Source organism: Camellia sinensis, chromosome 10 (genome assembly GCF_055761805.1).
Source record: "Camellia sinensis isolate YWXY chromosome 10, ASM5576180v1, whole genome shotgun sequence".
NCBI lineage: Eukaryota > Viridiplantae > Streptophyta > Magnoliopsida > Ericales > Theaceae > Camellia > Camellia sinensis.
The window spans coordinates 154001189-154073277 of record NC_138970.1 but is presented as its reverse complement, the minus strand read 5'-3'; the positions used below and the strand labels follow the sequence as shown (position 1 = coordinate 154073277).

The following is a 72089-nucleotide window of genomic DNA, read 5'->3' as shown; positions in this document are numbered from 1 at the left end:
ACAGACTTAATTTTACAATTAGTCCAAAACTATAAGAGGGTCTTCTACTTATATTTTAATTATAAGGAGTAAAGTGTTCCAAAATGAACCACAAATGGGTGAATCGAATTTTTTCCTTGAAGGTATTTGTAAAAAATATTAGTATTATTTTGATCAATAATTCAAAACAAGTTTTGAGTAAAAAATGGAATTTATGTTGAAAAGCTTAACAAATATGAGTCCTCATTCTCTAATTGACATGAATAATTCATGAAATTTAGGAAAATATTAGAATATTTTAGTGATAGTTATGTGTATATTATCAAATGCACTCAATAGGCAATTCACTTAATATATGTGGACTTATTCATGAAATGGAACTCATTAAACCAATATAACATTTAGTATGACTAATAAAAAATCATAATTTTGAAATAACGATGGTAAAATTTTAATATTAATTGAAATTTAAGGCTTTCTATTTTTTTTTCTTTCTTTTTTGAGCCTTTCCTTTAACAATCACTTTTTGCCTCTGTTTGGCAAGATGGTTTTCAGGTTTTTTTGGCTATTTTAGCCACAAAAAACAAAATAGGCTATTTTAGCCATAACAAACAAAACATCACATCCAACCTATAATCATTACATTCTTCTCTCACAAAAAAAGTCAAAAAAGTCAAAAAGCCAAAAAGCCCTTCCCAAACCAAGCTTTTTAACCCAGGCTAAAATAGCCAAAAAAGTCAAAAAGCAACCTACTTCCCAAACCAAGCCTTTGTAGTTCGTTCAAAATCAATGTGTAATTTTTGTTTTATAAAAATATCTACATACAGTTTAAAATAGTAAAAAGAATTAATTTTATTTTATAAAAGTGTCTGTATTTAAAACTAAAAAAATGCCGTCCGTGCATTGCATGGGTTGATTACTAGTTTGTATTATTAAGGTGGTTGGGAAAAAATTTCAGAATTATTTAGATATACAGGATAGAAAATTTTATTACTATGCCTTGAACTGATTACTTTTACCAATTTTTTCCTTGAATGAAATTTAGAGCTTATTTTATGGGTTTGCTAAAATATTTTCACTTCTTTGCAAATCCTTCTTTGTATGTCTCATCTTTAACCTAACCTCATTTTTAATCTATTTATTTACTTATTTTGTCAATTGGAGATAAATTCACTAAATTAAATTGAACATTAATTTTCCATGTTTTTATACTTGTATATAATATATACTTGAACTGACAATGAGATTGTGAATCTTTATTTCACAACAGTCCATCTTCCCCTCATTCTTATCCCTCTCAAGTTCAAATTTGTTAAATGAAACATTAACCACTCAACTTGATTTTGAGATTTTAAAAATAATTTTTTAAGATCATATTTGTTTGGACAGATTGGATAAGAGAGGATTGTAATCTATTTGATTATTAATCCTGGGATATATAGTTTTTGATATCTAGAAACATGTTTTTTGATGGTTTGGAATGTATAGATAGTTTTTGGATGTTCAAAATTTATGGATAGTTTTTTTTTTTTTTTGGGGGGGGGGGATGTTTGGAACAATGTTTTGGTGATTGATTAATATATATATATATATATATATATATTTGTGAAGTTTGTTTGTAATGTTTTCTTAGATTGTACAGAACAAGTAAAATAAAACTTGCTGATTTTTTTTTTTTTAAAATATACATATTCTACAACATACAAAAAATGTTGTGAAACTTGGGCTATCTACAACAGGCAAAATAAGCCATTGTATTAAATATTCAATAACTAGCAATGAACGCCGTGGTTCGTTTCTTGAATTAACAGTGTGCAAAAGTAGTTGTAGAAAATTCAAATATGACGCACGTGATCCGCTATTAAAGGATTTTTAACGGCGTACTGCAACATGCTATTGAAATGAATAACTTTTCATGACTGGTTATTATACAACTTTATATTGCACATCGTAGAATTCTCACCACGGCGTGCATTTCATGTCGTTAAAAGTGAGTTTTATTGTAGTGTCCCTCGACTATTTGGTCAGAAATGATGTTGTTAGTAATGGGCGCCCATGTGGCATGACCATTAAATTTGATTTTGAATCCTTATCCAAATAGGTTTTGATTTTGAAATCAAACCTATTTAGGATAACCACTCTTGAAACAGACGTTATCAGTTTGAACTGATATAGATAGATATAATATATATTAGATATTATCTGTATCTTAACTGATATGGATAGATATTATAATATATTAAATATTTGTTATATGGTTATGGGTAATCTAAGAGAAACAACGTTGAGTCTGTTTTCTACCCATATACTGACTCTCTCCCAAGAAACAACGATCAAGTCAGTTGCACTGTGGTTTGTGTGGGTGATATTCACCATTGTAATATCACCCCACTGCTGGGATTGATTGATCTGATTCTGGAAGCACGTGATTTATCCACGAGGTTCTATCATCAAAAGGTATGATCTGATGATTTTATTCCGCTGCATGTTTTGTGTTTTAATTTACAGATGTGTATCACATGTTTATTTTCTTATGAGATTAGATGTCTGAAAATGACTATGTTGTTGAATCCAATATTTGATTGGAATATTATGAAGAAGGATAAATGTTCAATATACTATTTTACCTTTTCCAATTGTTTACTAGCAATAATAAATTTGTCTATAACATTTTAATTTTTTAACTAGATTAAATAAAAATTTATTTTATTTTATTTTTTAAAATTAAATAAATAAAAAATCAATAAAAATTTATGTTCTTTTTAAAAGAAAATTTTAAAATACAGCATCTATAAAAATTTATTTAAAAATTAAATAAATAAACATCAACAAAAATTAAATAAATTTATTTTATTTTATTTTATTTTTTAATTGAGATTTTTATATTTTATTTTATTTTATTAAATACAATACATAATGAAATCAAATATTTGAAGGGCAAACGTGTCATTTCATGACTTAATCCCATGAGATTCTAATCCCACCATTTCTAGCCCACATCCCTTTAGGACACAATAGTCCAACAACTCCTAATTCGACCTACAAATTATCAACCAAATAATGGACTCCATGGTGAATTGGACATGAAGTCTAATTCTCCTCTCTAATCCTTCCAAACAAACATCCTGTAACTTCTCAATTTGAGTTTTCAAAAACAATTTTTTAACTGCTGAATTCATATTTTTGTATTTTTAATGATTTTTAAAAATATTTTAATCATTTTTTAAATTTTTTTTAGATCCACTTAGGCATGGTTTGGAAAGAAAAAAGCCAGGTTTTTTTTGGCTAAAATAACCACAAAAAATAAAATAGGCTTTTTGGCTAAATAAGACAACATCATATCCAACTCACAATCATTACATTTTTTCTCTAAAAAAAAAGTCAATAATCATTTCCAAACCATGCTTTTTAGCCCTAGGCTAAAATAACCAAAAAAGTCAAAAAGCCAATCCGCTTCCTACCTTAATCAATTTGAATCGTATTGGGCTTATTTCTAACTTGTTTTGCTTAGGTTGCCATTTGAATGGATTCAGTCATGTTGACCGTTACTACAACAAATTAAGGTTTTAAAAATAAAAATTCATACATAAAATCACTTTTTAAGAATGAAATATTTTAATTGTCAAAAATGTCGTTGTATTTTTAGCGACAAAACTGAATATTTATTAGTGATGAATTACTACCCTTTTGAGACCAAAATTTGTCTCAAAATATAAATCTTTTTGGCACCAAATGATTTTGTTCGTAAAAGTATATTTGTAGCAACATTTTCAAAATTTTGTCACTAAAAATTCTTTTTTGACTCTTTGGAATGACCTTTAGCGACGATATGAATTGGTCCCCAATTGTTTTTGTGACAAAATTTTCACTTTCAGATAAAAAAAAAGAAGTGATTCTTGTATGTTGTAGTTTTGTATAGAATCTTAACGTGGTCAAATTTTATTTTATTTTTTTCAATTGGATTTGGTGACTTTAAGCATCTCCAACCTATATGTCAAATTTTGGTATGTCAAATAAAATTGAAGGCTTGGGTGACAAATTGGCATATGCCAATTTGACATATCTGGAGAATGTCAAATTTTATTATTAAAAGATGAATTAAAATATTGTTTTATTTTTAAAAAAGTGCTATAATTATTTTTATAGCTCTCCACACTAATTAAAATGAATTTCTTTTTGAAAGATGTTTAATCCCATTTAAATATTATTTATTTTTTAAAAATGCTATAATTATAAAGTATTTTTTTAAACATAATTCAAAATTAATAATTTTTTTTATTACTGTTGCGTAATTTTTGGTTACTATTTTTGTTTTTGCCAAATTTTTGTTAGGTGTTATGTGAAGTATTGCTCATCATCAATTTTTTTGAAATTATGTTATCGTTATTGTTTTATTAAGAAGAAGAAGAAGAAGAAAATGCGTGACTTCTCAGCATGTCAAATTTGACATGCTGAGACGCTTTGCCAAATCCATGTCATGTTTTGACATATAGGGTGGAGCAAAAATTTAGAGTCAAATTTGATTGTTGGTATGTCATGTAGGAATTGGCACACCAGTTAGAGATGCTAAATGGTTCAAAGGAGCAAAATATATAGATTTGATATCAACATGTTGTTGGGGATCGGGAATTTCGCCTAAAACTTTCTAGAAATCATTCTAATTTGAAAAACATTCACACACTCAAAGAGACACCATATTTAACGTGATTCGGCCTTAATGCCTACGTCTACGGGAAAGTAACCGGTTATCACCATAACAATGGAGAGATTACAGAAAGATTACAATAGAGGAGGAGTTCACACTATCCTCACTCACCTACTCACCCGTCTCCCTCTCTCACACCTAGAGAGACAGTCTCTCTGCCTCACATCTCTCACTCTCTTGGTTTGCTCTCTCTCTCACAAATTCTCCCCTCAACCTTTCCATTTATACACTGAAGAGAAGGTGAAGAGGTTGGTTGGCACAACACATGGCCAGCTCCTTCTCCACATGGCCAACACATGAGAAATGATCACCCACATGGGGGTGATATCCAACACATGTAGCTTTCTCGGTTAAGCATGAGATGATATGTTTTTAATTTCTTATTTATTATTACGGTGGTGCTACATGCACTAATTAGTGTTATGATATTATTATTAACCTCACATATTATATAAATTATAAATACCCAAAATATCTAAAATTATATCACATTATCTGTTAGTAAACTAGTTAGTACACTAATTAGTGCATATAAAATTATTCTTATTATATAATGTCACTCATCAATGAATAGTTTGAAATGAGTAAAGTAGCAAGCACTAGGACCTGCCACGTGTAAGAGAATGTTGGTCTCATGCAATTCATTTTGATTAGTCATATTAGTTGATATCACTATGTAATTTAGTAGCATTATTTACTTATTTACTTGGTAAAACTTTAACAAGGCATTACATTTATTGATATAGTTTTTTAAAATTGTCACACAACAAAATAGGGATGAGAAAGTAAATGAACAGACAAATACATAGAGAAATTTGGAGGAGGGAGAAGAGGCAAGGCCTAACGAGCCATCCCTGGTTCTACCACTGGTGGTGCAGTAATTCCTTCTTGATTCCACTTCTCTACATTGGCTTCCCAACCTTGCACACATTCCATGATCAATCAACCACAATATTTAGTTTCATGAATTACTCCATATGACTTCTCAATATTGTCATATTGTTTATTACTATGCTTTTAAAATATACATAGGTGATGAGATTTATTAAATAAATATAGCGGTGATAATTCAAATGATATATCAAATGTGCTATAAAAATATGATCAGTGTAATAAAATCATGGGAAATTACCAATCAGAGATAAATTGAAAAAATTATTACGTATATATAGAAAAGTTTATAATTTTAATTATTTATATTGATAAAATTTATTACTATTTTATAATTATTATTCTAGCTTTGAACTGATCTAAAATTTTGCCTAAAATTATTTTATACATATAAGGCTATATATATATATATATGTATAATATAATGTATATAAATTTGTAGCAACTCTGATTAGTTAAAAAAAGTGGCACTTGTTCCTAATAAAATAAATTTGTTCCTAATCCGACATGCTACAAATTTATATACATTATACATACATATAGCCTCATACATACAAAATAATTTTAGTAAATAAAAAAGTGATGCATACATATAGCCTTATACCTGTAAAATAATTTTTTATGTATAAGGCTATACTATATGTGTTTTGTTTTGTATTCGGATTAGTAAAAAAATGTGACACTTGTTCCTAAATTTTATTTTTTATTTTTTATCTTGACTGATTTTTATTTTTATTTTTTAAATTTGTGTCAAAATTATTTTAATTTTCGCTTCTTTCTAGTGTAAAGGATTTAAAAAGTAAAAATAATTTTAAAAAATACATATAAAGAAAGAATTTATTTGTTTTGTGTTTTGTTTTGTATTTAATGGATTTTTTTTCATACCATCTGCATTAGTTTCGGTCCATATTTGCCATAATAAAAGGGAAATCAATGTAATTGTGCTAAAATTGTGAGACTTATTGTAATTTCTCCAACCTTTAGAGGAGGTTAGTGTAATTTACTCAATTTTTAATTTTTGTTTAATTCACTAAAAATGAAAAAAGAAAAAAGAAAAATTAGGGAAGTTATCTCAAACACAAAGTGGGGTTAGAAGTGGTCTCACTCACCAAGGGAGGGATCAGCGCCACGGTTCTTGAGTTCCCTGTAGTCTTGACAAAGTGCACAAAAACAGCAAAGACAGTGAACCAATCCATCCGGAATTGAACCTTCTGGCAATCCAAACAGACCCCTCAATTTGGTCCTATATGTGCATCCATACATCGAGGCACACCCAGCATATCCCAGCGCTATGTATATCATGCTCGCCGCAAAACAAGCTTCATAGTCCATATACATGAACACATGCAACCAAAAAAACAAGACAACCAACACCCAAACTTATTTTATTAGTACCCGTAAGGCTATGTTGTTTGGATCGCAAATTTGTGAGGGCACTTGATAAAAATCTATTTTGGCTCATGTGGTGGCAATGGTGGGCAGCAATAGTGGTAGTGGAGGTAGTAACAGTTGTGATGGTAATGGTGGTGGTGTGCTGGTGGAGGTGACTGTGACAGTAACAATGTTGTGACATTGGTAAGATTTTAATTTGAAAAACGTTTCACTTTTTAAAAGATAAAATATTTTTCATTTAAATAGATTTATTTTTTTATTAACCATGAAAAATATATTTATATACTTTTGTTTTCTGTTAAACCAAATATTAAAAATCTTTTTTAAAAAATATATCATTCTAAACATGAGATCCTTCCTTTATATAATAATAATAATAATAATAATAATAATAATTTTATTTTCATATATCTAAATTTACTTGGAGAGAGCCTGATGTCAAAAAAAAGAATTTTGGTACTAGATTTATGTTTTAAAGGGCAATACCAGTAGTGGACGTCGTAAGATGAGATGGTAAGACCTAAAAGGGGATAAACTAGAAATATTTAAGAATAGAATGGATAAATAAAGTATTTGGGATTTGGAAGATGGTGCTAACACTATGTGGAACTCGATGGTCAATTGTATAAAGATAATCTCAAGGGAAGTTCTTAGAGAGTCAAAAGGAAAGGGACTTAACTCTAGAAAAACTTGGCGGTGCAGAGAGGAGGTTTGACGGTAGTAAAAATGAAAAAAGAGTGCTTTAAAAGTGGCAAAATGATAAAATTGATGAAAACCTTAAGATCTACAGATTGGCTAATAAGGAGATCAAAAAAGTTGTGAGGGAGACTAAGTTGAAAGCCTATTAATACCTATACACTAGACTAGATAATAAGGAAGGAGAGAAGAGGATATACAAACTTACTAAGATAAGAGAGAAGAGAACAAGAGATTTTAATCAGGTTAAGTATATTAAGAGTGAGGATTTTAAAGTGTTGGCAAAGGATGAAAAGATTGAGCAGAGGTGAAAGAACTATTTTGAGAAGTTGTTAAATAAAGAATATGGAGATAGGTCAAAAAAGAAAGAAGTAGGCAGTAATAAGAAAAACCAGGACTACAGGTGCTATCATAGGATTAGGAATTTTGAAGTGAAGATTGCACTTAAAAAGATGAAATCGAATAAGCTTTAGGATTAGATGATATCCCTATTGAAGCTGAGAAATGTTTGGATAAGAAGGGGATTGCTTGATTGACTAGGTTATTTGGCAAGATTTTGTTGACTAGAAAAATACTAGAGAAGTGGAAGAAGAGTATTTTAATGCTAATCTATAAGAATAAAAGAGATGCCCAGAACTACAACAACCATAGAGGAATTAAGCTATTGTGTCATTTAATGAAAGTGCGTGAGAGAGTGACGGAACGTCGATTGCGAGATATAACAGAGACGTCAGAGAATCAAATTGGGTTTCTGCTTGATAGGTCAATAATGGAAGCAATCTATCTTTTGAGGAGAGTAATAGAAAAGTATAGAGAAAATAAAAGAGATATTTATATGGTTTTTACCAATCTTTAGAAAACATATAATAGAGTGTCTTAGGATATAATTTGGTGGGTGTTAGAAAAGAAAGGGGTGACAAAAGATTACATTGTTATAATTAGGGATGTGTATGAAAGTGTGGTGACCACTATTAAATCGCCTGCTGGAGAGACAAGTGAATTTCCAATTGTTGTAGGGTTACACTAAGGATTAACCTTAACTCCTTATCTTTTTGCTTTAGTAATGGATGAATTGACGATAAATATTCAAGATGATGTGCCATGGTGTATGCTTTTTGCAGATGATATCGTGTTAGTGGATGAGACTAGAGAATGAGTTAACATTGAGTTGGAGACTTGGAGAGAAACACTTGAATCTAAAGGATTTATGATAAATAGAACTAAGACAGAGTACATGGAGTGTAATTTTTGTAACAGTAAAAATGGAAGCAGAGAAAAAGTGAAAATTGAGAATCAAGAACTACCTAAGAGTGAACATTTTCGCTATTTATGATCAATTATCACAATAGCGGGGGAGATTGGTGCTAAAGTGGTCCATAAAATTAAGGCGGGGTGACTTAAATGAAATGCGTTTGGTGTACTGTGCGATAAACGAGTACCCACTAGACTAAACAGGAAGTTCTATGAAACATCTATTAGACTAGCGATGTTATATGGGTGGAATGTTGGGCAACTAAGAAATAACATGTAGATAAGACGAGTGTTACTGAGATGAGTACGCTAAGGTGGATACGTGGTAAGAGTAGAAAAGATAGATTTAGGAATAAGTATATTCGAGAATAGGTAGGAGTAGTACTGATAGAAGATAAATTGAGAGAGAATAGATTGAAATGGTTTGATTATATACAATGGAAACCAATAGAGGTAGGTAGTGTAGAAATGCGATATAGTGACGGTAAATGAAAGTATTAGGAGAAGGGGTAGACTTAAATTGACGTGAGTTAGTATAGTAAATAGAGATATGAACCTCCTTAATTTGACAAACGAAATGACCTTAAATAGAGTCGAGTGGTGAAGAAAGATTCATGTAGCGGATCTCATTTGATGAGACTTAAGGTTTGGTTTGGTTTGGTTTGGTTATATCTAAATTTACCTATTAAAATTTAGTTGCATGGATACAAAAATGCAGGTTACAACAATAAAAAAAAAAAAAAACACAAACAATTCAAAACTATATACCAAATAAATCATAATAAAATATCAAGTAAACATTATTTTATTTACATTTTTAGCTACAAAACTATTAATTATGCTTTTATAATCTAGACTTGAGCCATTTTTAATAGGTTAAAAAAAAAATTGGACCAACTATAAGCGCTAGATTTTTTAGGGCCCGAGGAGGCCGTCTTGCTCGGTTCTGCACAAGGCCGACTCTGGTAATTAGAACAAGTAATGCCACACATAGAGATAAAAAAAATCTCTCTAGTGATCCATCCAAAATAAATGCAGTATTGAAAATAATGAAGAATGAAAAAACAAAGAAGAATTGAGGAGGCTTACATATAGTCCCTCTGTCAACCATATGGGCAATCTTCCCCATGGTGACGCATGGAAGGAAAGCAGTGGCAACACCTTCAAACACATCAAAGCTTAACTCATTTGCCATTAAATATTACAGAATTTAGATGCTAATTGAAAGGATGAGAAAGAAAAGAAAAAAAGAAAATAATGAGAGGGGGTAAATTAAGTTACAAATAGAGGGATCATCGAGACAATCGCAGAGGCCGGAGGACCACTCGCCTTGAGGAAGATGGTTTGGAAATGGAGGGAATGAATATGAAGCTGGTCCTGGGGGTGTTGGCACCACCGGCACTGGTGGTTCAGCGGCCACCGCCCCTAGGGGCACTGTTGGGCTTATTGGAGGTTTGTTTTGGCACATTTTTGGGAGAAAAAGGGAAGAAAGTGTGTGGAATATTGTAGGATGAAGACTAGTTTAATTATATATATATATAGAAGGCAAGTGATGATGAATGGGTTGTTCCAAGCTTTGGCATATTGATTTGATGATTATAGTGTATTTGCATACAAAGATCCTGTTTTTTGATCCAATGATAATTTGGATAGAAACACAAACAAAAAACAGAATCTGGTTTGCCTCAAGAGTGACATGCAAACAAACATGTCCCTCAAAATTAACAAAACAAAACAAAATATAAATCCCATAATTTTTTTTTTTTTTTTATAAATAGACTAATGAGATTTATTTAAAATATAAATTATTTCATGTGATTATGAAAATTATAAATACTCTATTGTCAGAATTTGTCATTTAATAGAGTTAATAGAAAAATGAAATTCATTAACTTCTCTCTTATAGAAGTATGAAATTATCATAACTATTAATTGAAACATATTGTTGATATTATTAAAATTATTAATTGAATTAATGGTCAATCAATGAAAGAGATTGTTTGTTATGTGATTAGTTTGACTCTTGTAATAAAATAAATTTTGAATATTATATTTAGTCAATTTAAACACTAAACTTTTAATTTAGTTTTTCAATATAAATCATTTGCCTATTATTATTAAGTAAAATTAATGGAAAAAAAATGATATTTTAGTTATTAAACTCAAAGAAAAAAATATTTTAAACATTTTATATACACTTATATTGAGTTTTTGATCAGACACCTATATTGAGTATATTGACTAAAATAGCCTCTTTTTTTTTCAATGTTACTTAGCGGATGTAGTCTGATAGTTTAGATTAAAAATAAATTAAAATATTACGATTTAAATTGATAAAATTAAAAACTAAGTATTTATTTTGATAAAAGGGTCAGCTCTAGGGTTTTTCTTGTAATTTTCCTCTTTTTAAGGGTAAATTAGACTGTTGGTCCTTTTAATTTGAGCTAAATTTTATTTTGGCCTTTGTAATTTTAATTTGAACAATTTAAACTCCACACTTTCAATTTTGTTGTAATGTGGTCTATCTATCACTTGCTATTATAATTTTGAACAAAAAAAATATCATGTGCAAAACTAGAGGCACTAAGTGAAATTCAAAAGAAATTATAGAGTGCTGGTATAATAAATAAATTACACCGATAATCCTTATAGTTTCTTTTAAATTTTACTTTGATCCCTCTAATTTTGTATGTGGTTTTTTTTATTTAAAAAAATTATTAACACTGCATAATGGAGGGACTAAATTGTAACAAAATTAAAAGTGTAAGGTGTAAATTGTTCGAATTAAAATTACGGGGAGTAAATGACACTATACCTAAACTACAAAACTAATGATATAATTTAATTATTTTTTATTTACTACAAAATGCTAGAGTAAAGAAAGTTGGGCAAACTATACTAACGGTCCTTATAGTTTAGGATTTGTGTCATTTTGATCCTTAATTTTTCAATTGTGATACATTTGATTATGAATTTTGAATCTCATTCCAAATAAGGATAATTGAAGATAGCGTTTCCTTTGCAAACTAAAAATGCTTAATTTGAAAGGCAAAGTTGTTAATTTGATAAAATATAACTAGTTTGACAAAAATAAATATCAAATATAAAATTATATAACAATGATAAATCTTTTACATTTTTATATTTTTATTTTTTTACCAAATTAATTTTTAATATGTGTTTGGGTGATAATCATGTAATGAGTGGTTGATTTTGTGGATGCTTTTGGATGATTATCATGTAATATATTGTTGTTTTTGTTGTTAATAATATAAAATTATATAACAATGATAAATCTTTTACATTTTTATATTTTTATTTTTTTACCAAATTAATTTTTAGTATGTGTTTGGATGATGATCATGTAATGAGTGGTTGATTTTGTGGATGCTTGTGGATGATTATCATGTAATAGATTGTTGTTTTTGTTGTTAATAGATGTTTTTTGATAGTTTTGTGTGTTGATTTTTGACCATACAACTAAACAGGGAATACTCAGTAAGAGAACACCGGCAGAATAGATTAAGCCCGAACAACTTGTCACAGAAAGATAAGAGTCCGGTGGTGGTTCGTCCACCCGGGGACACTCTGATGATCAAGTCAGTAATTATCTCTCAAAGATAGCCAATAGTGCTTAACTCACTAGACAGAGCATAAAAAACATACCTTAGACCCACGAGGATGCCTTACTTTTATAGCCAGCACTAACTTGATCCCTGTAGAAGCCTAGCTTCAATGGACTTTGCCTCAATGCTCATCTTGGACTCCTAGCTAGATAGAGATAAACTTCATAAGAGCTTTATTTTTATCCATACTAAGGTTCTCTCCAATTCTAGGACTCTTGTCCCTTATCCGCTCATCTCGGATTCCAGTATCTTCGCAGATAACCTCGACCTAGTTGAGATCACCTCGGTGTCATGACCAAGACACGTGGCACCTCGACTGACACTTCGGCATCACCTTGGCCACGTGTTGTCATTCACAAAATATGTCCTCCCCATAACTGCCCCCTAGGTTCTATTATCTCGGCATCTTGAGATGATGGAACCTACATCGTTTGTCCACATAGCACGTTAGCTAAGACTTACTCCATCCTTGATAACCGAGATCATCACTTGTCGGCTTCACATGGCCAAGACTCGGCAGTCTACTTTATCAATGACCAAGAACCAAGTTTTTCAAGTTCTTTAATCGAGATCGCTCCTATAGCCAAGGTTTTTGTTTCATTAAATCAAGAACTCCAAGAGTTTTATCTGCGCATGAGCTGTCACGCACGGTTTACTTAACTGTTTTCTCCACGCATCGCTCCCTCATTGGTTCGTACTTGATAAGTGCTATCAGGTTGCGTCGCTTCTGCGCACGCTGCCTAACAAACACGTTGTCCAAGGCATTCCATTATGGTTTGCCGCCCTTTCAAATTTGTAACAAAAATAACTTCTCTCTCTCTGTCGTTTCACTTTGCATTCCTTCGTTTTTGCTCAAGTTTTCTCTCTCTAAAGCTTCTCTCCCAAATCCTCCATTGTCGTTCCTTTCGAGCTTTGCCATTGCCGTATTTACCACCTCCGGTGCACTTTTCATCATCTTCTTTCGATCATTCTTGTCATCTGACTCTGGTGATCTTTATATTGGCATTCATTTCACTTAGTAAGTTCACAATTTCTTCCCCCTTAAGTTCTGTCTTTAATTTATTACGTACTCTATTGCATGTTTATACGTTGTTTGCTGCCATTGTGAATCTATTTGTGTTCTTGAATCTTTACTTGTGCTTTGAATTTCATCATTTGGGTGTCAAACGTGCTTGTTTGCGACTTAGTTTTTTTTTTAATCTGTCTCTAGGTCTGTACATACGAACTGTTCATACACTTGAGACTTTAGGAATTTTGTCATTGTTCTCAGTTTTTGCACATCTGCATACACTTAATGTTCTTGAATTTTTGTTTGTTTTCTTGAGTCTGAATCATTGCTCTTTTTTATTTTTCTTTAACTTGTTTCCAGATTCTTGCCATTGATTCTTGTTTTCATATAGATTTAGGCTTGAGATTTGATAAAGAAATCACATACTTAGGAAAAACTGAACCAAAAGCCCCCTTAGGTCCGAAAGAACCCTAAAAGCTGCCAGATTAGGGTTTAATCGAGGTCTTTAAACCCACACCAAACATTTCTTTTTGAAATTTTACCCTAATCTTCATCACCCGATATCATGGGTATATTCAGGTGGAGAGTAGACACCCAAAAAAAAAATAGAGTATTTTCGTCGAGTGTTCTCCATCCCAGCCCGATGTTCACCTCAGGTTGGCTGGGGAGGAGGACTCCATCATGCCTGATGGGGGTTCCATGCCCTTCCCAGTAGTAGCCTTTATAGAGTGTGGACTTCAATTTCCCCTAGACATTCTTTAAGGAGGTCTTTTACTATTATAATCTCAACTCTATGCAGCTAACCATCAACTCATATCGGATTATCAATGGCATAATTAAACTAGAACACCGAGAAAAAGCTAGGATCACTTTAACCAACATTTAATTTTGCTATACCATGTGTGGCCTCAAGTCCAAAAAAGGCTACATATACTACCTAAAACCCAGGTCCACCATCTTCAAACTAATAGCCGACCTCCCAGACTCAAACAAGGGTGCTGGAGATAATTACTTCATCGTCTCGGGCAACTGGGAGTTTTCATCTGATGACGACCTCCATCTCTATCCTCTGAGCTGAACGGTGTTTAAAGAGGGTGATGGTAAGGACTGAGTCATTCTTCTAATCACATTTCTGTTAGGACTTGCCAACTTGATATGTCTTTGTCTAAATACTTTTGCCTTCTTACTCTTTTTTGCAGCTCTTCCTCAGCCGGCAAAGGGATTTCGGTAATCATTCGTTCCCAGCTGAGGTTTAAAGAGGTTGTTAGATCTCTTTATGTAGAAGCGCAAGGCGCCTCTTCTACTGAACTACATTCCAACATACAAGTCGGCCCTACCCGACGTCCCTCAAAAGAGCAAATCTCCACCTTCTGCAATATCTCTCCCTGCTACTTCATCGCCAAGACTTGATCAAGCCTCAACTTCTGATCAAGCAGAGCAACCATCAACATCCGCCCCCAACTGATTCCTCCAGCCCAACGCCAACGCCGACGTCAAGCTCCACTCTTCGCTCCTACAGGCAAAACTTGTAGCCGTAAATGCCAAAACACTGAGGCATTAGCAAACCCAGCCACTGTACATCCAACAATCCACTTTGGTACCAAAGTAACCGTTGCCGCCACTGCCGAAGAAATGGGCCAAAAACCAACAGTTGTTGAAGACTTTCTCGCCAATATCCCCGGGGTTGTGACGGTGCAATTCTCGTCCTCCCCATCCCAACCAAAGCGAAAGTAAAAAAGAGTGAAGAAGGCCAAGACTAAGGCCACAGTGACTCAGATTGATTCTGAGAACACTGTGCCAATCTCGAAATTGACCGAGGTAGAAAAAAGTCAAACGACCGCCGAGAAGAGGCCAGCCGAGGCCGACGCACCCGATTCCCAACCACCAAAAAGGCCGAGGTTTGACCACCCCGAGGGTAGCCATAGCTTCCCTCGCAATATGACCTAGGCTCTTGAGGTCATGGTGGATAACAGACCCCTGACGGCTGGCGATAACGCGATGAATCTTGAAGTCGAAGCAGCCCTATCAACGACTGTTCTTTTACCAGAAGACATGAATCGTATGGCTGAGTTGCATGAATATGAGAACTTTGCCCTTATGATGTGGCACTCCGTCTTGATAATCCTCTTTTACTTACTCTTTTACAGTTTTTCTATACTTAGTAAAATCTCACTAATGTGTTTTACTTCTTGCAGGCTATCCAGCATGCTCACTTATACGCTGTCAAGACTGAGATGACAAGGAAGAAGTTGGCAAGGAAGACCAAGAAAGTAGCCAAACTCCTATCCTCACTCAATTATACCGAGGCCAACAATCGAGCTCTGTTGGATCAGGCTAAGGTTGCCAAAGCTGCTCAGAATTTGGTCGAGGAAAAAGCCAAATTGGCCGATGATGAAGTCGAGATCGCCAGAGCCGATCTTGCGGTTGCTAAGGCCAAGACAGTTGACCTAGAAACTAAGCTTCAAGAGGTCCTTGACTCAAAGGAGGCCGAAGTCAAGGCGGCCAACGAAAAAGTTTTTGAAGAGGGCCAGGCCGCTGTCCGTGACCAATACAAACAGCAAGTCAACCTAGCTTGTAACCAAGGTTATTACCTTGGTTGGACGATGGTGCTCAACAAGTTATCTGTTCCAATGGACTCTGACCTTTGAGACATTAATCAGCTTCAAGTGCCTTTCCCTCTAGAGCCCAAGGACTCTGGCGATGAAGCCAACGAAGATGATGCCGAGGATGGTGAAGCTGATGAAATGGAGGAAGAGGCTGCCACTGATGCCAAGTCTTTCACCCTCAATGAGCAAATATACTTGACTCAAGATGAGGAGGATGACTTGGTTTCCAAGGGCGTCTCTCCCAAACCAACCACCTCTGAGGCCGGGGTCTAGTGCCCCGAAAGGAGTTTGCACCAGACTCTGCTCGAAATAGATGCCGAAGTAGCAGCGGAGAAAAATGTAATGCTGCCAACTGAGGTCGACAAGACTCCATCAGCCGAGGTTGAGCAATCCCAGACCAATCCTAATGCTTAGGATATTTCTTCTTTGTTTTGTACTTTTCCTTCTTGTTTTTGAACAATGTTAGCTTTAGTTTGGCTGATGTGCCCTTTTTTGTACCTTGAACAAATTGTCTTTTGCTAAGCCGAAGTGCATTTTTTTGAATGCAAGTCTTCTCTTTTCTTCCAAGTGTGGAATATTAGTTTTATGTATGCTTTACTGCTTTCTTTCATGCCTTTCACACTTCCATACTTAGAATATTTTTGCACTTCTTCAAAGTATGCCTTTAACTGTATAATAACTCTGGGGTATAATACCTTGGATATAAACCTTGACTGTTTCTCGGCCAACCATTGGCACACCTCCGCTAACACTCAAAAATATCAAAAATATTTTTGCAAGTGTTATTCAGTATTTCTTTTTACCTTCATATGCTATCTTTTTAGACTTTACCCTCTCCAAGTTTGGACGACATGGTTGGTTACCTCGGGTAAGATGTATCTCAAATACTTTTTCCAATATAACCTCGGCTAACTTCAACTTGTAATTTTTTTTTGAAATTTTAACAAGTGTTAAGCCTATTCTGATTTGTAAATTTTGTTTATAAAATTTCAACAAGTCCCAAGCACTTCAAATTTGTAAGCTTATTTATCATTCTCTAACTCCCTACCCCCTAATGTGAACCTAAGTTTTACTTAAGTTCACATTAAGCATGTGCCTATAGTCTTTGGCCGAAGTTAGATTCAAACAAAAACTAGCTGAGGTTATCAACCTTGGTTTCTCTGTTAATCTAACTGAAATGCACTTAGTTCCAATCTGAGTTTGATTTTGTTGACATGGCAAATCCAAGTTAATCCAACTTAGTTCAACTCCATTATATGCAAGTATAATTTCAACTCTGCCATATAATGAGTCTAAGTTATTCGTCGTGTTTCACTTAGAAACATCGCCAACTTAGCTTAACTCTATCATATGCAAGTATATTTCAACTCTGTCAGAAAATAAGTCTAAGTTATTCGTCATGTTTCACTTAGAAATATCGCCAACTTAGTTCAACTCTATTATATGCAAGTATAATTCAACTCTGCCATATAATAAGTCTAAGTTATTCGTCATGTTTCACTTAGAAATATCGCCAACTTAGTTCAACTCTATTATATGCAAGTATAATTCAACTCTGCCATATAATAAGTCTAAGTTATTCGTCATGTTTCAATCGTAAACATTGCCAAAGGACTGGTTAGTCTTATTACACAAATTACAAAATCAAGCTAAAATTTTATTATTACTTAGGCTAATGACATAAACTTCGAAAAAATAAAAAATCTAATGATAGAAAAACTTTAAGTTGCAAGTGTTCCAAGGTCTTGGCAACTCTTTACCCTCACTGTCTTCAAGCCGATATGTCCCATTGCCTGCGACAAAGATAAGTCTATAAGGCCCCTCCCAATTTGGGCTAAGCTTGCCCTCCCTAGGATCCTTTTTGTTGCTGACCACTTTCTTCAGCACAAGGTCCCCAACTTTGAACTCTCTTGAGTTAACCTTCTTGTTGTAAGCCCTAGCAAGTCGTTGTTGGTATGCCCCCAGCCGAATTGCTGCTCTTTTTCTTCTTTCTTCCAGTAGGTCCAAATCTCGGGCCATGAATGTCTCATTAGTCCCATTCTCTACTCCCTGGGTGCTGATCCCTGGGATGCCGACTTCTAGTGGGATGACTACTACAGTGCCATAAGCCATGGCAAATGGAGACTCCCTAGTTGATCTTTTTGAAGTCGTACGATATGCCCAGAGTACATTGGACAACTCTTCCACCCACTTTCCCTTTGCTGCTTCCAGCCTCTTCTTGATCCCATCCAAGATAGTTTTATTGGACGCTTCTGTCTGACCATTATTCTGAGGGAAACTTGGAGTGGAGTAGTAATTCTTGATTTTGTACTTTGCACAGAAGCTTTTGATTAGCTCACTGTCAAACTGTGTACCATTGCCTGCTACTATTGCCCTTGGGATCCCAAACCTGGTGATGATGTTCTTCCATATGAAGTTCTTCACATCAATATCTCGAATCTTCGCAAGGGGTTCCGCTTCTACCCACTTTGTGAAGTAATCAGTTGCTACCAGCAGGAATTTTCTTTGTCCAGTTGCTTGGGGAAATTGTCCAACAAGATCCACGCCTCACTGGGTAAATGGCCAAGGGCTGGACACTGGGTTCAAATCTACTTCTGGTTGATGTATCAAAGGTGCGAACCTTTGACACTTTTCGCACTTTCTGACATAGGCTTTAGCATCCTTCTGCATGTAAGGCCACCAGTACCCTTGAGTAATGTCCCTATGAGCAAGTGATCTGCCTTCAACATGGTTTCCACATACTCCTTTATGTATTTCATACAAGAAGTCTTTAACTTGGGAGGGATGCACATATCTCAAAAGGGGACCAGTAAAAGACCTTCTGTAGAGATGTCCTTCTGCTGTTAGGCTAAACCTAGCCGACTTCAGTCTGGTCTTGTGTGCTTCTTTACGATCATCTGGCAGCTTTCCATCTTTAAGGAATATTACTATTGTATCCATTCTACTTGGACCCATCTCCACACACATTGCTTCATATTCTGTGATTAGTGGTTCCACACTTGGGCCTGACAAGTAATCAACCAGTATTGTCCTTGCCTCCCCTGATTTCATTGCAATAGCTAGGTTAGCCAAGGCATCGGCATGGTTGTTATCATCTCGGCTAACTCACTGTAGCCGGCAATCCTAAAATAAGGTTGACAGTCTGACAACCTCTTTTACATAGGCTATCATTCTTTCATCTCGGGCTGTATACTCGCCTATTGCCTGGTTCACAATAAGTTGGGAGTCACAAAAGACTACCACCTCGTCGGCTTCCATTGTTGCTGCCAATTTCAATCCTGTGATCAGTACTTCATATTCTGCTTTATTGTTTGAGGCCTTAAACCCTAATTGAATAGATTGTTCTAACATCCGCCCATCTGGCGATACTAGCATTACTCCTGCCTGCGCTTCTTGACGGTTTGAACTCCTATCAACAAACAAGCAGAATGAGTCACTGATGTAAATGTCGCAGGACTTGAGTTTTTCTTCTTTTTTTTACTCTACTGTGGGGTTTTTCATTCCCAGTTGGGTCTCTTCTTGTTTCCCTAGACACCGTAAACCGCAGCTCATCGAAGCCCAATGTGGGATGGCTCAAAGAGTGAACTTGGCCACAAAATCGGCCAAAACTTGGCCTTTAATTGCTGTTCTAGGCCTAAATTCCAGGTCGTATTGGCCCAGTACTATTGCCCATCTGGCTACCCTGCCTGTTAGATCTCCTTGTTGTAGCAGGGACTTCAAGGGGTGCTCAGTCAATACCACAATCTTGTGGGCTTGGAAATAATAGTTCAACTTCTTAGAGGCCATCATTAAGGCCAATGTCAATTTCTCCAGGGGTAAATATCTGGTCTCTGTGCCTACTAGGGTTTTACTCACATAGTATACTGTCTTTTGTTCTCCCTTCTCTTTTCTGATTACCATTGCACTCACTGAATGCTCCAAAACTGCCAAGTATAAGAACAGTTCCTTTCTAGGTACTGGCTTTGAGAGAACTGGAGTTGTGGTCATGTATCTTTTCAAGTCGGCCAAGGCGACTTCACATTCCTCTATCCACAAGAAATCTGTGGCCTTTTTCAACAGACTGAAAAATAGTTTACACTTATCTGAACTTTTGCTTATAAATCTGTTCAGGGCTGCGGCCCTTTCAGTCAACATCTGCACTTGCTTTGCCGACGTTGGGCTTTTCAAATCCAGGATGGCCTTAAATTTGATCTGGGCTTGCCTCAATGCCCCTTCTGGTAACCAAGTATCCAAAGAACGTACCAGACCCAACTCTAAATGCACATTTCGAACATTGAGTCAGAGCCGATATGTTTTAAGGATGTCGAAAACTGCCTTTAAGTCGGCCAGATGATCCTTAGCTTCTTTGGTCTTCACAACCATGTTATCAATGTATACTTCCACTGTTTTTCCAATCAGATGTCTGAACATCTTGGTTATTAACCTCTGATAGGTTGCTCCTATATTTTTCAACCCGAAAGGCATCACTCTGTAGCAATACGGCCCTTTTGGGGTGATAAATGCAGTCTTCTCCTCATCAGGGGGGTACATTGCTATTTGATGGTACCCCTTATAAGTGTCCAGGAAGCTTATCCTTCCATGCCCTGCAGTGACGTCCATCAATTGATCGATCATGGGGAGTGGGAAACTGTCTTTGGGACATCCCTTATTCAGGTTAGTGAAGTCCACACAGACTCTCTACTTTCCATTCTTCTTTTTCATAACAATTGTGTTTGACAACTAAGTTGGGTAGTTTACCTCTCGAATGGCTCTGGCCTCTAACAATTTGTCCACTTCCTCCTCTACTGCCTCCATATGAACCAATGTCGGCCTTCTTGCTCGCTGAATGACGAGTTAGGCGACCTGTCTACGTTCAGTCTGTGGCATGTTACCTTGGGGTCAATGCCAGGCATATCGTAGGGCGTCCAAGAAAATACCTCTATGTTTGCTCGCAAGAATGCTTCAAACTCCTTTTCCTCATTCTCTGTCACGCCTGAGCCGAGAAAGAAGAAGTGCTCTTCATCCCCTTGCTGGATCAGAATTTTCTTCAAAGCTTTCTCGCTTTTGTCGACCGACTCTTTGCCGACGTCATCCAGGACCTCCAGGTCCTCGTCCTCAATGTCTACTGTTTCTGTTTCTCGTACGTTGCAGATGGATTTTATTGTTGCCATGGAGCAATTCTTTGCCTGTACCTGATTCCCTCTAATTTCTTCAATTCCATGCTCTGTTGGGAACCGCAACAGTTGGTGCAGTGTTGAGGGAACAACCTTCACTGCGTGCAACCATGGCCTTCCCAAGATGACATTGTAAGGGGACGGGGTGTCAATTACTGTGAACTCTGTGCTTACCTTCTTGGTGCCTGCCTGTGCCTCCAAATTTATTGCTCCCATGGGCCAGGTCAGCGTTCCATTGAACCCGACCATTAGACTGTTGGACTGCTCAAGATCATCTTGGTGAAGGCCGAGCTCCTTGTAACATTTGACATACATGATGTCACAAGAGCTGCCTTGGTCAATCAGAATGCGCTTGATTTGGCATTCTCCAATCTTGAGAGATACCACTAGAGCATCGTTGTTTGGATGCTGTACCATGTCTAGGTCAGCCTCAGTAAATGACACCATTGGTCCCTAGTACTCGTCTATCCTAGGCCTCTTTTGCTGGACCTGATACACATGTTGTAAATGTTTCACCCTCTGGGTCTCCCCACGTACCTTATTCTCATTGACCCTCGAGTGAATCACATTGATCACTCGAGGCTTGTCTGCTTGCAGTTGTAGTGTTGGTGGGAGTGGTGCAGCCCGTGCTTGGGGCAGCCTTGCCTGTTCGTCTCTCGTTCTGGCCTCATCTACTAGGTCCCTTAGGTGACCTTGTGTAACTAGATCTTCCAAATGTGCTTTTAGGGCCCTACAACCCTGAATCAGATACCCATCCTCATTGTGATAGGCACAGTGCTTGCCCAGGCTTCTCCCCATAAATTCACCAGGAATCTTCTCTAGTGCTCTATAATACGATTGGTTTTTGATTCTTTCCAGAACTTTATAAACTGGGATCCAGAATACGGTGGTGGCTGCTTGTGCAGCCCTCAGTCCTGTCTCTTGTTTGTTATATCCAGTATTAGCTCGACCTTACTTTGACGAGCCGCTCCTCTTCTCCTGTTTCGATACCTTTGTCCCCAGCGTATCCTCTTTTGCTCTGGCATATTTCTCGATCCTGGCCATGAGCTCCTCCATACTCTTTGGCAGAGTCTTTGCTAGTGACTTTCGAAGCATGCAGTTATCGTTCAGGCTGTTCTTAAATGATACGACTGCCAACTCTTGGTTGCACCCTAGTATTCAGTTAAACACCTCATAATACCTTTTGGCATAAGCCCTGAGGCTTTCATCCTCGCCAATTCTCAGAGCCATCAAGGAGTCTACCCTCAACGGCTGTAGTTTGTTGTAATAAACCTGGCCACAAACATCTCGGCAAGGCCTTTCTAACTTTTCACAGTTCCTTTCGGTAACTTGTGAAACCAATCTGATGCGATTTTCCCAAAGAATGAGGGGAACACCTTGCAGAGCAACGGTTTGTTCTCGGTATACAGTGCCATTGAGTTCAAATATAAGCCGATGTGAAAGTTAGGATCAGACTTGCTGTCGTATATCTAGAATCTCAGCATGTGGAACCTTTTCGGGGCCTTAAACTTATCCAATTCTACTGAGAACGACGTTCTCGGCTTGATCGGAGATGTAACCTCGGCATCTTGTCGCTTCCTCTGGAGGTAGTCCCTCAAATCCTCCTTAGTTCTTCCAGGGGCTCGGCTATCAACGAATTTAAGCCTTTTTGGTGCGCTGCTCTCGATGTCGTTATGAGTCCTCTTGGACTTCCCTTCATTCATCGTGTCAAAACAAAGCTCATTCTCTTGAACATGTCGATGTTCCTTGACATAAATTTCCTTGGCACGAGGTGTCTTCTAAGACTCTGCTCTCATCGATCTTCCTTGCCCGACCTCCCGTGAAGGCTGATGCGAATGCTCCTTTGTCCTGTCATGCTGAGGGACTGCAGGGATTGCTTTCTGCCCCCTCTTTCTGGGCATTGTTCTTGGCCACTGGAATCGGCGTGTCTTCCAATAGAAACGGTGGTTGCATGACGTTGTTCTGTATCATGGGGTTGACAACCGATTGTAGGTCTGCCAATTTGTTTGTAATTTCCTTTATCTCACCGTCCCTACTCAGGCATCTATCTTTTCATACGTAGAGGTCGCTTTCGTTGTAATACTCGTCTCGGCCTGCCTTCTTTGGTACGTCTCCCTCTTGGTCGACGTCCTTTTCCCCGGGATTCTGCTCCCAGGGTTCTTCATTACAGTTCTCTTCCTCTATATTAGGATCAGTGTGTTTGCCACTCCTACTAGGGATGTCATCCCCGACCTTTTCTTTCTGTCCGTCGTTGGCCATCTATTCTCCTTACGTTCCCACAAACACTGACAAATTGTGGGTGTTGATTTTTGACCACACAACCAAACAGGGAATACTCAGCAGGAGAACACCGGCAGAATAGATTAAGTTCGAACAACCTGTTACAGAAAGATAAGAGTCTGACGGTGGTTCGTCCACCCGGCGTCACTCCGACGATCAAGTTAGTAATTATCTCTCAAAGATAACTAATAGTGCTTAACTCACTAGACAGAGCATAAAAAACATACCTTAGACCCACAAGGGTGCCTTACTTTTATAGCTAGAACTAACTTGATCCCTGTAGAAGCATAGCTTCAATGGACTTTGGCTTAATGCTCATCTTGGACTCCTAGCTACATAGAGATAAACTCCCTAAGAGTTTTATCTTTATCCATACTAAGGACCTTCCCAATTCTAGGACTCATGTCCCTTATCCGCTCATCTCGGATTTCGGTATCTTTGCAGATAACCTCGGCCTGATCAAGATCACCTCGGCGTCATGACCAAGACACGTGGCACCTCGGCTGACACTTCAGCGTCACATTGACCACGTGTTGTCATTCACAAAATATGTCCCCGCAATAGTTATCATGTAATTGATGGTTATTAAATTTTTAATGTGTAAATAATCGATATGTTTAATATATGAAATATTTTTAATTTTGGATTTTTTTTATTTAATGGATTGGTTTAATATTGGCATTAAAATTGTGATCATGTTTGACTTTTGAAAAAATAAAAATTATTTTAACAAAAATAAATATCAAAAAAAATTAATTTCAAAAAATTAGTTCTACCCTCCTAATAGATAAAATTATATAAAAATGATGTGTTTTTAATTTTTTTTCCATCAATTTAATTTTTAGTTTCTTACAAAATTTTTCTGAAAATAGATTTGAAAAGCCAAACCAGAACTTCATAACCTAGAAAGTGTCAGCATTATTTATTAAAAAAAAAAATTACATTTCAAACAATATACAAGTTAACCAACACAAAATAATTTGTATGACGACTTTACCTTTGAAATGGACCATTTGTAAATGAAGCATTTTTTATTTTCTTTGATTGGAACAAGATCCAAAATTTTGAATCAAATATATCGATTCATGGGTAAAAAATTTGGAACCAAAATTTGTGGGTAAAAAATATGAGAGGTAACGTGACTCAAAATGGATAAAAAACTAAAAACTGAATTTTTTTTTTTGCTTCCTAAAACTACTGAAAAAATTTAAGTTTTAATAATAAAAAGAATATAGATAAATTTATAAGATTCTATACAATTTATTAGTGGAATCCACTTCTAAAAATTTTATCAGTTCATGATTAGTGCCAGAACTAGGAAACTAAATTAGAAGGGGCACTTCTTAATTACAATTTTAATTTTTTTCCCCACAACCAACAGTAAGAAGATAATAATAATTTTTGAATTAATATTAATTACAAAAACTTAAATAAATTATTACAAAAGTATTTCACATAAAAATTTACAATTAACTTCGAGTAAAATCGAAAAAAAGTATTGCGTGTAACTAGTGCATCATGGACAATGTAAAAACAATCATATATTTAAGTCTTAAAATAAATTATATAATGGTAAGATAAATTAAATTTTTACAAAATTTGAGTAAAAATTGCATATAATAGTAATATCATGTCATTATTGACATATGATATCACCAACCAATAGTAAAGCAACATATGAAAGGTGAACTCCACATACAAATATAACTAACACTCTGAGTAATTTATATATATATATATATAATGAGATTAATTATATTTGCATATCAATAATAATGGATATTACCTTTATAGTGAGGTTTTTTCATAAAATTTTCATACATAAAAATATAATTTGTTGTAGTCACTTCATTTTCAATAAAACAATAACTATTGTTTTCATAAATTTAAAAATGCTCTTGACATTTTATTCTAAATATTATTTTTGTTTAAAAATTTATTTATATATATATGTAAAACAAAAATAAAAAATTCAGGGGGGCACGTGACCCCCCTAGGCCCCATGTGGCTCCGCCACTGTTTATGACGAGTAATTATCTTATCTATTAAGAATTTTACGTTGGGTGTGTGCTCAACCAATAACAAAGGCTTAATAATTAGGGTTTGGATTTCTTTAAGTTGGTCATTTCAACTTGAGAAAATATTTGAGCTTGGTGAGCCTATTTTTGGGGCTGATATGGGTGATTCGAATTGCTCATTTTTTAGTTCTCGTTAAGTAGAATATTAAAGTAAAAAATTAAAATGATTGTAAATATATGTTTAAATTATATTTGTATTACAAAAAAATTAATAACTACTTTTGAAATTATAATTGCTGTCTATTTTTAAAAAATAAATGTAATTCAAACATATAACTGTTGCAATGTCCGATCATCTAATTTTTTGTATGAATATTTTACTCAACGAGTCCTAAAAATAAATAATTTAGATCACCAAAATCGGCCGCAAAATGAGCCTACTAAATCCAATCATTCTCTTAAATCAAATGACTAACTCAAAAAAAATCTAATCCCTAATAATTATATGGCTAAGAAATATAGAAAGAACAATATCCTATTGAATGGGGGTATACACCAGGAAGTTTTAGTTCCTGACGAATTCCTGACCAATTTCTGTGCTAATAAATTTATTCATACATCCTAATAATTAGATTTAATTTTTATCAAATCTTATTAAAAATCAGTTAGAGTAATATCGTCGCTAAAAATTAATTTTTTGAGACGATTTTTTTATATATGTCGCTAAAAATTGACAATTAGTGTGATTTTTATAAATTGCTGTTAAAACTTTTAATTAGTGACTTTTTTTGTGACAAAATTTTCAAATTGTCGCAGAAAGTTAAAAATTAATAATACTTTTTTGTGACAATTTTTTTAAATTGTCACTAAAACATATAATTAGTGACTTTTTTATGATCATTTTTAAACTATCACTGAAAATTAATAATTAATGACTTTTTTAATAATATTTGATAAAAAATATCATTAATTCTCATCAAACCTATTGATAATAAGTCTATCTATTAAGAGTTAGTCGCTTGTTTAAATTTAAAAATTATAAAACGAAAAAGAAAGCAAGCATAACGGTCCGCCAACCGCTACTCAAAACAAACATTCTAAGCAACGCAACGTTTAAAAAAATAAAAATAAAATTCAGAATCTGACTTCTCTCTCTCTCTCCATGTTTCCTTCAACATCAAATGAGAAAATGTCCACTCCGGCACCACCATCAGCGCCGCCTCAGCCACCACCAACGCCATCACTGCCACCAACACCGCTTACTTTCCATTCTGAGTACACCGCTGCCTCCACAACCACCATTCCTGCAGCGGCGTCTCGAGCCTTGCCTTCTTCTCATCATACTCCGGTCCCTTGGTCCACTAATCTCTGTAATTGTTGTGATGATTTTACCAGTTGTAAGTCCTCTTTGTTGTTACACATTACTCGGTTGTTTTTTCACACACGTCCACTATTGTTTGCTTTAGAAACTGACTATTTTAATTAGTGTTTTTGACTTTTTATGCAAAAGGTATAGAAAAATAGAAAAAATATTTTTTGGTAATGACTAAGGGCAAAATAAGCCAATGTAACACAATGAAATTATTTTATTTATTTTTAGTTTGAAACAAAATTGAATTCTAAAATATACTAGGAGTGTGTGCGGGTGTGTAGTTATCAGGTCGACCTCCAGTACAGGGGTGATGGGGGTTCCATCAACCCATCACCCTACCAAAAAGTTTTGAAATTTTATTTTATGACAAAATTTTATTTGATGGTTAATTGATTTCATTAAAAAAATTAAAGCACCCCATCTAATAAAAACTTAAATTATTAGGAATTTAATCATTCTCTATTATATTTATCTTCTCAACACTCAAACCAAATGAAATATTACTGGTTGAATGGTTATTTGATCACGGATATATAAAAAGAAGAAGAAGAAGACGTGCTTGGTACTATTGAAAATGTGGTTATCATGCAATAATTCAATAAAATGACACATCGTTGAATATGATTGTAAAAATTTATGTTTTTTAATTTTTTATTTTTTTTAAGATTATGATATTTTATTAAATATTTATTATACTTGAAGGTGGAAAAGTTCAAATGATAATTAGCTTTTTTCAAAAAAAATAAAAATAAAATTTGTGAAGTTTAATTTTTTTGAGTAAACCCATCTATAAATTTTTTTTGAGTATTCTCAATTATAAGATTTTGATTCTCTCCATACATTTGTAATGGAGAATCTATTACATTTGTAATGGAGAATATGAAAATCTGCAATTATAGATTGACAATTACAAAGAACCATAGTTGGGTCAAATATGGAAGAAGGGTAGTTTAGGAATTGAAAAGTTGAAACAAAAAATAATTCATACAAAAAATTATATATACTTTATACGATAGTATAAAAGTATAAATGACAGTACAATTTGGTGTTGAGGTTCAACAAATATAACTATTAAAACTGTTTCTAAGTTGCTGTGGTTAGCCCAAGCAAATTCTATTGGTATTTTTATAATGTGAGGATTATGATGATTGATTGCCACATTAATGAAACACTAAAAATTTGAAAATACTTTGTACCATAAAAAAGTATCCAAAGAATGGTTCAATTGTCACATTAGTCTTATTGTAAAGTTTCTAATATCAATTTTATGTATAAATTTCTTTTTTCTTGTTATGAAAAAAAAGAGAGATTGTATATTGAATTGAATGAATAATACAATAGGAGAAGCCTGTATATATAGGCAGAAAGGAAACCTAGATAGGTACAGAAAAGGATAGAGATAAGACTAGAAGGAGATAGAGATAGAGAGAGATACAATACAAATAGATAAGATACATCTATAATAATATACAGCTAACACCCCCTCTCAAGTTCAAGGTGGTAATTCAGATATCAACTTGAGCTTGGAGAGGAGATTACAGAAGCGACCTGGAAGATGAGCTTTGGTGAAAAGGTCGACGGTCTGATCAGCAGAAGTAACAAATAGAAGACGAACATGGCCACTAGTAACATGCTGTCGTATGAAGTGGCAATCAATCTCAATATGCTTGGTGCGATCATGGAAGACATCGTTATGGGCAATCTGAATAGCACTTTGATTGTCACAATAAAGATTGGTGGCAACAGAATGAGAAACACCCATGTTAGAAAGAAGCCAACGAAGCTACACAAGCTCCTGAGTAGTGTCAGCAAGAGCACGATATTCAGCCTCGGTACTAGAATGAGTAACAAGGGTTTGCTTCTTGCTACGCCAGGAAATGAGAGAGTTTCCCAAGAAGAAGCAGAACCTAGTAGTGGAACGATGATTAGTAGGATCCCCTGCCCAATTGGCATCAGAAAAGGCATGCAGCTGAAGAGAAGAGTGAGGGGAGTAGTGAAGACCATGAAATAGAGTTCCTTTGAGATAGCGCAAAATGCGAACCAGAGCAGCATAGTGTAGAGAGCAAGGAGCAGTCATAAACTGACTAACAATGTGAAAAACATAAGCAATATCTGGACGAGTAACTGTGAGATAGACAAGACTACCAACTAGCTGGCGATATAAAGTGGCATCTGACAATAGGGGACCATCAAGAGGTGTAAGACGAGTCTGAGGATCAACTGGAGTAGTGACAGTCTTGCAATCGGTAAGGCTAGCACGAGCCAAGAGATTAGAAGTATACTTGGCCTGGGTAAGAAAATAACTAGAGGAATCTTGAGAAATTTCCAAGCCAAGGAAGTAGCTAAGTGCACCCAAATCTTTCATCTCAAACTGGCGATGAAGAAACTGTTTGAGACTAGAAATACCCACTGTGTCATCTCCAGTGATAATTATATCATCCACATAGAGGAGAAGGAGAATAATACCGCGCTCTGTCTTACGAATAAACAAGGCAGAATCATGGGCACTGGAAGAAAAATCAAAGTTATGAATGGTAGAGCTGAACTTGGCAAACCAGGCACGTTGAGCTTGTTTTAAACCATACAAAGCACGACGGAGTTTGCAAACCTTGTTTGAAGGAACAGAAGAACCAAGAGGGGGTTGCATATAAACTTCCTTAGTGAGATCACCATTGAGAAATACATTCTTGACATCCATCTGAGAAAGGTGCCAGTGGCGAGCAGCAGCAATGGCAAGTAAGCTGCGAACTGAAGTAAGACGGGCAACAGGAGCAAATGTTTCCTCATAGTCAATCCCATATTCTTGACTAAATCCCCAGGCGACAAGGTGAGCTTTGTAACGCTCAATGAAACCATCAGAATGAGTTTTGATCTTGTAAACCCATTTGCAACTAACAGTACGCTTTCCAGGAGGAAGATCAACCACATCCTAAGTATGAGTTTGGTCGAAAGCCTGCAGTTCATCAGTCATAGCTTGTTGCCAAAGAGGGTTAGAAGAAGTTGCTTGATAAGAAGTAGGTTCATGAGAGCAAAACGCAGTGGAACCAACAATATAATCACGGAGAAGAACAGAAGGTTGCCTTACCCATGTAGAATGACGCTTAGGTGGAGGAGGAACCTCAATGAAAATCGGTTCCGAAGGAACCTCCACTAGAGCTGGAGAAGGCGTAGGGCCATCAGCTGATATAGGATCCTCAGGATGGACGATAGGCGTTGGTAGCTGTGGAAGCATGGGGCCAGAATCTGCATCAAAGTCATCAGAAAACAGATCTATAGAAACATCAGTGAAGACTAGTGAGTGGGTGGACGGCGGTAGGTGAAACTCGGAAAGAGTAGAGAACATTTTGTGTTCCCAGAAGACCACATGACGGAAAATATGAAGACGCTTGGAGATACGATCCCAACAGCGATTCCCTTTATATTCGATACCATACCCCAGAAAACAACAAAGACGAGAACGAGGTTCGAGTTTAGTGTGTTCATGAGGCTGAAGTAGAACAAAACAAACAGAACCAAAACCTTTAAGAGTGGTATAGTCAGGAGAACCATACAAGCGCTCGTAAGGAGAAATGTTAGCTATTACAGGGGTGGGGACACGATTGATGGGTGTGTATGGCAGTGAGGGCAGCTTTCCCTGAAAATTTTTCAGAACAAGAAGAAGATAGCAGACGAGCCCGAGTAGTGTCTAGAATATGATGGTGCTTTCTTTCAGCTCGTCCATTTTGTTGGGAAGTGCCTGCACAAGATTGATGAGAGAAAGTACCATGAGCTCGAAGAAAAGAAAGAAAATCAGAATCTAAGTACTCTTTAGCATTATCAGAATGAAAAAGCTTAATAGTACGAGAAAAATAAGTGCGGACCATAGCAGAGAAATCATAGATGCAGCAGCAACAGTAGATGATTTGTGTGGACTGCGAAGATTGATAAGCTCGAACAGATGTCCATGCTTACGGCCTATCCCAAGGATCTGTCTCGTCTGAGGGTCCTGCACCAAACAACCATTAGCAGAAAAGGTAATAGTTAGACCAAGTTCACATAATTGACCAACAAAGATAAGGTTCATTTTAAGAGAATAAATATGGTAAGCATCAGAAAGAGACACAGTGGAAGTAGAGATTTTGCCAATATGACTAACAGGCATATGAGAACCATCAGCAGTGTATATAGTGGGAGCAGAAGATGATGATGACAAAGAAGAAAAGAGAGTGAAGTCAGAAGTCATGTGATTACAGCATGCAGAATCAAAATACCATGAAGAGTTACCTAAGGTTACTGAAAGAGCAGTAGAGGGAGGAGTACCAGATTTGTTGAGCACCTGGTGGATAATGGGCTCAACATTATCCACAGAGAAGGAAGGAATAGAAGAACCCTTAGAGGCAACAGCAACAGAGCGAGAACTGTGGCCAGGTTTGGACTGAGACCCGAACGAAAAGCCCCTTTCTTAGATGAAGTAGTAGAGGGAGCTCGAGAACAATTGCTTTGGAGATGGCCCGGAGCAGTCTTGTGACAAGTCAAGCAATCACGAACCTGGCAGTGAACAAGAGAATGAGTGGCTGGCAAGTCTCGGTTACGACAGTAACTGCATATGATGGGCTGTGAAGATGAGGAATTCTTAGAAGATGGCGTAGCAAGAACAGAATCCATGTCTTGAGATCTAAGACTCCCAAAACGAGTCTCCTCTGATAGGAGCTCAGTAATGGCTTGCTCTAAAGTGGGCAAGGGCAAACGATGAAGCAAATAAGCACGCACAGGCTCAAAAGTGCTATGAAGAGCCATAAGAAACTGTAATAGTTGCTGATGATTCCGATAAGTAATAAAGAGCTGTGCATCATCAGAATGAGCCCATGGAGGTTCAGAAAGAGTAAGCTGGTCCCAAACAGACGACATTTGGGATAAGAAGTCATTAAGAGATTGACCGGGTGCCTGGCGCATGTGATGAAGAGTCTGCAACAGTTGATACTGATGAGCATGTCCAGTGGTCTGATAACGTTCCTTCAAGAAATCCGAAATTGCTTTGGCAGGAGAGGCAAGGGAATCATCATCCTGAAAGCGTCCAAATTGAAGGTGGATGGAAGGAACTGAGGTAGCCCGGAACCATGTAATAATTTGATAATTCTTACTTTCCCATTCATCAAGACAGTCATCAAATGCAGAGTCCATCTCATCCTCCTTCTGGTGGGGTTTGGGAAGAGCATCAATAATGATCCGCCAAAGGTGTTTGCCTTTGATGAAACTAGAGAGAGCTTGAGCCCAACTAACATAATTAGACCCATCATGGATAACAGAAACAGATTGGATTGTACGATCCATAAATGCCAAAACGGAAGGCACCAATAGATTCAGAAGGCTCAAAAACCTTAGGGATAAGTAGGACGGAGGGCAGCACTGTGGCTGTGATGATGTCAGCAGCGAGGCAGTGCTGGAGTAGGGTCGACGTCAGCGGCTGAGAAAGTAGGGAAAATGGCTGAGGGAAGCCGACCGGAAGCCAAGGAGATGCAGCTAAGGCGGAAGCCAAGGTCGGTTGACGCGGAAGCCGGTGGACAAGCCGACGGCAGGGCGGCTGAGGCGCTGGGGGGAAGCCGAGGTCGACTGATGCGGAAGCCGATGGGCAAGCCGACGTCGGAGCGGCTGAGACAGCGTGTGCTGGAGCGTGCTGAGAGTGGAGGCGGCGTCAACCGACGTGCTTGGCTTTGGAAGGCGCGTGGTAACTCCGATGGAGGTGAATCTGGTGGCTTTGAATTCGTCGTGAAGAGACGAAGAGGTAGGTATAGTCCAAACGTTGAAACAGGAATGGACTAGATATGCAGAAACCAGCAGAAACGGACAGAGGACAGAAACAAGTTGCCAGAGAAAAAAAACGGGAGAAAAAAAATGCTAGGAAAGAACCCTAGGCTCTGATACCATGTTGTGAAAAATAGAGAGATTGTATATTGAATTGAATGAATAATACAATAGGAGAAGCCTGTGTATATAGGCAGAAATGAAACTTAAATAGGTACATAAAAGGATAGAGATAAGACTAGAAGGAGATAGAGATAGAGAGAGATACAATAGAAATAGATAAGATACATCTATAATAATATACAACTAACATTTCTAATTGCATATATATTTGTGAGTGAGTAGTATTCAGTACTTTCCTAATAAATTCTTTTATGAATTTTCCTTCCATTTTTTTTTTTTTGAATTTTTGAAAATAATAATGGTAGTTTTTATAAATAATGAGGATGATTATGATGATTTCCATATTCCAATTATTTAATTTGTAACTAACAAATGTAACATTGTTGTAAGTCCCAAAATTTAAAATATGTGAATTAAATTCATTTTGAGTTTTTTTGTTTTGATAAAATAATGGACATGTGACATGGTGGCAGGTTGCTTAACATGTTGGTGTCCATGTGTCACATTTGGTCGAATAGCAGAAATTGTGGATAGAGGATCAACTTGTAAGTCTCCAATTACAATTATTAATTTGATTAATTAGTTTTTTTTGTTTTTGTTTAATTAAGAGCCAGAATTATAACAATATATGATGCATTAATATTGTGGTGCAGCATGTGGAGTGAGCGGAGCACTGTACGCATTGATGTTGTGTGTGAGTGGTTGCTCATGTTTGTATTCATGTTTTTATCGATCCAAGTTGAGGGGTCAATATTTCTTGGATGAAAGCCCATGTACCGATTGCTGTATCCATTGTTGTTGTGAAGAATGTGCTTTGTGTCAAGAATATAGAGAGCTCAAGCACCATGGATTTGACATGTCTATAGGTCACTCTCTTCTCTCTCTCTCATTAGGGCATTAACTTAAGCGAATTCAATTGGATTGAGAATTTGTCTAAGCTCACTACAATAGAAAATGTATAGGGATTTGTCCAAACTTGAGCTTAGATTGCCCAAATTCAACATTAAAAAGAGAAAATTACAACTGATCTTTTCTAAGATTTGAAGAAAATACAACAAGTTTCACAGTTTTTTGAGTAATTATACTAACATTCATTTTTAGTAAAATTAAAAAGACCGAAACTAATGCAAATAGTGTAAAAATGAGAAGATAAATATATATTTCAAAGTAAAATATATGACAATATCATTCTTTTTATTCATATAACTAACGGATTATTAATAAAAGTGGAGTTAAGTATTATGTGAATAAAAACTTAAGGGAGGTGGATGTAATTTATTCTAAAAAAAATTTGATATATTGTTGCCCTAATCACATGTATTTCACTTTTTGAAATAAATAAATAAAAAATATCTCAAAAATTATAAACATGAACCTGATAAGAAAAATAATTTGAATAGTATGTATGAAGTAGTAAAATATTTTTAAATTGCAATATGCTTTTATCTAACAGTAAAAAAATAAGTGTTTTATATTTATATTTATATATTTCATATTTGAGTTGTTACAAGAGCTCCTGCCTAGCCTTGTAACATATCTTAGCTAAGTCAATAAATTTAAAATTATACAGTCCAAAACTTCAATTTTTTTACCGGTTAGCATAGGCGGTTAAGCTAATATTGTGAACCATGTTAGGGTGGCATGGAAACATGGAAAGGCAGAAACGAGAGGCGGCGGCGGCAGTGTCTCCACAAGTGCAAGGTGGGATGAGTTGGTACAACTGAAGATATGTGCTTTTGAATTTGTACACACTATGATGATTAAAATGATCTCTGTATTAGGGTTTGATTTAATTTTTTGCCTACTTGTTAAAACAGAGAAAGCTCTAGGGAGCATAATTTTCATATGTTTGTGATTCTGGTGAGGATTAAATTTACGTTCTATTTATTTGGGCGAAAACATTTTATACGAAAATTTTATTTTAGAAAAAATATATATTTTTTTTATGTATGATAGTGGTGGCAGCGGTGATGGCGATGGCGGCCATGATGATGGTGGGATCGTGTGGTGACATCGATAAAATTTTAATTTAAAAAACGTTTTTTGCCCTTTAAAAACATTTCCTATCAAAATAGACTTGTTTTCGATTGATTTTTATTTTTCACTATATCAAATACCAAAAAATATAAAAAAAAAATATTTTCTAAAAAAATATTTCTCACCTAAATGGAGCATTACTATCTTTGGTATTATTTCGTTGAAAAACAGTGACTTGACAAGTGCAAAATTTTATTTTACAATTAGCTGATAGGAGTGGTCATTCCTTATATTGATCCAATTTTCACCTTTGGTGATAAAGGAAAAGTCTACCAGACCCGAAAATGTCTAGGGCCCCGTTGTGGAGGATTCACAGCCGTGACTGCTGTGACATAAACCGTCACTGTTTTAATTTTTTTATTTTATTTAATTAATGTGAGGGTTTATTAATTCTTCACTATAACAAAACAAAACTATAAACCCAACAGGGACGGAGCCATCTTCTGGGTCCCGCGGTCCTGTAAAGTTGAAGGAGGTGAGTTTGTGTTAAAAAAATTTATTTTATAAATAGAAAATATAATAAAATAAAAATAATTCATGGTATAAATCAATTTATGAAACCAAATTATATTTTTTTAAAAAGATTAATTTTAAAATTAAAATCAAACAAACCATACATGTTTTGACTTTTTCAAAACTAACTTAAATGCATCAAAAGTGAAATTGAAAGGGAAAAAAATTGTATTTGAACAAATCAATTTATCAAACCATAAGCAAAAAAAATGTAACTTCAAAAAAAAAAAAAAAACCAACTTAAGGCCAAAATATATTCAATTCACATCCAACATCTATATAAAAAAAATAAAACAAAATTCTGAGACATTTAAACTTCAAAATCTCCTACCAAATATCCCAAAATCTGTCTCAACCGTTCTAAATTATCAAAACAAAATTCTAAAAACCTTCAATTTGAATTCTCAAAACAAAAACTACAAAGTGGATCCCCATGTCAATTTTGTGGAGGCGGTTGGGAATAAATAGAAAAATCAAAAGAACTCTCATTTCTAAATTCGGTCTCCATTGGATTGTGCCCCACTAGATTAAGTGATATTCCCTATTAAAAAAAAAAGAAAAAGAAAATTTATTAGAATAAATTTTATGGACTAAATTACATTACAAACATATATATATATATTACTTACTTGAGAACTTTGTGGACTATGTGATGCTTGGAAAGACAAAGGTTGTGATTGTGGATACCTTGGTGAGTATGAATTAGTATCATGTGTGAGAAGATTATACCCATAAGTTATCAATTGTGGCCAACAGAGACTCCCACCATCCTACTCCATAAAACACCATGAAAAGTAAATACACTAATACAATATAGTCTAAAAAATAAACAAAATAACATAAAACAAGAGCTAATCTGTGGTTGACTTAAAGATGAATTTTGAACATTTGTGATATTGCTTGATTAACCAATAATCTACATAAGTTGTTAAATTTATCAATACATTACACAATTTATAAAAAATAATAATAATAAATAAATAAATAACATAAAGCAATAGCTAACCTGCTGTTGGCTTGAGGATGAATTTTGAACATTTGTAGTGTTGCTTGATTGACCAATAGTCTAAAGAAATTCAAAAAGTTATCAATACTTTACACAATTTATAAAAATAAATGCATGTCATTTGAAATTTCAAAAGTACGTAGGTAATACCTTACTAAGGCGGGTATGTTGTGAAATAACTTTTGTCTTCTTATTCATCATCTCATGCCAAGGTTTTAATCTACCCATCCCTTTGTGTCCAACATCTTTCTTCTTTATGCCCTTAACTTGTGCAAAGTTGGGGTCGTCCACTTCTAATTCATTGGTACCAAAACTTCCAACTCCCTTCATCATATTATTTACTTTTACACACAATTCCTTAATTCCTTCATCAACCAATTGATAGGCAGGTTTGTGCATAGATGCTTGAGTTGCTAGTTTCACCATTCTTGGACAAAGATCTCTATAACGTGATAATATTAACAACTTCGGATCATCCTCATCCACTACAACATTTTTCTCTTCAACTTCACAATCTTTTGCATCCAATCTCCATCGGCCTAATATATAGCTTTTGGGAATTTTCATAACATTCATTCTATCAAGTGCTTTGATTATTCCAAAGTTCTCAAATTTCTTACATGTACAATGTATTTCTTGATAGCTTTTTTCTCCTCTTAGCCCAATAACTTCCACCCTACCCTCCACAATATACCCTTCACCATTACCATACAAGCCAATCACGCACTTAACTTCTCCTTCTAACTCATGGAATTGCTTTACTTGACAACAAAGGGACATATCCAACTCACAATGAAATAAATCAAAGATAGGAGGGGTGTACAAACTCGCAACTTGGATTAAAATGGGAGACTTTTTCAATTTCATTCTTGGCAACTTTTGTCTAGAATCATATATTGCAGAAATTTCCTCATACCGCTTATCTACAACAATCCGATTGAAGTGAGTAAAGAATTGAACAATGTTATGATCACCCTTCAAATATCCCCTTAATGTTCCATTTAGACTTTCACTAAGTTGTGTGCTTCGCATTCCTCCAGTAAATACCCACTTCATATACACATGCGCCTACTGCTCTCTTTTTCTCCAAGTTCTTTTCATCCACTCATTCTCTTGCAAGTTGTATTTATCAATCAAAGAATTCCAAGCTTCAATTAAGTCATGCTCATTCTCGTAGTCATAAATGCAAGCTTTTAAATCGCTACTAAATTTTGAATCACTCTTGAACAAGTAACCTAAATGCTTCAAAGCATTTTGCATTAGGTGAAAAGTGCACAACCCATGAAAAACCTCAGGCATGATTTGTGAAATTGCCTTAGCCATTGCTTGATCTTGATCTGTGAAAAAACTAACAGGTTTTTTTCCTGACATTGCATCGAAAAATGTTTCAAATAACCATTCAAATGACTCTGTAGTTTCATCATATAATAATGCTGCACCAAAAATCACTGTCATTCTAAAGTGGTTAAAGCCAGAAAATAAAGCAAGTGGATGGTACTTCTTATTTGTTCGAAAAGTTGTGTCGAATGACACCGCATCACCGAAAAGCCCATAATCTGTTATCATCTGATGATTAGCCCAAAAAATATTAGTAATCATCTCATCTACATCCAACTGAATGGCATAGTAAAAATATGGATTTTCTACCACTTGCTGCTGGAAATATCTTAACAAACTCCCTGCTTCACCATATTGCAAGTTTCGCTGTCTTTTTGCACGTAAGTAGGTTTTCTGATCCTCTCGCGTGAACCCTACAAATTCCTTCCCTCCTGCTATAGCACTAATAAGATCATGTGAAGCCTTAAGAGATATTCCACTCTCATCAGCTATGTCAATATTTATACCCTGAGCATCACATACCTTTCTCTGAGATGGCATCAAATGAGTACATTGAGGAAGATGCAAAGGGTGATTGTGGTTACTATCAAATTTCGACACAATCCACTTCGACAAGTCCCGCTTAAAAGATATATGCATAAATGCTTTACAATTTGTTCTTGTCTCACTTCGAGGATTTTTTATCATCGTGTACCGTTTATCTTTTTCGCTCTCTCCCTCCTTACAACAAACAAACTTTCTACTAGTCATAACACCATCTTTCTGACTTTTGTTACAATAATCTCTTCTAATACTAAACCCCACAATTCTTCCGTATTCATTATAAAACTCATATGCAGCTTCTTCTGATGGAAACTCCATACCAAGGTATGATGATTTATCCTTGGCCAACTCTCCCATTTCTTCGATGCATCCCTCAAGTGTACCATCATCCATTATAGTATCCTTCATTTCAACACTAACAAATATGGGGAAAATATATATATATATTAAACGCAACAAGAATCTGAGCAAAAAAGTTATTAATTAATTTTAAATGCCGAGTAATTAAACAATTCAATGAAATCTAATAAATCAATTAATAATGTAAATTAATTAAAAGGATAGGGGAGAGGGAAAAAAAAGATGTGAAATTTGTACAGTAACATTGGAAATTTATTGTATCTGAGTAGATTATAATATACAATTGCAAATTTATATTAGAATTAGTATATTATATAATATAGGGAATCTTTTGGCAGACACGCTTAAAGATGTGAATCATATGCCCTCTTATTATATAAATTTTTGATATATGTTTTGTATTTTTGTTACAAATGTTATGTCATTTTTTATTGAGTTATAACAATTTATGATTAAAAAATTAAATTCGCATTTTATAGTAAGATTATAGATTTTTTTATTGAAACTTTTTTTAGACCACAAAATGCGTGACATTATTACAAAAATAAATAACATTGTTATAAAAATGTGTAATATTTCCACAAAAATACATAACATTGCTATAAAAAAATAATTATGAATTACAAATTATCGTAACTCCTTAAAATTTTTTTATAATATTTATACAAAAATACATAATATGTACAAAACAAATTACATAATAAAAAAATTTTCTTATAATATACAATTGTGTTTCTCAATCCATTCACAAAAAACAAACCAAACTATTATACTTGTTCAACCCACTAACATACTGTACAAAACAAAATACAAAACATATATACATATAATATATATATATATATATAGATATACATACCAGTTAGTTGAACAATAATGGTCTGTAAATCCAGCAGAAGAACGGTGAAGCAAAAATAGAAAACACTGTTCAATCTGTTTGAGAGAAGACAAAAATATTAGAAAATAAAAAAATAAAAAATAAAAACTAACTTTTCAATCCATGTCAATAGAGACTTTTGCTTACTGTGAAGACGGCGACGGCCCTGTACAAAAATGTTTTGGCAGACAAATAAAAAAATAAAAAATAAAAACTAACCTTTTAATCCATGTCAATAGAGAACCTTTGCTTACGGATTAGACGGCGGCGACCCTAGGTTTATTGTTTTGTTTGTTATAGTGAGAAAAGAATTAATAAACCCTCACATTAATTAAAAAAAAATATATTAAAACGGTGACGTTTTACATCACAGCAGTCACGCCTGTGGATTCTCCACAGCATAAATCCCCAATCCTAGATTTTTACCATGGAAAATATGTCGATAGTGCGTATTTAAAGTTTATGTTGTAGGGCCAAATCTTGAGTAAATCCTGGCCATTGATTTCAATTTCTGCGGCTTCTTTTATTTTTTATTTTTTATATTTTATATTTTTTACCTGCGTTCCTATTGTGCTATGGCCCTGTTTGGTAGAGCTGTGGGAAAGTGCTTATAGCTTATGCCTAAATAGCTTATAGCTTATAACTATAAACATAAGTTGATTTCTGACTTATAAATTAAGTATCTCCTGCCCCACTCAAAGAATAAGCTGATTTCTGACTTCCAAAAAGTTATAAGCTATAAGTTATAAGCTAAACCAAACACATCAAAATAGCTTAAATTAAGTTGAAAGCTGAAATAAGCAGTTTTTAAGCTACACCAAACAGACACTATGTTTAAGAAAGGTACGAAGCTTATAAGTTCCATGATTTTTCTAATAGATAGGGATATTTCTTCTTTCTCTAACTTCTTAAATGTGATTGAGTGAATACTCCTAATTTACATACAATTTTATTTAACATTATCAATATGTGATTCAGATTCATTTACACTATGTTTGATTAGAAAATTTGAGAAGAGATCTAAAAAAAGAAAAAAAAAAGTTAAGTGAAATGTGAATAAAATATATTTACATTTCACCTAGTTTCGTATACTTTTTTTTTCCTTTCTAAATCCCTTTTTTAAATTCTCCAACCAAACACAATGTAAATATATGAACCCGATAAGAGTTTGTTTCGGAAGTGAGTTGACCTTTTGACTATTTTAGCCTGGGGCTAAAAAGTCTCGTTTGGGATAGACTTTTTAGCTGTTTTGACTTTTTATGAGAGAAAGAATATAATGATTATGGGTTGTATGTGACATTTTGTCTTATTAGGCTAAAAAATTTATTGTCTTTTATCTTTTGGTGTTGTTTCTTATTCCTTATAGTTAACTGCTGTGTGTAGTGTTTGAGTGCACTTGAGTGTTGAGTGAAGGTTAGCTGTATCATGTGAGTTTTTGCAGTTTACTATTGTTGAATTGTCATACGGATTTGGTGTTTGCTCGGCTCTCTTAGGATCATTTGACTAAATGATGGCCTTGAACAAGTAGACTAGTTTGGTAGATCTTCTCCTAATTTGTTGAATGTTGAAGCTCTGGGTGCTACTGCTATTGTCTTTTATACTGTTTTGGAGTTTTGACAGGCCAACTGCTGTGGTTCTGACAGCTGCTGCTACTTTGTTGTTAGCTTGCCTGCTGCTAGTGCTGTCTGTCTATTGTGGCCTGTTTGCTGTGTGCTATTGCTACCTTTTTGCTGATGTCTTTTTCTGATGTCTCCTGATATCCTGAACGCTGTGTTGTTTGTTTTACAATCTGAATTTTAATATATTAGTTTATTTGTGATAGGTTCTATTGGTTATTTTGTAGTCACAGGTCTTGTTTTGGCTTTGTACATGGCTTTATTGTGTTAGTAGTTTTTTGGGATCTAATTATGGTCCAGCAATATTTAGGCATTTCCAATGGAGTAGTTTTGTGTTGGCCCTGTTCTTGTTCCTCATTTGCTCTTGTTGCTCATGTGGTGTTTGAACAGGTTTTTGTTTTTTTGTTGCTTTGGTTTGTTGTTGTCTGTATCTTGTATAGTTGGTTAGCTCCTGAGGTATGCCTCTTATAGTTTATATTTATTTGTCCTTTTAATTTATGACTTATTCACCAAAAAAAAAAAAAAAAAAAAAAAATTCCTAGACAAAATTCTGGTACCTTTTTCTGAATTATTAAATTTACTTGTGAACCATAATCTGACATGGTTTTAACCCCAAATAAACAATGAAATACTATTTACCTGGAAAAAGTAAAATATATGTTAAGATAAATTATTAATACGTCTTAATAGTTAAATTTAATTCTCATAAAATCTTATTAATAAAATCGTTGCTAAAAATAATTTGTTGTAACAATTTTTTACATGTCGCTAAAAATTGATAATTGGTGATTTTTTTGTCACGATTTTTGCTGCTAAAACTTACAATTATTGATTTTTTTGTGACAAATTTTTTAAACTATCAAAAATTAATAATTATTTTTTTGATATTTTTTTAAACTGTCACTAAAATTTATAATTAGTAATATTTTTTGTGACAATTTTCAAACTATCGTAGAAAATTAACGATTAGTTACGTTTTTTAATAGTACTTGATGAAAAATATCATTAATTCTCATAGAATCTATTTAACACTAAATTTACGTGTTAGACCTACACGTGAGTTCCTATAATTTGTGTAACATAATAAGAAGAGTAGCATTAATTGTTCTTCAATAAGATTTTTCATTGTATCATTATTCATTTATATGCATTTTATTATAGGAAAGAAATCTGGATTTAGTGGGCCTGTAAACGTAGGCTGGATGAATTCATGTCGATGAGAACACATATATAAATTAACATGTTTTTCTGTTTTTATTTATTTATATTAAGTGTTAAAAAATAAGTTATAAAAATAAATAAAAAGAGATAATAAATATGATCAATAATAAGTTATAAAAATAAATAGGATAACTTGAGTTGTGTTCAATATTCTTTCATATTATTAAAAATATTTATGACAAAATTAATATAAAAATTTCAAACAATGTCTTTATTAATAAATATGATCAAATAATTTTCAGATTTCTCGTTCGCATTCTTCTCTTTCCGCAAGTTAGAGTTTCCAATTAATATTAGACACGGGAAAATAATTCGTTTTGTTATATTTTGTCCAAAATTTTAAATTTTATACTTTGTCCAGATGTTTATAAAGAGATAATCACTTAAACTTTTTGAAGAACCTAGAGAAGACAACGATTAATTTTTTTTTTTTTTATATAAAAAATAAGGGTAATCACACTAATAGTCCATGTATTTTATCTCCCGTGTCACTTTGGTCCCTGTATTTTCAATTTGCTTAATTTTGATCCTCAATCTTTGATTTTGTATCATTTTAGTCAAATTGTTAACACCGATTAAAGTTGTAGACGAAAAATAAACACGTGAGACGCACATGACCCTTTTTCAAGGACAATATGGACATTTCACTACATTTCCTTGTTTCACCATCTTCTTCCTCTTGGACTCTCTACAACACAATCATCTACCACCGTTGCCTTCCTCCACTACCAAAATCATCCATAGCCAATCCCAACATCAACACCATCCACCTCTACCACATCAAACCCAGTATCGTCTACCACCCAGACTACCAAACTCACAACCTTATCTTTTGCACGTACCCACCATATTCATCACCTCCATCCAACCTCCTTCATCTACCACTATCATCCCACCATCACCAAACAAAAAAGTGACAATCAAAAGAATAACAAAGAGAGAGATGAAAGAACAATCTGTTGAATAGATCGTCCTCTTTTAGCTCCTAATTTTTGTTCTATCTCCTCAATCTACCTGTTTGACCAGAGGAAGAGAGAGAGAGAGAGAGAAGGAAGAGGTGCAGGAGGGTTGTCGTCGTCCCTGCTACTGTTGAGGAAGGAAGTAGAGAGCTACTGGGAGTGGAGAAAATAGGCTGTAAGAACGTAGATGATGGAGAAAGTGATTGTGACTAAAAGGGGGTTGCGACTAAGTTGAGGTAAGAGGCTGGGTGTCACTACTACTATTGGGGGAAGAAGAAGGAGGTGGTGAGAGGTTGGGGAAGAGGGATCGCGATTGGGTTGTGATGGGTCGTTTCACACACCAAAAATAAATACTAAACTATACCAAATTCCTTAGAACAGTGGTAAGTTCAGGTATCGATCCACATGGACAAACGGAAAATTGAACTAATTTAATTGTTAAATTCCTAATTCAATTTTGATTAAAAAGATGATGATTAATAAACTAGTAATAACTAAAATAAACTAAGAGATTAAACTAAGCAATTAAAAGTGAAATTGGAATTTACTGATTTTTAGAAAAACCTAGGGTAATGAATTCACCACTAGTTACATAAATAAGGCTTCAATTTGAGACTCAATTATGTTACGGTTCGAACTAAATAATACTTCGCAACTACAAGTTCGAAGCAGTTATCAAGAGAATTAACACGTTCAATCTATAGGCACGAACTATCTCAAGTAGTACGAGTTGTTTGCTCTAAACTAGGGTAGTAACACGACTCGTCCCTCTTAATATGGCTCATCTCATACCTTGAACATGAAAGAATATAAAACCACTGTATGAAAAGCATTCAACAATCACAGAAAACAGAATACTCGAAGAAATAATGAAAAATTATATTAAAAAACTTCTTGAGAATCATATAATTGTTCGAACCATTACATAAAAGAAAACCAAAAAGAAAACCTATTTACTTGGCTAGCGTTTCATCAAAACCCTAGAAAAGAAGAGCCTAGCCACTCGTGGAGGCGTGGGAAGAAGTAGAAAAAGAAGAAGCCTCCATGAAACTATCCTTGAAGCCTGAGAATTCCCTTTCTTCAAACCCTAGCCTCTCATTTTCTCAGAAATATTTTCAAACCCTAAGAGCAACCTCTTATCTTTTTTTTTTTTATTATTTTTTTCTATTTCTAGCAAAACAAACTGAAATTCTGCACACGTAACCCGCGACCCACTTGTGGTGGAGTATGGCCACACGTGCGGTGAGGTGGCAGGCCGGGAATCTTCACTACTCGTATGGAGAATCTGCTTTTGCGCCACTTTTTGCTTAAATTCGCATGTTGCCTGCTAAATCTGTACACGTGCACAAAACACATTATCTCCACCAAATAAACAAAGTTCAAAGACTATAAATGTAACTTAAGCAGCCTCAATATGGTACCTTTTGGCCTACATCACATCCCTCAACTTACATTTTGCTAGTCCTCGAGCAAAATAATGGAAATAAGAAAAATAAAATGCTCTAAGCCACTTTTGTAGGGATCACTATTGCATTTAGCATATGCAACAAGCCTTTAAACTACAAAGTTACCCTAAGTAGACGAGTATAATCTTATGATGATTTCCAAAAATGATACCCACAAACATTAATATATTCACATCTGCTCAACAACAATAAGTAATCACGCTACTCCAACTATCAATTAACTTATGTGCCAACTACAGTGTGATATTAAGACATGATGAGTCATTGAAGGCGCAGTGGACAAGCATGAAATAATCTATTGAGCAAGAATCACAATTTAGTTATTACAAAAGTTAAGTCCCATGTACTTGTGAATGCTGGTAAACACATCATCAATGCCCCTGGTGTAAAGTGCATTCCCTATAATTAGTTAACTGTCCACTATAATAGCCCAGTGTAACTCATAATAATACCTAACATATACAGAAAAACTAAACTTTTGCAACCAGAATTCTCAATTTTTTTTTTTTTAGATTGTGCAATGTCCTAATCCATTAAGCTTTCTATTAACCCATGTAGCAAGAATTGGGCCAATGACTCCCAAACTAGACGGTTTTAGGGCACTAGGTGTGAAGACACCTTTACGGGTTTAATAACTCGAGCTGAAAAGGATACAGATCCGAACAAGTCATTATTTTTCCCTAACTGTGCAATGTCTAGATCCGTTAATCTTGATAAGTAATCCATGTAGCAAGTATTGGGCCAATGAATCCCAAACCAGATGGTTTTAGGACACTAGGTGTGAAGACTCCCCTACGGGCTTAATAACTTGAGTTAAAAAGGTTACGAACCCAAACAAGTCAAGTTTTTGTTTCTTTATTTATTTATTTGTGAGAATCAAGGCTACTCATTTATTCTTTTCTGCAACACTAGCAATTATCAATGATGTACACCAGGAATTAGAATAGAGAGGCCACCGCTATGAAAGTGTGTTCATGTGAATCAAGGCATACTTAGAGATGTAATTTTGGCCCGTGGCCCGTAGGTGGCCCGAAGCCCGCCCACATCTCAAGGTGTGTCGGGCCCGTTAAGGCCCGTTTAGGTCCGAGCCCAAGCCCATCCCGAGGCCTTGGACCAGGGCCTAGGACATCGTTTTGAAGCCCAGCCCAGCCCGGCCCATCGGCCCCCTCAAAAGCTCGGCCCGAGGCCCGCCCCGCCCCGCCCACCCAAGGCCTAGTGTTATTTTTAATGGAAAATAATAAAATTTTGGTGGAAAAAATAAAAAAAAAATTTTAAAATAGTTTAGGCCTGCCCAAGCCCGCCCAAGCCCGAGCCCAGGGGCTTGGTCCACTGGCCCGCCCAAAGCTCGAATACCCCTGGGCCTTAGCCAAGTTTTCTGGCTCGTGGGCCGGTCCGGCCCGACCCGATTTTTTGGTAGGAGCCCGCAAGGCCCGACATGGGCCGAGCCAAAATTACACCCCTAGGCATACTCATGACAAGTGTACTAATACCACAAGTACAAACAACTCTCCTAGTGCAAATATCACATGTGAGTATTTACCCAATAAACCCTTTTTATACAAGTCTACTATGTTTCCTAATTAACATATGCTTATATCACCACCATACTAGCAAAAAGTGAACATCAAGTAAATTTGTGCAATCAATTGTAGCAAGTACAAACATGAATTATTTTTATAAATATCCTTACCCCCCCCCAACTGGAATACAACATTGTCTTCAATGTAAGAAAATGTAAAGTAGATAGTAAAATGAGAGAGAGAGAGAGAGAGAGAGAGAGAGAGAGAGAGAGAGAGAGAGAGAGAGAGAGAGAGAATTACCATAAGGCGTAGGTGCACATCTAGTGAGGCAGGGACACACAAACACACATTATTTTTTTTGTTTTTTGTTTTTTGTTTTTTGTTTTGACTATACAATATAAAAGGAAAAGAAAAATAACATAAACAAAACAAAAAAAAAAAAATAAAGAAAGAAATAAAACAAAGAAAATAAAACAGATGTCACTGATTTGGATTTTGCAGTGGTGGAAAATGCTGCTCAAATAAGGCATGCATCAGCGTCCGAGTCTTAAGTGCCTCATTATGAACCATAGTGCCAACTGGTTGTTGATACTCGAGCTAACAGGCATTAACTTGGTCAAATGTTGTCTGCGAGTAATCCTGATATGCTTGATAGTTTGTCTGAAGATCAACCACATATTGCTGAATGGCGGCTTGATTATCCAAAATAGCTTGATATTACGTGCGCGTCATATGGAATGACGGTGGTAGTGGCGCTAGTGCGGCTGCGGGCTCTGCCAGAACATCATTAAGATTGGCCGGGGCATTGAGGAGGATTAGTGGAGACGGCAGGCGAGCAGTGGTTTGGCGCCATTGGGTTTTAGCATAAAACGTTGGCGGCGGAAGCTGAACCTCATTAGGGTCGAGTGGGTAAGTCCCTTAGCCTTTGATGAGTGCTATAATGAGGTTGGCGAAGATGAGGGCCCATATAGAACCGCCTCGGGTGTTGTGCAATTTGACTTTGTTCAGTGTACGGGCTATTTGGTTGAAGATCAATGAAGGGATGTCGACCCAAAACTTGAAATCAAATCGATGCAAGTCGTGGAGGAAGTCCCCTCACCGCTCTTCCTTGTGCCTAGAGGTATGACATTCTTTTTGAGAACCACATCAAGGAAGAGGAGACGACATAGTAAGTTAGCTCGACGGATGCTGGTGTGGTTATCATCATCCTGTCGCCCCTTATAAAATTCGGTCACTAATGCCGGAACTGTGAGTTCCCGAGTGAACATCGGGAATTTCGCGTTAATAGTGCCCATTGAGTAGTTTAGAACCTTAGCAATGGAAGCTGGTGTGACCGCTAACTCCACCCTATCAACATTGGAAAGAAGGGCTCCCGGGGCCTCGTCACTGATATACATGTTCTGATAAAAGACTCGTACAATGCGAGGGTATGCGGGTTCAGTGACGTTGCAAACGCCCAATAGACCTCGGTCTTCGAGTTGTTACACACTCCACGTAGTGCGTTGGTCGCGCTGGAAGAAGGCTAGGTCAAAGGGTGTGTCAGAGGCAATTTGTTTACCAGTCCAGACGGCGGCTGGCACATCCCTAGCTACTATTTTGGCATTGCGAGCCCGTTTGGGTGCTCGGAGGGAGCGGGACAAGGAAGCCATACCTGTACAAAGTAATACAACCAACACAACCAAAAACGTGGAACTAGTATATCAGAACGCATCAAATAGTGCATGCATGCATGAATCACTCAAAACCTCATTGTCAACATCACCAGATTTTTTATTTTTATTTATTTATTTTTGAATACTACCCTAAATTAACTTAGACTAAGTTAGCATGAAAAAATTGACAAACAAAAATGTGAAATACAAGGACTAAGTAAACAAATTAGTGAAGGAAAAGAGAAGAAAATAAAATAAAATAAAATAAAAACTAAAATATAGAAAATAAAAACAAAAATACAAACTAAACCACTAACCAATTAAACTAACAATTAAATTAAAGTTAAATAAATAAGAACCACTAACTAAATACCTAAACTAAACAACTACATTAAACAAAATATAGGCAACCACAAGCTATATTACTATTATTATGAAGCTATATTATTATTATTATTATTTGGGCCGCACGTGCGGTGGTTGGTTTATGCTTCCAGCAACATTTTTCTTTTTTTTCTTTTTTACTGTGAGGATGATGATGATGAACAAGGCTCAAAAACTACCATTATACTACCAATGTACTAATATTACAGGTGAAAACTAAGAAATCTAAACAACAAGAGGGTGATTACCTTGAAAAAGTATGAAGAAAAAAAATATAAAGAGGAGAAGACGTAAGATCTGCCGCAAAAATGGCCGCCGGAAGGTCGTCGGTCGGAGAAGATGATGATGCTCCAGTAGGAAGGTGGTGGTGAGAAAAGGTTGGGTGAAGGTTGAAGGAAGAAGGGTTGGTGATGGTGGGGTTTGATGGATTTGTGAATTTGGGTGTGTGTGTGTGTGTGAGAGAGAGAGAGAGAGTGCTGTGATGGTCAAGATGGATCTAGGGTTTGGCTTAAAGAAATCAATTTTTTTTTTTGGAAGAGAAATAAAATAAATAAAGAAAGAAAAAAAAACTGCACGAATTTTTTTTTTGAAGAAATATAAATAAAGAAATAAAAATAAGTACATAATTTTTTTTTGTTTTTTGTTTTTGAAGAAATAAAAATAAACAAATAAATAAAGAAAAAAATCTACACAAATATTGTTTTTTGAACAGGCGCTCATGCACCCATGTGGGCCATACGTGCGGTGAATTATGAGCTGCTGCAATAGCTAGGAAGCATAATGGTTTGGGGCCTGGGCCGCTCGTGCAGTCTGGGCCTCTACTCGTGCACTCCAAATTTATTTATTTTTTTTGGATAGACCGCTTGTGCGCTTATTTGGGCCGCATGTGCTCTTATGTGGCTTTATTTTTTCATTCCATTCTTACCTTTATTGCACATCTGAAAAAATAGCATTTTGAAAACATCTAAATGCTCAACAAAGGTATAATCTTCATGCGAAAACCATGGGTACTACTTTGCTCCCTAACAATGTTTGTAACTTTCTCTATTCTCTAACAAGGTGATAGACTAAGATGATTCGGCATCTAGAATTGAGGCAAATAAAGCTAACTCGACCTATAGGGCTGCCATACAGAGTTCAAGCCAGGGTGGTTTTGAAGCAATCTCCACACCCCTAGGTATTTAAACCAGACTTTAGTCTCGAAAATTCCAAACCTTTACATTCTAGGCTTTGTCATTCGAACTCTAGTTTCCACTGTCCTAATTGGTCTCCTAGGAACTCACTACAAACCCAATTAGGTGGATATACCAGACTGTCAGTTGTCGTTTGGGCATTTCTAATACCAAAGGAATTACATCTTTAGAGGATTTAAAGTCTCTTAGACTCAAAACAATTACGATGAAAGATATATTGGATCCGTCAAGTGGACAACCTCAATCATCTCTCCTTTCTCAATACCATTCACATAATGTTTCAATATTTGGCTATTGACCTTGAACGTCGTACCATATTGTGGATTTTTAATCTTAACTACCCCATGCGAAAAGACTTCGATAACCTCATATGGGCCATCTTATCGAGACCGGAGTTTACCTGGGAACAACCGCAATTTGGCATTGAACAACCACACTTTTTGGTGAGGCTCGAAAGACTTACGAGAAATGTGTTTATCATGAAATGCCTTAGTCCTAGATTTGTAAATTTTGGAGCTCTTATATGCATCATTGCAGAGCTCCTTTAACTCATCAAGTTAGAGTTTTCGGTTGTCATCAGCTTTAGCCATATCAAAATTGAACTTCTTAATAGCCCACAAAGCCCTGTGTTCTAACTCAATAGGGAGATGGCATGGTTTCCTAAACACAATCCTATATGGAGACATCCCGATGGGTGTCTCTTCTGTAGTGCAATAGGCCCAAAGTGCATCAACCAACCTAGTGGGCTAATCTTTCTTATCGGGCCTCACTGTTTTCTTGAGAATGTGTTTAACTTCCCTATTAGAAACCTCTACTTGACCACTAGTCTGGGGATGATAAGGAGTGCCAACTTTGTGAGTGATCATGTATTTGCGCACCAATGCCTTGAAGAATCGGTTGCAAAAATATTTGCCTCCGTCACTGATTATGGCATGTGGAAACCCAAAACGACATAAAATAGTCTCATGGAGGAATTTAACCACAACTTTGTGGTCGTTCATTCTGGTGGCCACTACTTCAACCCACTTGGAGATATAGTCCACAGCCACCAAAATATATTCCAATCCAAAAGATGGTGAAAACGGACCCATAAAGTCGATGCCCCAAATATAAAAAATCTCAACAATCAAAATAGGGGTCATTGGCATCATATCTCGTTATGACATAGAGCCCATTCGTTAACATCGCACACAAGCTCTACAGAAGTTATGGGCATCTTTGAAGATAGAGGGCCTGTAGAATCCACATTGTAAAACCTTGGCGGCCGTTTTCTGTCCCCTAAAATGGCCGCCACATGCATGAGAGTGACAAAAGGTGAGAATGCTATGGGTTTCATTCTCAGGCACACAATGCCAAATCACTTGATCTGGACAATACTTGAAGAATTCCAAGTCTTTCCAGAAATAGTGCTTGACTTGTAAGAAAAATCGGTCTTTGTCTTGCTTAGACCAAGTTTTAGGAATTTGACCAACCGCCAAGTTATTCACTATGTGAGCAATCCACGGGAGGGTTACTTATGACACTGCAAAAAGTTACTTGTCTAGAAACGAGTCATGCAAGGCTAAGGTATCACTCGTGTGCTCAATAAGGATTCGGGATAGATGATCCGCAACAACATTCTCGGATCCCTTCTTATCTCGGATTTTTAGGTCAAACTCCTAAAGGAGTAGAATCCACCTAATCAACCTAGGTTTGGTCTCTTTTTTAGACCATAAGTACCGCAAAGCGGTGTGATCAGTGAATACAATGACTGCAAACCTTAGGAGGTAGGACCATAACTTATCGAGTGCAAAGACAATAACTAGTAATTCTTTCTCAATGGTAGTGTAGTTTAATTGAGCGTTAGAAAGAGTACGACTGGCATAGGATATAACATGGGGCACTTTATTCACCCTTTGGCCCAAGACGGCGCCGAGGGCATGATTAGATTCATCACACATAATCTCGAAGGAAAGGACCACTTAGGGGACTGCATGATGGGTGCAGTAGAAAGGGTCATTCGAAGTGTTTCAAAAGTTTTCAAACATACATCATCAAAGATAAAATGTGCGTCCTTAGTAAGTAAACTACACAAAGGACGGGATATTTTGCTAAAGTCTTTGATGAATCGACTGTAAAAACCTGCGTACCCTAGGAAAGACCTAACTTAACGCACAAAAGTGGGTGGACGAAAGCCTGCAATGAGGTCAACCTTAGCTTTATCTACCTCTATACCTCGAGGGGACACAATGTGTCCTAACACTATACCCTCGCGAACCTTAAAATGGCTCTTCTCCCAACTCAAAATTAGGTTTGCCTCTGTACATTGTTCTAACACTCTAGTCAAATTTCTAAGGCATTCCTCAAAAGATGGTCCAAACACCGAAAAATCATCCATGAAAACCTCTAAAAATTTCTTCACCATATCGGAGAAAATGGCCATCATACATCATTAAAAAGTCGTCGGTGCATTACATAGCCCAAAGGGTATGAGCCTATAAGCAAAAGTACCACAAGGGCAAGTGAATGTGGTTTTTTCTTGGTGTAACATGCCCGGAGGGGACCCGTGCGTGTTAAACAATTCTGACCCTCGGTCTCTTTGATCTAGTCTCACGAGTGCAATGTGAAACATAGATGAGAGTCCAGATTTGGCAACTTATAGAAAATTTATTTTATTGTAAAAAAATATTTTGCCAGAAATGGACTGTGTCATCATATCTCAGAGTCGCCACCTAATATTTTGGGAAATTAGGAAACCCATGACTCGTGCCAAGGCCACTGTTCGTCATAACCAAAGTTGTCTCGGTTTGGAACCTTAGGTATAAGAGGGGAAGGTCATTAATCGAGCAGCCCCGCTCACCCGATCAAAAAATCGGCCTTTACTAACCATGATATGAATTTTATTTTCTTTATATATTCATGTTTTGATTATTTAATAAATCCTAAAATTTATTATGTGAAACATACAAGTATAGACTATGTCACCCACTTTGAAACAACTTGATTTCTTGTAGTTTTGAAAGAGTTTTGAAAGAGTTTTGAAGATATACAACCTAAATAGATTGAGCTTACAAACATGAAAATCAACATCATTCCAAATTAAGTGACACAACCTCCATCCACTGGCATTCATAGAGTTTATCACTTAAGTAATTAGCCACATGGTAGGATACTAAACATAATAAGAAAATTATGTATAAGTGGGATGGTAAAGCATAAAAACTTACATGTTTGACGACCCGCGAACAAGCTACAAAACAAAGTTACTAAAATATGTATGATCTTATATACAAAATCCTAATGCAATTCACACATGAGATGCAACTAAAGATTCGGCTTCTAAGATATGACATGTGAATCATCTTAAGAACATGAGGTAGCGCACATAATCACATAAGGATTGATTAAATCCACAAATGCAAAATTAGCCGAATCAAGATACATGAAACATCGATGCAAAGCATGGATATAATGAAAGACGAAATATAATGCATATTCACAGATAAAGAAAGCAAGTAAAAGAACGGGATAGAAACAAGTGGGGCAGGGAATTATTACAACACTTTACATAAATTATTACAAACCAAATAAGAGAGAGAGAGAGAAGGGAATATTATAACAAAATAAAAACCTCACAAACTCTCAAAATAAAAACAAACAAATAAAATAAAAATAAAGAAACTTCATGTGCTTTGGGGATTGCCGAAAAATATCCTGCTTGACGCGGGAGGACTACTCCGTTCCGCCTGGGAAAACTTATTTTGCGGGAGCACTATTCATCCTGGGGCACTATTCATTGCCGACAGTACTATTCACCACGATAATTACTATTCACCATTTTTTATCGTTATTCATCTTACCGGGTATTTTTCGTTCGCAGTTACTATTCGTCACCGGAAATACTATTCACTGTCGGGGGTTACTATTCACCGCCGGAGGTTACTATTCATCCGGTGGGGTAAATTATTTAAAGTAATAAATTGCAACAGTTTATATACAATATTTAAAGTACAGAAGATATGTGGGTGGTGCAGCCTTCCCGTTAAAGTAGTAAAACAGTTATATAAAAAAAATAAAATAACTTACTACAGATATGTGGGTGGTGCAACATTCCCATTATAATGGTAAAACAATTATTAAAAAAAAAGTAATTTACAACAGATATATGGGTGGTACGGCCTTCCTATTAATGGTAAACAATTATATAAAAAGTAATTTACAACAGATATGTGGGTGGTGCAGCCTTCCCATTAAAGCGATAATTTTTTTTTCTATATGAAAAACAGTAAATGAAGTATTTAAACAAATTATATCGCATTTTTAAATTAAATGAAAGTTTGCGAAAACTCACCTTTCGAGAAAATGATGAATTTTCTGATTCACAAACTTTTTTTTGATTACCCTCAAGTCTGTGGAATGTGTTCTCAATTCTCAGTCCAAAATTTGGAATTACAGCTTAGTGGTTGGTTTTTGAATGGTGTATTGATAAAATGGAAATAAAAGTTTGGTTCAGAAAAACAAAACTAAATACGAATTAGGTAATTTCTGTGAACAATATGGTTTACCACCTGTTACACCTTCCCGAAGAAAACATAGTAAACATAAATCTTCTTATAAATATTCACATAAATATAAAAAGAAGTATAACCCCTCTAAATCAACTGATAAATTTTATACTAAACCCAAGAAGAAATATTACAAGAAATCTAATCCAAAGTCAAAATCTACTAAAGATATTACCTGTTATAACTGTGGTAAAAAAGATCATTATTCAAACAAATGCAAAGTTAAAGATATAATAAATTGAAATCAATAACATTAAACTTACTCTCAAAGAATTAAAAGAAAAAGATAAATCTTTAGAAGAAGAAATCTCTGTACTTGAAATTAATAAAAGTCTTGATGAATTTCAAAATAGTCAACAATCATCATCTTAAGCTACTACAGAATCTGAATCTGGATCTAGTTCTGAAACTGATCGTGATAAACTTATTTTTGATAATCGATCTAGTGAAAATAATCGTCTTAATTTAATCACTCGTATTCATATCCAGAAATGGCATTCAAAAATTAACTTAATTATTAATGATTTTGAAACTGAGGTCATTGCATTAATCGATATTGATGCTGATTTAAATTGTATTCAAGAAGGGTTAATCCCTACTAAACATTACCATAAAACTACTGAACAATTAAGCTCTGCTAATGGAAGTTAAATGCATATCCAATATAAATTACCCAAAGTTCACATTTGTCAAGATAATGTTTGTTTTAAAACATCCTTTGTTTTAGTTAAAAACTTAATTGATAAAGTTATTTTAGGAACTCCTTTTATATTTTTATTATATCCATTTACCACAACTAATCATGGCATAACCACTCATGCATTTGGTCAAAAAGTCACACTCCGATTTCTTTCTCCTCCTGAAGTTAGACAATTAAATCAATTAAAAGAATATTCCATATCCAATCAATTAATTGATTAACAAAACAACTTAAATTTCTTAAAGAAGAAGTTAAATATAAAAGAATTGAAACTCAATTAACTAATCCTACTTTAAAATCCAAAATTAAACAGTTCAATCAAAAACTTGAATCAAATGTTTGTTCAACTTTACCTAGTGCTTTCTGGCATAGGAAAAAACATGTCGTTACATTACCTTATATTAAAAATTTTAATGAAAAACAAATCCCAACTAAATCTTTCCCTATTCAAATGAATAATGAATTAGTTGAAATGTGTAAAAAATAAATTAATGAATTATTAAAAAATAAAATCATTAGTCCAAGTAAATCACCTTGGTCTTGCCCTGCTTTTTATGTTAATAAAAATGCTGAATTAGAGCGTGGTGTCCCTCGCTTAGTCATCAATTATAAACCATTAAACAAAGTTTTAGAATGGATTATGTATCCAATTCCTAATAAAAAAGATTTAATTAAAAAACTTAATCAAGCTGTCATTTTTAGTAAATTTGATTTAAAAAGTGAATTTTGGCAAATCCAAATTCATCCTAAAGATAGGTATAAAACTGTATTCACTATATCCTTTGGTCATTAAGAATGGAACGTCATGCCCTTTGGATTAAAAAATGCTCCTAGTGAATTTCAGAATATCATGAATGACATATTCAACCCTTTTGGTTACTTCTCTATTGTTTACATCGATGACATCCTCATCTTTTCTAAGTCATTAGAAGAACACTGGAAACATCTCCATGCCTTCTTCCAAATTATTAAACATAATGGTCTAGTTATCTCTGCTCCTAAGATTAAACTATTTCAAACTAAAGTTAGATTTTTAGGTTATGATATTTACCAGAGTACAATTCTCCCTATTAGTCGGTCAATTGAATTTGCTTCTAAATTTCCTGATGAAATTCTTGATAAAACTCAGTTATAACGCTTCTTAGGTTCTTTAAATTACATTGCTGAATTTTACAAAGACCTTAGGAAAACTTGTCAACCACTTTTTGATCGATTGAAAGATAATCCTCCTCCTTGGTCTTCTACTCACACTACTATTGTTCAACAAGTCAAGAAATATGTCAAGACATTGCCCTGTCTTGGTATTCCTACTGAAGATTCTTTCAAAATTATTCAAACTGATGCTTTGGATATTGGTTATGGTGGTATTCTCCTTCAAAAGATTACCCTCAAGTCATCTGAACAAATTGTTCGTTTTCATTCTGGTGTCTGGAATAAAACACAACAAAATTATAGTACTATTAAAAAAGAACTTTTATCTATCGTTTTATGTATTAGTAAATTTCAAGATGACATTTTAAATCAAACCTTTTTACTTCGTGCTGATTGCAAAAATGCTAAATATATTTTGGAAAAAGATGTTCAAAATATTGCTAGTAAACAGATTTTTGCCCGTTGGCAATCTATTTTAAGTATCTTTGATTTTGATATTGAATATATACCTGGTAGTCAAAATTCTATTCCTGACTTTTTTACCCGAGAATTTTTACAGGGGGGGTAGGGATGGCCACTCCTTTTATCTCTTACCATAAGTCACAAATTACCCCTTACGAAACCCTTATTCATCACACTGCTTACAGAATTGCTCGTCTCAAATTAGCCTGAAAAACTACTCAACGTTCTCAATATATTCAATTTCACCAAATCCAAGCCCGTCGCCATTTATTTGCTGATTATTACAATTGTTTGGATTATCATCAAAACTATTTAGATCTCCTCTGTGGATGCTAATCTTTGTTTCTATTTCACAGATGTCTCGCCCAAGGCCTCCTTCCAAAGCCCTGGTTCCATCTAGTCAACCTTACCATTCATCTCATCAACCTCTTGTTGTTCCTCCTATAGAAATGGTCAACCGTTACCAAGTTCTTGGTAACATTCCTAAACCTAGTTACACATCTTCTCTTGCTTCTGATCCTTTTGCTTCATCTAGTCAAAAACTCGCTCCATATCCACCCAATCCATTCAAAACTTCTAAATCTAATTATGTTCAATTTTACTCAGTCAGTTTGTTCTTCAAAGAACCTGTTCATAAGAACATACATGATGTTCTTGATTTAACCCATAAATACTTTCCTCATGGATGGCATTTTGTGCCACTCCATCCTGATAAAACTATTTCCTTTTACAAAGATATCCTGTTTCACCACTAGTCAATTCTTATTAAACCAATTCGTGATAAAGGTTGCCTTAGTAAAATTGTTTATCATTCACTTTATATTCACAACATTATATCTCTCGATGAATGGGGTACTCCTTACTTTCTTCGAGATTTACCTGGTCACTCTATCCAATATAGTTATTATGACTATATGGATGCCTGGTTTAAAGTTCTTTTATATCAAAATGAGTCATACAGTCACTCCTGGTTCTTCCAGTTTGATCACTAGTTCAAATCAGTTATTCCCATATGGTTCCTTAGATGGTGGTCTCTTCATGGTGCAATACCTGAGATCCTTCCACCAGATCTTATGGAACAAGTCAATTATTTTTCTACTATTTACAAACGCAGTCAACATCAACAGTAATTTCCATGGTTGCTCATTTTTATGTCCAAATACAAAGTTTCTTGGATATTTAAGTGGCAATATGGAATTGATAATCACAACATAGTCATCCGGCAACATTTTGTTAAATGGTGGGATAACTTCACAGTTTCCTGCATTATTGAACAAGTTTAACTTGAGTTCCCAGTCAATGTTCATGCTCTAACTCCTGCAATGGTTAAAGCCCAACAGAACCCAACTGCTTCAGTCACTCAAGGAAGCCAACTTCCTCCAGTCAATCTTGGAAGCCCTAATGATCCACTATCTAGTTCTTCCAAGCCCAAGTCATCCAAATCCAAGATGGATCGATCAAGCAAGTCCAAGCCCCAATCTGATAAATCCAAGTCCACTCAGTCAAAGCCCAAAGTTAAACCTGGATCATCTAGTGATCAACTGCTCCAAATGGCCCGTCTCCTGATGAATTAGGCCTAGGCCCAATTAAAAGATGAACCCTCTGACGATGAGCCTCCTGCACCGGCCCAAAAGTCCAGTTCATCCAACTCATCCAATTCAACTGCTCAATCAACCAGCTATGATCCATATACGGCCCATTTCCAAGATGCTCAGGACCTATATGCATAGCTACTAGTCAACATTGCTCAACCAGTCAACATTGGATTCGATATATATGCATTATAGTTTCACTCTCTACTTAATTTTGAGAAAAGCTGTTATTTTGTATATATTGCTTTCCATCAGTCACATGCCACCAAAAGTAATGAATAGTAAAAAGTCAACTTTACTGTTCACTATTCATCAATCAACAACAGTCAATCACAGCTATCAGCTTTAGTCAATCAGCCGAAAGTAGCAGACAGCACCCATGTGCTTCATCATGCTCTTCCAGCTCCCAGTCACAAGCTTCACAGTTACCTGTAATGCTTATAAATTAGTCATTTTGTTTTTTGTAAATCAGAGTTTAAGTTTGTTAGGATTCTGAGTGAGAACCAACACCTTTCTCTGATATTAAACCTGTGTAAATTTTATTCCAAGGGATGTATTTTGAAGCAATTCCTTGCAGTTACTTCCAGTAAATTATTGTAAGTTATTTTGTTAAATTTATTGTTTTAAATTAAGATAATTTGTGTGTATATTATTCCAATTTAATATCTGTTTCTGTTTCTACTGTGTCTTCTCTCAATTGCGCTGCTTTCCCTTTTTACCCAAAGTTTACATTTGTCAAGATAATGTTTGTTTTAAAACATCCTTTATTTTAGTTAAAAACTTAACTGATAAAGTTATTTTAGGAACTCCTTTTATATTTTTATTATATCCATTTACCACAACTAATCATGGCATAACCACTCATGCATTTGGTCAAAAAGTCACATTCCGAAAAGTAAAATATCTAAGAAAATATTTTATTTTCCCTCTCTCTCTCTCTAGAAGAAAAAACTAACTTTTCTTCTTTCTGATTCTTTTTCCTCTCAAATTCTCTCGCACCATTTCTTTTTTTTTTTCTTTTTTCTCTCTGATTCTCTTTTTCAATTCTCTTAGCCCCCCTTGATCTCTCAATCACCAGCCTCTTTTATAGGCAATATAAGCTCACAAACAAACAAAACTTCAAACGGTGGAGGAGTGAATTTTCAAAAGGTGCATAGTAATTTTATAATATTATAATATAAAAAATGTATAATTAGCATAAATATATGTCCAAATATCCAAAAAAATATGTGAAAACACACAAAAGCATTTAAATTATAAAATAACAAAATTAATGGACTGATAAAATAAATTTTAGCAGGCCAAATATGTAACATAATTTGACCAAAGCGGGTCTAAAATAAAAAAACACACGATGGGAGTGTAGTGAATTTTTCAAACGGGGAATAGTATCCTCATATAATATAATAATATATAAAATATTTAATATATATATACAAAAGTATGGTGCGTGGGTGAAATCACGGTACCAAATAAATTTAATAAAATATTATATAATAATATAACATAATATATATATATATATATATATATAATACATAATAAAGGAAAAAAAATGGAGAATGGGTCTAAAATAATTTGGCAAAAACAGGTGTAAGGCTGGGATTAAAGTTTACATTCCATCTTTTCACTGAAAATTTTGTAAGATAACATATTCTTATTTTCATCATCGGGTAATCAAAAGAAAGTGCCCAAGTCTTAGGGCCAGTCAAAATGAGGTGTCTACACTTGGTCAGCGAGGTACACCGGAACTTGATTATACCTCGAGTAACCATTGAGAAAACAATAAAAGCCCTGCCCCGCTAACCTCTCTAGAATTTGGTCAATAAATGACAATGGAAAATGGTCATTCCTAGTCATGGAATTCAGTCTCCTATAATCAATGCTCATTCGCCACCTAATAGTGGTTTGTGTGGGGACTGACCCTCCTTTCTCATTCTCAACAACAGTCACTTGTGTGGTACTCACCCACTTGCTAATCGAGATGGGTATATAATACCCACATCCGACAATTTTAACACCTCTTTTTTTACTACCTCTTTCATATTGGGATTAAGCCTCTGTTACATTTCACGAGAAAGTTGGGTGTCCTCCTCTAGATGCATATAATGCATGCACACGGAGGAATCTATCCCTATCAAATCAACCACCGACCGCCCTATAGCACTCTGATGTGCCACAAGAACGCTCATTGTTGACTTTCCTGTCCTGCTGTTAAGTCAGATACAATTATGACTAGTAAAGTATCATGAGGCCTTAAAAATGGATACTTGAGTGTGGCCGGGAGTGGCTTCCACTCAAGCGTAGGTGGTGTGACTAGAGATGGTATGGTAGGCTCCTCAAACAGAGGAGGAAAAGGCTCAAACCGGGCTTTCCACGGAGGAAAACTCGGTGTAGGAGAAGAATCAAGTAAAGCATTCATTTCCTTTATGACCTGCCAATATTAAAATCCTCAAACCCAAAATAAGGTAAACAAGCCTCTAAACGGTCCTCTACAAGAATGAAACGTAAAGTCTTATCTTCTATCTCTCCCACAATATGTACAAATAAACACTCATCTCTTTTATGGGGTTGTTGGGATGCTGGGAAAACATTGAGTTTCACTTGCATATTTCCAAATGAAACATCCATAACCCTTGTACAATAATTAATACATGCATTAGCCATAGCCAAGAAAGGTCGGCCTAAGATCACCGGGATTTGTTTCCCAGAGCTGGCTACCAGTTCCATATCTAAAACCAAAAAATCAACAGGAAAATAAAACCTATCGATCTTTACTAGTACATCCTCAATCATGCCACGTGGCACTTTGAGGGACCGGTCAGCCAACTAGAGTGTGACAATAGTGGGCTTTAACTCGCCAAGCCTGAATTTTTTGTGCACAGAGTACGGCAACAAATTAACACTAGCCCCTAAATCTAACAACCTATCAATGAAATAGTCCCTTATAATGCATGCAATGGTTGGGGCACCTGGATCTTTAAGCTTGGGGGTGTGTCACTCAATAAAATGGAGCTTACTTGCTCCATAAGTATAACCTTTTGGGACACATGTGTCCTAGATTTACGCTTTTGCGTACAAAGGTCCTTAAAAAATTTAGCATAGGAGGGTACTTGCTTAATTGCCTTCAACAGGGGGAGGTTGATTTTAACTTGTTTAAAAACCTCTATCATCGCTTCTATGGATGTCGCCTTCTTATTAAAAAGGGACGGTGTAACAAAGTATTGAGGAAAGGGTGTTTTAGGCACATATAGTGCTTTAGACTCATGTGAAGTACTAGGGACTAAGTCATCCCCCTTATGTGTTTCTTTCTCACCCTTGCTGTCATTGGGTTTATCACCGTGGTCACCCTTTTTAGCCGTAGTTGCATTAGACGCAACTGGCCGAGGCTCTAACTTCCTCCCACTTCTGAAAGTGATCACCGTTGCACCTGATTATGGTGCTTTCCATTTCCACTCGACCTCTTTGCCCCATATTAACCCTTAGGATTAGCCACAGTCTAACTTAGTAATTATCCCCCCTCTCTCCTATTTATGTTATTATCTATTTAACCTAATTGGGCCTTTAGCTTGCCAATGGAGTGAGTATGGGAGTGAACTACTAGTGCTAACCCCTTAAGCTCTGAAAGAAGTTCTAGCACTTGAGTCTCAAAGGCTGAGTTGCTATGAGGAATAGGTGGGGGTTGTGGTTGCCGGTAAGGTTGTGGTAGCTGGTAGGAAGATTGGTTGGCAAAATTATTAAAATTCTACCTTGGTAGTGGAGGGTTGTAAGAAGCGCCTTGTGAAGGAGGTCTCCATGAAAAGTTAGGGTGGTTCCTCTATTCCGGATTATATGTGTTGCAATATGGGTCATTACTCGGGTTAGAGAAACCTTGAGCCACGTTCATATGCTCTTGGACTAATTTCGAAAATTATGATACCGAAGGCACTCACTCAATTCATGAGTAGGGCTTGCACAAATAGCACATGTCTCATGAAATTGAGGTTGTGGTTGATATGTAAGGGCATGTCCCCAAAGTTAATAATTGGTTCATTTTGTGGGACAATACCTCTACTTGTTGGCCTAACTTTAGGTTTTGCCCTACCTCATAAATGCCCCTGGTTTTTGAGGCTCCAACTACCAGTTGGCGGACTTGCTAGGCTGCGGAGGCATTGTGAAGGGAATTATCACTTAGTTTCTCAAATAATTGCCATGTGTGACACCCTAAATATTTAATTAATACCACAACCAATCATGATAATAATAATGATAATAATATTAATACTAGTGGGAGTGATAGTAAAATAAAATAATTAATTTTCTGTCAGTATGCGATAAAGTGTCATTTAATTAGGGATTAGTTTGTGTTTTTATCAAACGAAGGGGCATATAATTATTTTAAGGAATTGGGGCCAAAATATAATTACCGCAAGTTAATAAGATAAGTACAGATCTAAGCAGATTTCAATCCAAATCTAAGGAAGATTGTTGTGGACACGTGGTGGGTAATGGCAAGGCTTGCCTCCCTATAAATAGGGAAGAGATCAAGATCAGTGCAAAAAAAAAAAAAAAAGACGTGAGGGTATTGGAGATAGGAAACTGAGAAGTGAGAAGGGTTGTAATAGTGAAAAGTAAAGGCTAAGGGTTAATATTAAGATGAGTTATATTATATCTTGAGTCACCATAATATATTTTACGTATGTTTTGGGTTGCCATAAATTATTTTACGTAATCTATGATTTATAAATTGTATTAATATTTTGATTACGTTAATTATTTCTGAACTTTATTTGCTTAAATTGAAACCCATGGATATGTTTGTTTAACTTTTAGAAATAATTTGATAATGGTTTTATAAACAATTATGTTTTGTAAGTATCACCACGAGAGTCCCATGCCTTGAGGGACTTAAATAACCATGGGCCTCTGTTTGGCCACTTTGTAGTCCTCTGTTTGTCATGGATTCATTGACCTCTGTTTTGACTGTCACTCCGGTGACCTCTATTCTGTTCGGTTCTGTTCTGTACTGTGGTTATGGTTATTTATTTACATAATTTTTGTATTTCAGTTTCTGTTACCGTAAATGATTTGTTTATTCAAATTAAGTTATTCTAACTAACTATCCATGGTCATTTTGTGTTCCCTATACTCCTAGCATAATATTTCTCACTCTGCTGTGTGCTTATAGTTGTTACCCTTTCAGGTGACAAGATGTAAGGAAGACCCGTAACCTCATGTAGTGGAACCCGTACAAGAATTTGATGCTGATTTGTTATTTTGTTTTTTTCTTTCCTTTTATTCCTTTTTTTTTTTGTACTGAGGGCCGATTATTGGATAATAAAATAATAAAAGCTCCATAGATGTACATTCTTTTATTAAAATAGTAGAATGCAGTAAATTTTCTGTTTAATTCTTTTCTTATTTCCATTTTGCCTCTGCCAGCGCCATTTAACTTGTTAAGATTAGAATTATTTAGTAAGTTGCGATTCCATCCCTAAACCCTGGGGTTAGATCGTAACAAAGGTAGTATCAGAGCAATGATTCATTCAAAAAAAAAAAGAACCTATTTTAATTTGGTCAGAAAGTTCAAAAAGTTATAAATAAAAATATAAATAAAACTATATAGCTAGATACATATAATAACATAAAATGACTACATAAATAAATAATAAATATTTTCTTGCGACGTTAGTCCTTTTATGTAAAATCTCACCTTTATTCTAGTGATGTAGGAATATCCGAGATTAACCTTGATGAGGCATTTTGGGAGGAGCTTGGGGCTATCAATTTGGATGATATTTTAGCAGAACACCCAGCCCCCGCCTCACCGGATGGAAGGGGAGACTCAAAGGATATAGTTAGGAGACTACACCCCGGCCTTGCCTAATTGATGGGTCGAACAATTTATATACAGGTTGATTCGACTGATGTACCATACTTGCTGTTGAGGCAGAGTTGTGCCTACACGCACGAACGCTTTTTCGAACCCACCCATGTCCTCGGCCTTGCCCCAGGCTATGACCACCAGCACTACATCGTTGGCCCTTTGCCCATAGATTTTGTGGCAAGAAAGGGAAAGGTGTACCCCGAGGACTACATTTTTACCACTGTCCCTAACCGTTGGAACTTATTAACATTTAAAATGTTGACTTTGTAATGACTGGTCATATATCGAGATACCCGGATGGATTGTTGATCGAGCGTTTTTGGGATATATATAGTCCATTCCTATTTTCACAGTGCAGGCAGCGTGGATGTGTTTTGGTGTGGTCCAGTTAGGATAGGAATTTGAGCTTCTTATGCAATACTACTTTCCATGGTTGTTTGACCCGTTTGACCCACCACTCTAAATTTGGTAGAAGAAAACTTTTTGTAAGCTAACCATGATGAGTTTTGATCCCTCTTTTGTTTTTGTATCACATGGATAAGACACTAACACAATTTTTTGGAACAATGATATAATATTATATTTGTAAAAATAGTAAAGTTGGTATTTTAGATATGCAATATATATGCTGCATTATGAATGTAATGTCTCGTTTGTTACTTTGTAGAATGGCCAATAATGGTAACGGAAGCGAGTCATCAGTCAGTGGTATTGAGTCGATGGAAAGAATCATGGAAAGAACGGTTACTAGCTTTTTGCAAGCCTTGCAAACTAACATCAACAATAGGATGCCGGAACGACGAGAGGAGCCGATTACCATAAAACAGTTCCAGGAACTGAAACCCACCACATTTACGGGCAGTCCAGACCCAATGGTAGCGAACGCTTGGGTTAAAGACATGGAAAAGATTTTTCGTGCTTTACGCTGCACCGAAATACAGAAGGTAACTTTCGCCACTTTCACTTTCAAAGATAATGCACAGGAATGGTGGCTTCTTACTCTGGAGAAAGAAGAAATTGCGACTTAGGCAAGATTCTTGGAAGTATTTTATGAAAAATACTTTCCAGATTCATCGCGGGAATGGAAGGCGTCGAAATTCATACATCTAAAACAAGGAACCATGATAGTGGCCGAATACAAGAACAAGTTCACACAACTCACTCGATTTGCGACCTATGTCATCCCCACCGAAGCTCGAAAAACAAGAAAATTCGAAACAGGATTGGATGCTGAAATCAAAGATAGGTTTGAGGTTTTGAAACTATCAACCTATGCAGAAGTGGTAGACCGAGTGTACATTGTAGAAAAAGGGATTAAAGCCTCGCGTTCTGGGGAACCAAGCCAAAAGAAACGATTTCGGGAAAGAGACAACAGAAGATCCGGTGTTGTACCTCCCAAGAGGGTAAATACGGGTGCAATCAGTTCAGGCAATCAAGGTCTCACTAACCCCCGAGGTGGCACTATTCCAACTTGCCCTACATGTGGAAGGGCTCACTGGGGACAATGCTATCAAGACACGGGAGCATGCTTTAAATGCGGTCAAGTTGGCCACTCGCTGAGGGACTGTCCAAAGCTGACCAATCCTACAGCTAGCCCTTCTGGCCCAATCAAAAAACCAGCAGGGCCTGGAGGAGAGAGGAAGGTCCAAAATCGCCAAGGAAGGGCTTTTACCTTGGTACCTGGAAAACCAGAAGTTACTGAAAACGTTGTGTCAAGTATACTTTCTGTCTGTGGTCATTTAGCTCATGTTCTCATTGACTTTGGGTCAACTCATTCTTTTGTTGCACCACATTTTACTGCTAAGTTGGCATCAATACCCGAACCCTCAGGATGTATATTGTCCGTTTCTTTTCCTTCTGGTAAGTCTGCCTATAGTACTGAGGTGTACAGATCATGTACTAGATCCTTAAAAGGGAAAACCTTATGCGTAGACTTGATTCCCCTCCGCATTGAGAACTTTGATGTAATTGGTTGGATGCCAACCACGCCTCTATTGATTGTAAAACTAAAAAGGTCTCCCTCAGGTTATCAAATCAACCTGAGCTTGTCTTTGATGGGACTGAAGTTTCCAACCCTCCATGTATTATATCCTCTATGATAGCCCAACAACTTCTAAGAAAGGGTTGTTGTAGTTATATCTGTTATGTGATTGATACACAAAAAGAGGCCTCCACCATTGATGCAATCCCCGTGGTTCAAGAATTCCCGGATGTCTTTCCCGAAGACCTATCTAGTACCCCAGTTGACCAGGAAATGAAATTCACCATTGACACTTAACCTGGTACCCAACCAATATCTGAAGCTCCTTATCGTATGTCGATGACAGAATTGAAAGAGCTGAATCCTCAACTCCAAGAACTACTGGACAAAGGCTTCATTCGACCTACTACCTCGCCCTGGGGAGCTCCAGTATTGTTCGTGAAGAAAAATGATGGCACGATGAGATTATGCATCAATTACTGAGAGCTGAACAAGGTCACCATCAAGAATCGGTACCGTCTGCCATGAATCAATGACTTGTTCAATCAACTTCAAGGTGCCCAAGTATTCTCAAAAATCGACATGCGATCTGGCTACCATCAACTAAAATTCAAAACGGAAAGCATCGAAAAGACTGCCTTCAGAACCCGTTACAGGCACTACGAGTTTATTGTCATGCCTTTTGGCGTCACAAATGCTCCAGCAGTTTTCATGGACCTCATAAACCGAGTGTTCAAACCCTATTTTAATGAATTCGTCATCGTCTTTATTGACGACATCCTCATATACTCCAAGTCAGTAGAGGCCCATGAGCAGCACCTGCGAACGATTCTCCAAACACTACGTGATCACAAACTTTATTCCAAGTTGAAGAAATGTAAATTATGGATCACTAGTGTACATTTTCTCAATCACGTCATTAACAAAGATGGCATCTCGGTTGACTCCCAAAAAAGTTATAGCAATCGTGGACTAGCCAGGACCTCCTAATGTGTTAGAAATTTGAAGTTTCTTGGGTTTAGCTGGTTATTACCGACGCTTCGTACAAGATTTCTCGAAAATAGCATCACCTTTGATCCAGCTAACTCAGAGAACACACCATTTGAATGGACTGACAAACAGGAGCGTTGTTTCCAAGAATTAAAAAGTCGACTTGTGTCAGCTCCTATACTAGCACTCCCTACAGGAGCAGATGGGTTCGTAATCTATAGTGATGCCTCATACAATGGTTTGGGTTGTGTTCTTATGCAAAATGGAAAAGTCATTGCTTATGTTTCATGACAACTAAAAACCCACGAGAAGAACTACCCAACTTATTATTTAGAATTAGCTGCGATGATCTTCACCCTCAAGTTCTGGCGTCATTATCTCTACGATGCAACTTGCAAAATTTACACTGATCACAAGAGTCTTAAATATCTGTTCACACAAAAGGAAATGAATATGAGGCAACAGCAGTGGCTAGAATTTATGAAAGACTACGATGTAGAAATCCATCATTATCCAGGCAAAGCCAACGTGGTGGCAGATGCACTAAGCCGAAACATGACCAAAAGTTTGGCATGTACTCTCGTTTCCTGCAAGATCAATGGATTGCTCGCCAACATAACCGTGGAACCTACATTGATTGAAAAAATTAAAGCGCGCTAACGTGTAGATAAACTTTTGAAGAAAAAGTACGAGGAACAAAGAAGTACGCCTGATCCTGATTTCACTATAAGCAATGGAATAATAAAATTTTGAAATCGAATTTGCGTACCCAACATTCTGGAACTCAAGAAGAAGATATTGGTAGAAGCTCATAGCTCGAGATTTGCAGTCCACCCTGGCAACACAAAGATACACCAAAATTTGAAGGAACACTACTGGTGGACAGGAATGAAAAGAGACATAGCAAGCCATGTCTTCAAATGTCTGCATTGTCAGCGTGTTAAAGCAGAACATCAAAGACCTGCAGGAATGCTGCAACCACTCCCTATTCTTTAATGGAAATAGAAGCACATTACTATAGACTTCGTGGTCAGGCTACCACAGTCATTTTCGAAGAATGATGCAATATGGGTTATAGTAGACCAATTAACAAAGTCAACGCATTTTCTGCCAATCAAAATCATGTACTCCCTTAATAAGTTTGCCACTTTGTACATCAAAGAAGTTATTCGATTGCATGGTACCCCAGTTTCAATCGTGTCTGACCGAGACCCCCGCTTCGTATCTCACTTCTGGAACAAATTGCAAGAAGCTTTGGGAACCACACTGAAGTTTAGCAAGGCTTATCACCCACAAACTGATGGGCAATCCGAAAGAAAAATCTAGACGTTGGAAGAAATGTTACGTATATACGTGTTGGACCTCAAAGGTAACTGGGATAAGCACCTACCTTTAGTGGAATTTGCCTATAACAACAGCTACCAAGCAAGCATTGGAATGGCACCGTACGAAGCTCTGTATGGAAGGAGATGTCGATCACCTCTGTGTTGGGCAGAAGTTAGAGGCAGGAACCTATTAGGCCCTAAGATCGTGCAAATCACAAGTGAGAAAATCCAACTCATCCAATAGAGAATTCGTATTGCTCAGAACCACCAGAAAAGCTATACAAATACATGGAGACGGGACTTGAAATTTCAAATAGGAGACCATCCATTGCTAAAGATCTCACCAACAAAAGGGATTATCCGATTTGGAAAGCGAGGAAAGTTAAACCCACGTTACATCGGACCATTCGAGATATTGGAAAGGATTGGTGCTATTGCATATTGTCTTGCACTACCACCTAAACTGTCCAATGTCCATAATGTGTTCCACGTTTTGATGCTCCGACGGTATCTCTGAGATCCAGAACATGTCGTCGACTATGAGAACTTGGAAGTTCAAGAGGACCTCTCTTATGAAGAGCAATCAGTGCAGATTCTCGATCGTCGCGATTAAGTTCTCCAAAACAAGACTATACCTCTGGTAAAAGTCTTGTAGAGAAATCATGAAGTCGAAAAAGCTACGTGGGAAATGGAAAGTCAAATGCGAACCAAATACCCGCACCTCTTCGAAAATTAAGGTACGTCAACTTTGGGGACAAACTTCTATTTAGGAAGAGAGAAATGTGACATCCTAAATATTTAATTAATATTACAACCAATCATGATAATAACAATGATAATGATATTAATACTAGTGGGAGTGATAGTAAAATAAAATAATTAATTTTTTTGTTAGTATGCGATAAAGTGTCATTTAACTAGGGATTAGTTTGTGTTTTTATCAAATGAAGGGGAATATAATTATTTTAAAGAATTAGGGCCAAAATATAATTACCTCAAGTTAATAAGATAAGTATAGATCTAAGAGGATTTCAATCCAAATCTAAGGAAGATTGTTGTGGACACGTGGTGGGTAATGGCAATGCTTGCCTCCCTATAAATGGGGAGCAGATCAAGATCAGTGCAAAAAAAAAAAAAAAAAAAAAAAAAAAAAACACGCAAGGGTATTAGAAATAGGAAACTAAGAAGTAAGGAGGGTTGTGACAGTGAAAAGTAAAGGCTAAGGGTTAATATTAAGGTGAGTTATATTATACCTTGAGTCACCATAATGTATTTTACGTATGTTTTGGGTTACCATAAATTATTTTACGTAATCTATGATTTATAAATTGTATTAATATTTTGATTACGTTAATCATTTCTAAACTTTATTTGCTTAAATTGAAACCCATGGATATGTCTGTTTAACTTTTAGAAATTATTTGACAATGGTTTTATAAACAATTATGTTTTGTAAGTGTCACCACAGGAGTCCCATGCCTCGGGGGACTTAAATAACCATTAGCCTCTGTTTGGCCACTTTGTGATCCTTTGTTTGTCATGGATCCATTGACCTCTGTTCTGACTGTCACTCTAGTGACCTCTGTTCTGTTCTGTTCTGTACCGTGGTTATGGTTATTTATTTACATAATTTCTATATTTCAGTTCATGCCACCTTAAATAATTTGTTTATTCAAATTAAGTTATTCTAACAAACTATCCATGATTATTTTGTGTTCCCTAAACTCTTGGCATAATATTTCTCACTCTGCTGTGTGCTTATAGTTGTTACCCTTTCGAGTGACGAGATATAAGGAAAACCCGTAACCTCATGTAGTGGAACCCGTATAAGAATTTGATGCTGATCCGTTATTTTGTTTTTTTTTTTTCTTTCCTTTTCTTCCTTTTTTCTTTGTACTGAGGGCCAGTCATTAGATAATAAAATAATAAAAGCCCCATAGATGTACATTCTTTCATTAAAATAGTAGAATGCAGTAAATTTTCTATTTAATTCCTTTCTTATTTCTATTTTGCCTCCACCAGCACCATTTAACTTGTTACGATTAGAATTATTTAGTAAGTTGCGATTTCAGCCCTAAACCCTAGGGTTCGGTTGTGACACCATGCCTCGGCATCATTTTTGGACATGAATGTCCCACCACAAGAAGAATCCACCATTTGGCGGTGAGGCTCAGTTAAGCCATAGTAAAAGGTTTGAACAAGTTGCCAATTAGGCACTTGGTAGTGGGGACATTGTTGGAGAAGGTCACGAAGTCTTTCCCATGTTTCATGAAATTGCTCGCCATCAATTTGAGCAAAATTGGTCCCATGCTGTGACCGAATTAGCAGGTAAGGAGTTCAGCCAATGTTTGGCTTTGTCCTTCAGTGAAAATGGGAACAGCCGCAACATTAAGGCCTTATTGGTGAAATTCTAGATCCTCACTATGGAGCAAATTTCCAAAAATTCATGCAGATGTTTGTAAGGGTCATCATGAGCTAGCCCATGAAATGATGGGAGCATTTGGATGGTGCTGGACTTAATCTCATAATGAGCAGCAGTGATGTTGGGTAACTAAATGCATGATGGTGATGTATATGTAGTGGGTGTGAAGTAATCCTTAAGGGTCCTGTTGGGCCCATTTGGGCCATTCGGGTTTGCTATCTCTAATGGTTCGAAGTATAGATATGAATATTCAAGCCTTGGAACACGGGAAGAGGCTCTAAGGTTCCTAAGAGTCCTTTCTAGTTCAAGGTCCAAACTCCATAATTCAAGGCGACAAGAATGGCGCCCATGCATACACCACACACACTCTCTCTCTCTCACACACACACACACACACAAAGTTCCGACTCTGGTGCACTAAGTTATGAAAGCAAAATACCAAAGGAGAAAATACTCATAACGGTACTAAAATGATTTACTTGTCTTACGGGTGCTTGACGTGTAGACCATTGTCTCCAACCTCCACTTAAGCTTACTATGTTTAGCACTTTGGTGCTTTGCTTGCGAGTATTTGCTTTTTGAAGTACTTTAGTGCTGCAGTTTGGATTGAAAGCTCGGTTGTGCTCCGCTTACACTTCGGTGATTGCTCCACTTGCAAAACCTCTGCACACTTAGCAATATGAAAGCATAAAATCCTAAACTAAAAATAAAAATAAAAATATAAGTTTAAATTAATTAGTTTCGCCAGAAGTTCCTAGCAACGACGCCAAAATTTGATGGGTCGTTTCACATACCAAAAATAAATACTAAACTATACCAAATTCCTTAGAATAACAGTAACTCTATGTATCGATCCACAGGGACAAATGGAAAATTAAAACTACTTTAATTGTTAAATTCCTAAATTAATTTTGATAAAAGAGATGGTTGTTCTTAACCTAATGATAATTAAATTAAACAAAGCGAATAGACTAGCAATTAGAAGTAAAGATGAAGTTACTGATTTTTGAGAAAAACCTAGCGTAATGAATTCACCACTAGTTACATAAATAAGGCTTCAATTTGAGACTTAGTTATGTTACGGTTTGAACTAAATAATACTTCACAACTACAAGTTCAAAGTATCTATCAAGAGAATTAACACGTTCAATGTATAGGCACGAACCATCATCTCAAGTAGTACGAGTTGTTCACTCTAAACTAGGTTAGCAACACGATTCGTCCCTCGCAATATGGCTTGTCTCATACCTTGAACATGAAAGAATAGAAAACCTTGTATGGAAAGCATTCAACAATCACAGAAAGCAGAATACTCGAAGAAATAATGGAAAATTATATTATAAAACTTCTTGAGAACTATACAATTGTTCAAACCATTACATAAAAGAAAACCAAAAAGAGAACCTATTTACTTGGCTAGGGTTTCATCAAAACCCTAAAAAAGAAGAGCTTAGCCACTCGTGGAGGCGTGAGAAGAAGTAGAAGAAG

The 72089-nt window shown here is 35.8% G+C and overlaps 2 protein-coding genes and 1 pseudogene across 2 annotated transcripts; 1 reads left to right on the top strand and 2 right to left on the bottom strand.

Annotated features, from left to right (window-relative positions):
• Positions 1 to 5524: 5524 nt before the first annotated feature.
• Positions 5525 to 10382, bottom strand: LOC114301471 (PLAC8 family protein). Its single transcript, XM_028246422.2, has 4 exons — positions 10196 to 10382; positions 10004 to 10075; positions 6685 to 6894; positions 5525 to 5604 (listed from the first exon to the last, which is right to left on the bottom strand). Exons 1-4 carry the CDS (start codon positions 10380 to 10382, stop codon positions 5525 to 5527), a joined length of 549 nt encoding a protein of 182 aa, XP_028102223.1.
• A 16317-nt stretch (positions 10383 to 26699) lies between these two features.
• LOC114301245 (protein PLANT CADMIUM RESISTANCE 2) lies at positions 26700 to 34743 on the top strand. Its single transcript, XM_028246174.2, has 4 exons — positions 26700 to 27003; positions 33356 to 33427; positions 33536 to 33748; positions 34518 to 34743. The coding sequence occupies exons 1-4, from the start codon at positions 26769 to 26771 to the stop codon at positions 34604 to 34606; spliced, it is 609 nt and encodes a 202-aa protein (XP_028101975.2). The 5' UTR covers positions 26700 to 26768; the 3' UTR covers positions 34607 to 34743.
• Positions 34744 to 37506: 2763 nt separating this feature from the next.
• LOC114323366 (protein FAR1-RELATED SEQUENCE 5 pseudogene) lies at positions 37507 to 38712 on the bottom strand (annotated as a pseudogene).
• Positions 38713 to 72089: the final 33377 nt, after the last annotated feature.

Excerpts from the sequence above, each read along its gene's own strand:
- LOC114301471 (XM_028246422.2), bottom strand. The coding sequence starts at position 10,382 with ATGTGCCAAAACAAACCTCCAATAAGCCCAACAGTGCCCCTAGGGGCG. Across the intron at positions 10,076-10,195 it reads TCTCGATGATCCCTCTATTT|GTGTTGCCACTGCTTTCCTT; the intron begins GTAACTTAATTT and ends ATGTGTTTGAAG. Across the intron at positions 6,895-10,003 it reads GGTTGACAGAGGGACTATAT|CTTGTTTTGCGGCGAGCATG; the intron begins GTAAGCCTCCTC and ends TGGACTATGAAG.
- LOC114301245 (XM_028246174.2), top strand. The coding sequence starts at position 26,769 with ATGTTTCCTTCAACATCAAATGAGAAAATGTCCACTCCGGCACCACCA. Across the intron at positions 27,004-33,355 it reads TTGTGATGATTTTACCAGTT|GTTGCTTAACATGTTGGTGT; the intron begins GTAAGTCCTCTT and ends ACATGGTGGCAG. Across the intron at positions 33,749-34,517 it reads TGGATTTGACATGTCTATAG|GGTGGCATGGAAACATGGAA; the intron begins GTCACTCTCTTC and ends GAACCATGTTAG.